We start from the raw sequence: 72,089 nt of genomic DNA, 5'->3' as shown, positions 1-72,089 counted from the left end.
GAGTTGGACCAGATGAGTCAGAAAACTTGCCTATGGTAATATCGTCATTGACTGCTGAGAAATATTTGAAAAAGAAGTATGAGGATTATTTAGCTTTTGTGCTGAGTACTCAAGAGTCAGAGTTAAGGATTGAATCAGTGCCGGTAGTTTACAAGTTCACGGATGTGTTTCCAGAGGAATTACCTGGATCACCTCTAGTAAGAGAGGTCGAGTTTGAAATTGAATTGATTCCTGGTACAACTCTTGTCTCAATCAATCCGTATAGGATGGCTCCCACAGAGTTGAAAGAGCTGAAAGCACAGTTGCAAGATCTGATAGAAAAGGGCTTTGCAAGACCGAGTTATTCTCCATGGGGTATTCCAGTACTCTTTATGAAGAAGAAAGATGGGTCGATGATATTATGCATCGACTATAGGCAACTCAACAAAGTAACAGTGAAGAACAAATACCCTTTACCAAGGATCGATGATTTGTTTGATCAGTTGAAGGGAGCTACCGTGTTTTCTAAGATTGATCTGAGGTCTGGTTATTATCAGTTAAGGGTTAAAGAGCGAGATGTGTCGAAGACTGCATTTCGGACAAGATATGGGCATTATGAGTTTCTTGTCATGCCATTTGGTTTGACCAATACCCTGGCGGTATTTATGGATTTGATGAACCACATATTCAGACTGTATCTGGATAAGTTTGTTGTCGTCTTTATCAATGACATAATGATCTATTCGCGTGATGAGAGAGAGCACGCAGAGCATCTGAGGGCTGTGTTGCAAACCTTGAGAGACAAACGATTATACGCCAAGTTCTTTTGCTTAAAGAGGTCAGGTTTCTAAGGCATATTGTGTTGAGTGACGGAATCTGAGTTGATCCAAATAAGATCTCTGCTATTTGGAATGGAAACTGCCGAGGAATGTAATAGAGATTTGAAGCTTTTTGGGTTTAGTCGGATACTACAGATGATTTGTAAATGGATTTTCTATGATAGCTACCCCGATGACTAGGCTGCTGCAAAAAGACATCAAGTTTGAATGGACAGAAAAGTGTCAGCAAAGTTTTGAGAGATTAAAGGCTTTGTCAATGGAAGCCCCAGTGTTAGTACAACCAAAGTCGGGCAAAGAGTTTGTGATTTATAGCAACACCTTCTTAAATGGTTTGGGGTGTGTGCTCATGCAAGAAGGTAAGGTTATAGCCTATGCCTTGAAACAGTTAAAACCACACGAGGGAAATTATCCAACCCATGATTTGGAGCTAGCAGTTGTAGTGTTCGCGCTGAATATTTGGAGACACCATTTGTATGGAGAGAAATGTCAGGTATTCACCGACCATAAGAGCTTAAAGTACTTAATGACCCAAAAGGAGTTGAATTTGAGGCAACGCCGATGGTTAGAGCTGTTAAAGGATTATGAATTGATTATCAACTACCATCCCAGAAAGACGAATGTGGTCGCCAACACCTTGAGAAGGAATTCATTGTTTGCCTTGAAAGCCTTGAGCACTCAGTTGACAGTATCTAACGATGGTTCGATCATACCAGAGTTGAGAGCCAAACCGGTTTTTCTTCAAGAAATCTGAGAATCTCAGAAAGGTGATTAGAAATTTCAAGCTAAGAAAATTCAGTGTAAGTCAGACATTGAATCAGATTTTTGCATCAGTACTGATGGATGTTTAATGTTCAGAGACAGAGTTTGTGTACCCAAGGACAATGAACTTATTCAGAAGATTCTGAGTGAGGCACATGGTGGTTGTTTATCCGTTCACCCAGGTAGTGTGAAAATGTACAACGACCTTAAGAAAATGTATTGGTGGTCGGGTATGAAAAGAGACATTTCAGAGTTTGTTTCCAAGTGCTTAGTGTGTCAGCAACTAAAGGTTGAACATCAAGTACCTTCGGGTTTGCTTCAGTCTATTATGGTCCCCAAGTGGAAATGGGATCGTATCACTGTGGACTTCGTGACCAGTTTGCCTGTAACCCCGAAAAAGAAAGATACAATATGGGTTGTTGTCGATAGACTAACTAAGTCGGCACATTTTGTACCAGTGTGTACTGACTACTCCCTTGAGAAATTAGACGACTTATATATTTTCGAGATTGTGAGGCTTCATGGAGTTCCATTCTCAATTGTGTCAGATAGAAATCCGAGGTTTACCTCAAAGTTTTGGAAAAAGTTACAAGAGGCTTTGGGAACGAAGTTGAGTTTCAACACGGCATTTCATCAGCAAACTAATGGACAGTTGGAAAGAGTGATACAGATCTTAAAGGATATGTTGAGATGTTGTGTTCTCAAATTTCAAGGAAGTTTGGAAAAATACTTGCCATTGGTCAAATTCGCCTACAACAATAGCTATCAGTCGAGTCTAAAAATGGCGCCTTGTGAGGCCTTGTACGAGCGAAAATGTCAGACACCCTTATACTGGACTGAGTTGAGAGAGAATTAGATTCACGGGGTCGATTTGGTCAAAGAGGCTGAGGAGAAAGTTATAGTGATTCGTGACTTCCTGAAAGCCACCTCGAATAGACAAAAATACTACGCAGATTTTAGACGAAAAGAAATTAAATTTGAAGTCGGTGATAAAGTATTTTTGAAAGTTTCTCCGTGGAGGAAAGTCCTCAGGTTTGGAAAAAGGGGCAAGTTGAGTCCCCGTTTTATAAGACCTTATTAGGTTATCGAGAGAGTAGGACTTGTTGCCTACCGTTTGGATTTGCCGCCAGAGTTAGAAAAGATTCACGATGTGTTTCATGTTTCCATGTTATGCCGGTACAGGTCAGACCCTTCACATGTAATTGCGCCAATTGAAGTTGAGATTCTTCCAAATATGACTTATGGTGAGGAGTCGATCACAGTTTTGGCTTGAGAGGTCAAACAGTTGAGATATAAGAATATACCACTTGTAAAGGTTTTGCGATATAAACATAGGGTCGAGGAAGCCACATGAGAAGCCGAGGAGTCTTTGAGAGAGCAAAACCCTAATTTATTCACCGGTAAAATTTTCGAGGACGCCCTAAGAGGGAGAAATGTAACAGCCCAATTTAGGGCCTAGTCAGAACAATGGTCTCAGGACCACAAATCTGAAATTGGGTAAATAATTATTATTATTATTATTATGAGGTTATAGTATAATTACATCAGCGCAAGAAAATTTTGATGAGTAGATTTTAATGTTGTGGGCCCGATTGTGAAAAAGGATTAAATCGCAAAAAAGGAAAAAGTTGCATTTTAGTACCAAAATCTGTCAAATAGCTACAGAATTAAAAATTGGGGGTCTTAAAATGGAAATTAGACCTTATTATGATAGCTTGGCCGGCCATGGTAGAGAGAAATGTTGAAAAGTCAACATTAGGTATGTTGATGACATAAGGTGTACTAAAATAATGCCTAAGCCTAGCTATCATCTTTTTCTTTCATTTTCTCTTCACTCCCACTAATTTTTCCAGCCATTGTAAGGGTTTTGAGCTTCAAAAAAATTTCAGCAACTCTTAGTCCTCACAAGTAAGTGATTTTCTCATCCTTTGTTAGTGATTTTTGCATTTGTAGAACCCTTGAAACAATATCTTTCAAATTAGGGGACTCTATTGCAAAATGGTGGAAAGTTTAAGGTTTTACCATGAGAGCATTTAGGGTGTTTTCTAAAATTTTGTGAAAGAATATGAGTCCTAGTTATGTTATAAACAACTTTTGTGAAAGAGTTTTCATGGAAAACACCTAAAGGGACTTTTATGCATTTGTAAAATAGTTGATAAATATGTGGAATTGTGAGAATTTGAAGTTGTTATAAGAGTAAAAATGGCTCTGCTAGGCTTGAGATACGAAGAAATTCGATCAAAATTAATTTTTGAGCATAGGGGAAAAATGGTCATTTTTCCAAGGTCTAGGGGCAAAATGGTCATTTTTCCCAAGATGTGAATTTTTGATTGCCTAAAAGTAATTAGTGACTAAATAAGTGAATTTTTTCTATTATAGATCAAGATTTACCGAATCTGAACCTAGACCGGCGAAAAGCCAAGCAAATCGACTAAACCGACTAGCCGAGTACATTTTGCAAACTGAGGTAAGTTGTATATAAATAATACAACTACATTGTTAATGCATGTATTTGAATTTTCATTGAGTTGATATTGTATGAATTGCTAGACTGTGAACTGAGAATGCATATTAATAATTGAGATAGTAGAAAAATCCCGTTGAAACCTTAGGAAACCAGCCGGATATTCATGCCATAACATTTGGGTTATTTGTGTGCCAGGGTAAGACATGTCTGGGACATGCATCGGCCACATTATGAGAGCCAGTGTAAGACCATGTCGGGGAATGGCATCTTCATTGAGACGAGTGCTACTGTAAGACATGTCTGGGACATGCATCGGCCACGAAGATGATAGCCAGTGTAAAACATGTCTGGGTCATGCATCGGCTAAGAGTTGTGCTAGTATAAGACCATGTCTGGGACATGGCATCAGCACGTATATACGAGAGCTAGTGTAGGACCATGTCTGGGATATGGCATTGGGCTCGATGATGATAGCCAGTGTAAGACCATGTCTGGGACATGGCGTCGGCAACTTATCCCATGTTTGAGGTTTATAAAATATCCGGTAGTATTCCAAAAGGCTCAACTTTAAAAGTTACGAAAGTGAGTTAGTAAGGAAAGTATAATAATGTTGTGAGTGGTACAGGTACCTATTTGGTATGCATGAGTAATGAGCTCAAAATAGAAAATGTGACTTGAGTAGACGGTAATGAGTAAGTCAAGCTTATGCTATGACTAGAGGCGAAATTGTTGTTGTATAATTATTTATATACAACTTACTAAGCTTTTACACTTACTCTCTCTTTCTTTTCATATTCTTACAGTGCCGCCTAATTAGCTTAAGAATCATCGGAAGTCAGAGTTATCAATCACACTATCAGCCGTAAAACTCGGTATAGTTGGATTTATATTTTTGATTATGGCATGTATAGGGCTAGACCTTATTATTTTGTGTCTTGAGAATTGTCCAAATGCGTTGGTCTAGAATAGATTTCACTCTTTATATTAAGCCTTGGATGAGGGCTTTCATTTTGAGTCTATAAAATATGCATCTTCATGGTTGAATGAATGTCTATTATACTTGTTTTGGTATTGGTTGGTGTTGACATGAAAATAGGTACACTAGGGTGGTAATGAGGCTTGTTAGATAGCCTCATATTGTCCACACGGAAAGACACACGGGCGTGTATCTAGGCCGTGTGTGACACAAAGTCAGCCCCATGGGCGTGAGGAGGCCGTGTATCCCCTGCACCTAGAAATCTCAAGTCAGAATGCATGGTAGTTACCACATGGGTTGAGACACGGCCATGTGTCTCTACTGTGTGGAGGGCACGACCTAGTACACAGGCGCATACCGTGGTCGTGTGATGCTGACGTTAGATACAAAATACCCAGGTTTTTGTACACAGGCTATGCCACGGGCGTGTCGTGGCCGTGTGAAAGGACACGGGTGTGTGTCCAGGCCGTGTAAAGTCTACACTTGTTTATGAAAAATTATGGAAATTAAATTGGCCACACAGGTGCAGGACATTAGAGTGTCCCTAGCACACAGGCTTGTGCCCTAAACCCGCACAGACGTGTGGAGCCTTGAAGCATTAAATTTTTTAAGTTTTTCTTGAGGCCTCAGTTTAGTCCTGGGCCACCTCAATTGTACTTTTTGGGCCTCGTAAGCCGAAATAAGGGACAAATTGCATATGAAATGAAAAGTTTTAAATTGATCAAAATTTTATGGCCCGATTTCCTAAAATTGGTTGAGTTTAAGTCTGGTAGCACCTCAAACCCTGTCCTGGCGTTGGATACGGGCGAGGGGTGTTGCATGATATGTCGTATTGGGAAGAACATATCAGAATTCTAGCTCGAGAAGTTAAAGAATTAAGAAACAAGAGCATAGCTTTAGTGAAGGTTCTATCGCAATGTCACGGTCTTGAAGAGGCTACATGGGAACCTGAGGAAGCTGTGAGAAAATAGTACCCTAACCTATTTTCTGGTAAGATTTTTAGGGACAAAATTCCTAATGGGGGAGAGTTGTAACAGCCCTTTTTTAGTCAAATCGGGACAGTGGTTTTGGGACCACAAATTCGAGGTTGAAATATTTATTTTATTATTATTTTAATACCTACATCATGATAGTATGATTGTATGAAAATTTCGTTAAGAAATTTTATTATTTGAATGCTTAATTTGATAAAAAGGACTAAATTGCGTAAATCGTAAAAGTTGAATTCTATTAGCTAAAGGTGTCTAATAGCTATAGAACTTTAAAGTAGAGGTCCTTAAATGTTAATTAGACCATTAATATTATTAGTGGACAAAGATGGACATCATTTATGTTATTTTTAATATTTAAGGTTAAATTAGTAATTTATTAAATAACATAGTAAAATAATAAAGAAACAAAAGGTTGTCATCTTCCTAACTCATTTTCCAACTGAAAATTTGAAGAAGAAAAGCTATTTCTAGGGTTCTTTCATTCAGCCATTGATACCTAGTGCATATCAAGAAAAGCGAAGTTTGGAATTAGGTTGGGGGGAAAAACAAGATAGTTGATTGATAGCTCGATTCGCTCCGTATAAATCCGAGGTAAGTTGTATGTTAATAAGCCTTAATATAATTGTGTTTTAAATGATATTTAATTGTATTATTGATGAATACGACCTTACAAAAATGTTTGACAAAGATTTGACAATGTATAAATCCCGGTTGAACCTTAGGAATAGATAGGATACAAATGACATATCATTGGGGTTACTGTGTTTGGGTGCTGGTCTGTACATTCTACCGGTTGAGTTTTCTGGCATGTGTTGTGCATTTTCGTTAGCTTGTATGAACAGCACCGTGTAGTTACGTCTTGACCATCAGCTTGTGTGAGCAGACCCGTTGATAGCTCGAGAGTGAGCATTATATGAGATATGAGATTGAGATGGCTTCAGCCTGGTATTGGCACTTAGGGTGTGAGATTCCTGAGTATCCATATTATTCCAAATCTTTCAATGGGTATATTGAAGATTTGAAAGGGTAAGAGATTGATATGTATCAGTGCAGGTATGTACGTAAATCGTATAAGCGTTGAATCTATAAAGTTTGTGAGTTACAGAATCTACTATGTGGATGAACATGTAATAACCTTGTGATTAAGTCAAGTTGTAGTGTTTTATGTTAGATAACTTATTTTGTGAATGAATGATAAGTTATATTTATTAATCATACGAGCTTACTAAGCTTTATAGCTTACTTTGTTTACTTTTCTGTGTTTTACAGTGATTTTCAAAACTTGCTCGGATTTGGAGTTGTTGGAGATCTAATCACACTATCCAGGTGTTATTTTGGCAATTTTGGCACTTTTGAACTTATGTATTTGGTTATATGGCATGTATAGGAGTTGTGGTTAATATGGTCTATATGTTGATAATGGATTTAGCTAATTGATTTGGCTTGTAAATGATGAATGTTTGGTTATGTGTATAGCCATGTGATTTGGCTTATTTTGGTTTATTTGGTTATGTATATTTATGTGCAAATGGCCTTTTATTATGTGGTTGGTAATTGCTAAGAGAATGCTTGTTTTGAATTGGTATTTTGAGTACCTAATGGTTGAATTTTGAGATATGGTATGCTTGTGGTTTTACGCAAGATAATGCATATATTAAGTTAACCATTCATGTGAATTGTGAATATGAAATTGATATGTTTTGAATTGGAAAAACATGATCTTATGAGCATTATAGTTGTTGATATTGGTATAGCATGATTTATGCTTGGTTGAGATTGGTTTGAATGCCTACTGATGCTATGTTATATGCCATTTGACATGTTTAGGTGGATGCAAATTTGGGTGAGAAAGATGGCTTGGTAAATAGCCTATTTTTGTCCACACGGGCAGAGACAAGGGCGTGTGTCTCAGCTGTGTGTGACACACGATTAGGTGACATGGCGTGTGTCCCCTGGTAATTATTTAGAAATCAAGTCAGTATGCTCCACTCGGGCATGTGACTTGGCCGTCTGCAATAAGTTAGTATACCCTACAATTTTGGCACGGCCTAACAAACAATCTGGTACACGATCATGTGAGGCCTCGAAGGGTGCACGGGCTAGTCACACGGGCGTGTGGTTGGCTGTGTGGCCCAAGTCAGAGAGTTACACGGTGTTGGACACAGGCTGGGACACGGGTATGTGATCCCATTTTGAATGTCCACATGACCTATGACACGGGCATGTCTTTGGCCGTGTGAGACACACGGGCGTGTGTCCCCTGTACTTTGAAAAGTTTTTATGTTTTCCCAAAATTTCCCCTGAGTTCTCGATTTAGTCCCGAACCATATCTAATGCATGTATTGGGCCTTGAGGGCTTGTATTAGGGAAAATATGATTGATTGTGAATGAATTTTATTTGATTATGAAAAATGTACGAGAAATGTATATTTGTTTAAATATTAAGTCTGGTAATACTCTGTAACCCTATTTTGGCGACGGATACGGGTTAGGGGTGTTACAATAGACACCTAGATAGGCTTGAACCATTGGAGCAATATTGTGCATCAAGTCAAGAGCAAGGTTAATAATATTTTCCAACCATGGACAATCCAAAAATATGTATTAAAAATATTTTGTAACCAATTTTTATGCAATATTAATTGGGTTAAAAATTAATTATAAGCTTGAAAATGAAAATATGCCCAATTGTGCTAAGTAAAGAAGACTGATTCACGTAGCAAATGGGGTAGCCAAAACCGTCCATAGAGATGACCCAATCGGCTGATTTTAGCTGATTTTCACACTTTCATAACAACCCTTGAAGTTTCCTTAAAATCCTATTCAAACCCCTCCACTTTTCGTGCCTTCAAACTTTTACCCCTAGCTTAAAATAACAAGTTTGAGCCATTCAAACTTGCATCATATGTGGCTAGCCAAAGGAAGAGGAGTGGCTGCTATTTTTTTGCTATTTTTAGTAGTCATTCCTACCTATAAATACCCCTCTTTCCTTTCCCATTCAACACACCTTCATTTTCCACACATCTCTCTCTTTCACTTGCTTTTTTCTCTTCCATTCCCTTTCTTATTTTCCCATTTCCCTTGTCGATTTCCCTCTTGAAAAAGATCATTCTTCCACCTTGGAGTAGCATCATTCAATTGCTCGTAGAGGCCTCATTCAACAAAACAAGCAGAGAAGAAGAGGAGCACACTAGTTTGGCTTCAGAAAAAATCAGGATTTGCTTCCTAGTTCCCTTATCTTTAATTTTCTTGTTTATGTTGTGATCATGAATATGAATAATTGTTTTGTTGTTGTTATTGGTCTAATTAAAATAGCCTAAATTAATTCGCATTAGATTGATTGTATTTTGTCGACTTGAATTACTAAAATCATGTTTGTGTTGTTATAGGTCTTGATAAGTTGTTCAATTAAACAAAATCACGCTTATGTTATACTTGCATTGTAAAATGTAAGGTAACAAATGAATTAATTATTAAACATATTTAAATTGTAATTAATTGACGCAGTATTTAATTGGTGCATGTTTAATCTTCTAAGGTAGCTAAAGGTTAAATTAGTGACTATATTAAACGATACATTAGCCTTGCATAACTTACAAGATTATTGTGATTAAATTATTTTCAATATAGAAATATATTGTTACCTCACTTAATCTTTTATGTGCTTATGAAGATTGATTAATTGTTTAAATTGGCATTGAAAAATGTTAGAGAGATTAGTTCATTTAATAAGTATGTATGAGCAATAATTAGAAAATTACCAAGTCGCCGTGAAAATATTCGTAACACCAGGAATATGGGTTTTGTAATTCTAAGTTGAGGAATATAATTGATCTAACACAATTATGTCATATTGATTAAAAATCATCCTTTTGAAATCATGCATTGAAAGAAAACAATAATGATAGAGATTGAAGTATCAGACATTCCATTACACTGCTAGAACTACACATCATTCAAAAGAGTAGCAGGATTATGGAGAGAGTTAGTTTCTCTTAGCGAGAACTCGAGAAAGGTGGATAGTTTTGAAAAAATGACGATGCTGGTATCAATCAACCAATAGGAACAAATTGATGAGTTAATATTTTTAGAGGCAGAGGAGGTGAGTTTTCCGATTAGAGTTAAGGAAATAGGCTTGTCGGAATCGTTCGACGATTTTAGTAGGGATTGTAGAGCGAAAGAAAAAGATGGATTGGAACCATTATAGAAGAAGGATGATACAATTGTTTTTAAGTCAGGATAGGTGAGGAGAATTGGGCCAAAGAAAGCTTCTAAGAGAGACAAAGACATGATGATAAAGCAATTAATTTCATTTTCCTTGAAAAAGAAAATGTTAATGATGGGTGTCAGAGTACATGGGAAAATGATAAAAAAAATTGGAGAGGAATAGTTGTGTGGGTATAGGGACTGTACAAATTTAGGGGATGAGGAAGACAACTACTACAATGAACAGGCCGAGGAAGATGTCAACAACATGAGCTTGTCTATAATAGGATTGAGTATGGTAGATCAGGTTGGGGGCTAGAAAGAAAATGGGGGTAATGAAGTAGTTTTAGGAAGGGAAAAAGTTATGAACTAATAGATGGTCCATACAAATAGGCCTGATGAGAATATAGAATTAAATAATTTTGATGATTAGATGGATAGAGTGGAATCGAGAGGAGAGTTTTAGGAAGATAGGACAAATAGAGAACTGTCATCAAATCAAAATAGGAAAAAGCAAAAATTGATGGATCGAAAGGTATGCTCTATGTTTGAAATTCAAGATCAGTTTTTCACTGTAAAAGAAAAAAAAAGAGAGATCAAGCACTAAGGAGACAAAAGGGGTGAGGAAATTCAGATGGAGAAGAGGTTATAGTTAACACATCACCTTCTGACTCTAACATCATCAACCAAAAGAAGTCGATTCTAAGGGAAAAAAAGAATGCTTGGGAAGTCAAAAAAATGTAAGAAAGGACAAACATGAAGTTGTGGATGAAATAATGAGGTTGGAGGGTTTGTAGTGTTAAGGGTCAGAGGGAGTTTGGAGGTTAGACAGTACAAAGCAGGTATGATTTTATGTTGTTGACAGTTGTTTATTTCATTGTTTTGTTGTATCTCTATGGTGTGTTTTGGAATGAGGATTATTTCATGGATTATTAGCGGTATGGGTTCAAATGTAAAGATATAATATGTTAGAAGAGTTATATACAAGGAAAAGGAGAATATTGTTTTAAGTAGAAAACTAAGTTTAAACTCAGTCATTGTCGAAATTATTAGGAAATCATGGTTTGACAATAATTTTGATTATAGATTTTTGGCAGTTAATAGGTGTTCCAGAAGTGGGATTTTGATTTGAGATAGAGGTAGTTTTAAAGTGTCTAAAGAGCTTAAAGGTTCGTAGTGTTGAAAGGTAATCATTTTGTTGGTTGATATGGAATGATAAATAGATTATTTTTTGGGAGGACATTTGGTGTGGCAATTTTCCTCTGAAAGTGGAGGTCACCCTTTTGTTTCATCTTGCCAAAAGGAAAAATAAGGTGGTTGAAGCAGTGTCTCGAAACAATGGATTAAGTGAAGCTTAATGGGATGAAAGTTTTCTATTATTGGAATGGGAGGAAAGTACTCTTAGTGGTTTAAATGTAACACCCCTGACCCGTATCCATCGCCGGACTAGGGTTAAGCGGCATTACCAAACATATCAAAACACTTCACATTCATTTCACAAACATCATAGCATCATAGTCAAACATCAACATAAGTCCCTTTCTTAGGTCAATGAGACCTACAACATGCATTAGGAAGAGGTCGGGACTAAACTGAACATGTTCACAACTTTCAACACTTAGCAAATTTTTCTATTTTGTTAAGGTCACACGCCCGTGTGACCAAGCCGTGTGCTTTACATGGGTATCAGACACACCCATGTGAATGAGTTGTGCCAAAATAGGGTGACCGTACTGACTTTCACCCATAGCCAATAGACACACCCGTGTGCTATGGCCATGTGATACTTAGCTAGCTGCTGACTTATGCCCACAGCCATATGACACATCTGTGTGTCAAATCCGTGTGATTTTTAAGAGATTACTACCAAACAAACAAGGCCACAAAGCACGCCCGTGGCTTTTGACCGTGTGGCACAATGCAGGCTTGGTTTAAGCCAACTTGCCACCCCAATTATGGGTCACCCTACAAACAAGGAATCAAGCGTATATGTACAACCCAATCAACCATTCTTTAAGCTAAAACATACATCATTCATTCCATAATATTATCAATCATTTACATACTTATAAACCTTACCTTTTTGTACTAAAACATAATGTAAGATTATATATAAAAAAAATCATCCATTCTCATACCATGAACTTCCCAAACTTACCTTCTCCTTTATCTAATTGAGACATGCCATAATTGCAAATTAAATCACATATCAAAAGCCATTATCAAATATGAGTTCAAAAACAAATTAGCCAAATCTCACGGCTAACTATATACATCATAAAACATACTTCACAACTACTAGCCTATACATGCCACACTTCAAATATTTACATTTTTAGAAGTACCAAAATGAGATCGATAGTGTGGTGACGATCCTCAACTATCCCCGAGCCTTCAGTAGCTACGATAATTGTAAAACAAACAATAATCACACAGAGTAAGCTTAGTAAGCTCGTACTCAAAACATTCACAGTATATGAACATCAAATGATAACCTATGAGTATTTGCACAATTTCAATCCATATAACTATATCAACTCAATGAGATTCATATACATAACATCACCTACCACTTAGGCATTATACATACCTGAAACTTCCCGTACTTATTCACTCTTGTACTTACCTCATGTTGAATGTTATAAGACTTTCCATAAGTTATTTGAATTTTACACATCAGCACACTTAGTGCTATAAGGTTAGCCAAAGCTAAATATTTTCGCACATTTAGTGCCATCTCAAATAACCGAGACTAAGTCGGTATCACACACTTAGTGACTCAAGTAACCGAAACTAGTTAAATCGCACACTTAGTGCCAAAGCTTCCAGTTCATCACCATATTATCCAATTCAATTATATACAACCCATGTAGAATAAAGGCATCAAAACTTACTTAACATCACATTTTAAGTACGAACTTACCTCGTACTCGAAATTTGTCGACTTGGACTATCTACTCGATAACCTTCGACTTTCGTCAATCTAAGTCTGATTTCCTCATTTCTTGATCTAAATGTATTCAAAATTTACCCTTCTATTCACCAAATAATTCAATTCAATCCATAAACACATATTTAGGGTATTTTGCAAACTAGCCCTCACATTTTCACATTTTCACATTTCGACACTTTAGTCCCTATTTCACAAAATCACAAAATACTCATAATTTGCATATACACAAACTTATTCAAATTCTCCTTGTACTCATACTATTCACACATTTCATTTATTTCACATTTTAGTCCCTCAAAATAACATTTTTACAATTTAGCCCAAATTGCTCAATTTCATCAAAAATCCAAAGGCAAAACATGTAAACCCAACATCAAGCTTTCATATTTCACCATTTAACAACATAGAACTCATGTATTCATCCATGGAATATTTCAAAATAACCATCAAAATCAAAAATTGAGGCATGGGCTTGATAGTATACGAAGCAACGATTACAAAAACGTAAAAATCATCAAAAATCTATCAAAACACATACCTTAATCAAGGATTTCCTTAGCCGAACCCTAGATATTCTTTTTCTTTTTCTTTCCTTGATTTTTTGGTCAAATATGAGCATGAAATGGTTTATTTCATGCATTTAATTTAATTATAATTCATTTATAATTAGTTTACCATTTTGCCCTTAGTATAAAACATTAACAAACCACTTTACAAAGGTCATTGGTGTCCATTAAACTTTTAGATGGCATAATAACCACATAAGGACCTCTCATAAACAAAGCCAAGTCAAATAGGCACTTTTAACATCTAGCACCCAGCTTTTACATTTTACGCGATTTGGTTCTTTTTGCAAATTAAGCACACAAACAGTTAAATTTCCACGCGAGACTTTCACACATGTCAATTCACTTACCATATACACGAAAATTAATATTAAAATATTTTTCTAACTCGGATTTGTGGTCCCGAAACCACTATTCTGACTAGGGTCAAAATCGAGCTATTACATTAAAGTCGTAGGTGGTAGAAAGGTCTTAGTGCCTAAGGTGGAGTATCGTTTAATTTGGATTTATGATAGCGATGGGTACTTTTTGGCGAAGATATTATCTTTTTTTCAGATTAATAAAGGGTTGGAATACAATGATCTCTTATTCGACAGAATATAGAAGCTAAAGGTCCCACCAGGAGTTTGGAATTTCTTGTGGTACTAGCCATTGATTGTATTCCAACTAAGGAGTTTCTCATAAGTCAGGGTGTGCGCTTGGATTAGAATAAAAGTGGATGTTTTTGGTGTGATAGAGAGACGGAATGCATTAATCATCTTTTAATTGCAAATCTTTTAATGGATTTTGGTTCAATATTTTCATCTGGTAGGGTTTTTAGTGGAAAACAGTTGATTGCTTTGTTAAACTGTACTCGATATGCTTAATGTGAATTTGAAAGGTTTGCATAAAAGTTTATGGATGTTATCAGTTTCGATGTTTTTTTGGTTAGTGTGGCTGGCATGAAATGATATTATGTTTGATAAAACTTTGATGACAATTGATATGTTGATGTTTAATCCCAAAATGATATATCTAATGTGGGCAAGGGCGGTGCATGATGAAATTCAATTTTTGGAGGGTTCATGGTGGTTTGGCTCTGTGAAATGCATATCTTTGAGTAATAAAGACACTGAGGTTGTTATTCATTAGGCTCCATCTACCTATAGGCGTTCGAAGTTTATCGTGGCAAGTGTGGCTAAGAGGACAAAACTGATGCAGTAGGGTTGTAACACCCCGAACCCGAGACCGTCACCGGAGTCGAACACGAGGTGTTAACAGACTTTAAAAATTTTCCAGACACTGCCAATCTGCGTAATAGTCGCTTTAAAAATCATATCTTCAGTTCAGAAACTCGGAATCCAGTTCCGTAAATTTTCCCTGAAACTAGACTCATATTCCCATCTACATATTTTTTTCTAGAATTTTTGGTTGGACCAATTAGTACAGTTTATTAGTCCAAGTCTCCCATGTTACAGGGATCGACTACACTGACCTTTGCGAATTACAACTTGGATATCTCCCTGTACAGGGCTTCAATACTGATGCCGTTTGTTTCTATAGAAACTATACTCATAGAGGAATCTATACATATATGGCTTGACTCCTAATTGTCTCTGGTTAATTTATAATGAATTTCCAAAGTCGGAACAGGAAATTCAGAAACCGTTCTGGCCCTGTCTCACAAGAACCTGAATATCTCTTAACATACTGTCCGTATGATTGTTTCGTTACTTTCCTATGAAAATAGATTCATCAAGGTTCGTTTAAATAATTTATTCACTATTTAATTCCATTCCTACTATTTTTAGTGATTTTCCAAATCTACATCACTGCTGCTGTTAGCATCTGCCTTTAAGGTAGACTTTACCTATTTCATGGTTTCCATGATTCAACTAGCCCTTTTTGCATAAATAGCATAATTTATGATAGTGGTTAACCATTCCCATGGCCAATCCTTGTCAAGCATATCCACACCAAATGATTATAACATTATACTCAAACACATATAAGTCATTTTCGCATGGCTATCCAAAATTATACAAGTCCAAAGGGTCCATGACCCACAACAAACGGGTAGTCCTATACATGCCATTTCGAAGTTCAACCAAAATTGTACCAAAAAGGGGGGGCTTTGATAGTGTGGGCGACTTCGACTTCAAAATCCCGAGTCCGATAGCTGGAGAACCAAAATCTATAAAACAAAGGATCAAAGAAACGGAGTAAGCAATTTATGCTTAGTAAGTTTTGAGCAAGGAATTCCAGCACAACAAAAGTATAGCATTCATGTAGCTAAACGGATAATTTCATATGCACAATTTTCAATATCATACTTGCTTCACATTACCAACCCTTATGTACATACACAAAAGATCAACTTAGCCAAAGGCCGGTAGCTCGTTTATCAACGGAGCGAATACTTATTTGTAAGGGCTCAACTAAATTCAAGCACATACGAAACATACCTCAATGTTGGGATGTTTCTAGAGTATTTACTGAAATTTTTACAGCAAGATCATTCATTCCCAAATCACGTACCTTCGGAATTTAACCGGATATAGCTACTCGTTCAAATGCCTTCGGGACATAGCCCGGTTATAGTAACTCGCACAATTGCCTTCGGGACTTAACCCGGATTTAGTAACTCGCACAAATGCCTTCGGGCTTAGCCCGGAATTAGTATCCCGCACAAATGCCTTCGGATCTTAGTCCGGATATGGTCACTTAGCACAAAGCCTTCGGGACTTAGCCCGGACATCATTCAAATAACCATGCACATTTAACAATAAATCATGGAACATTCGTATTTCGTTCTCGTTAGCAAAACTCAAACACAAGACATTTATCATTCTTGCAATTTCGGCTCAATAGCCACACAAAAGGCATGATTTTAATTTGCTTAAAACATGATCTAATCAAATCATAATTTAAGCTCTTTTACTCAAGAACTTACCTCGGGTGTTGTCGAACGATTCCGATAGCTATTCGACCACTTTTTCCTTCCCTTTATCGGATTTAGTTCCCCTTTGCTCTTGAGCTTAATTAAACAAATAAATTGATTTAATCATTTGAGCATCGAAAAGAGGAACACAAGGCACTTAGCCCATATTTATACATTAGACATTAAAGTCACATATGTACGGAATCATGAATCAAACTCAACGTTTTAGCTAATTTTCCCCCTTGGCCGAATTTTCTAAGCCAAGACAAAAGCATCAATATGCTTGCCTCTAACCGAATACATGCAACACCAATCTTCTTCCTATGGCCGAATATGCATGTCTATGTTGAGGCCGATTATATACTTAATACCACACATAAATGACATACATTTTACTAACTAATGCATTCCATATTATACTCAATACGCATCCATCATTTAATCCATAACCGAAGCACCATCATGTGCAATCATATATATATATATATGTGCAAGAGCCGAATCCCAAATTTTGATTATAACCAAATTTAAACATGTATCCAAAACATAAATCTTACCTACTATGCAATAAGCATAAATCACACTCATGGATATACCATGGCCGATACTTCCAACAACACCAAATAAAAATATACTTCATGGATCTAAGGTAGAACCAAGAAAGAAACTCATAATCATCAAGATGTAAGTAACTACCATTTTTCATCTAGATTTAGCATGAAACACAACCATCACCCTTATTAATCTCCATAGCCGAAAACCTTACTTATTCCAAAAATTCAAATCTCAACTTGGTCACGAAAATAACTTGGTATCTCACCGACACAACATCAACACCAAGCAAGAATGATGCATCCATGGCCGAGTGTCATTTCCATCACATAGCAAGATTTAGACCATGGGCTAGGTAGAACTCAAGCTAACAACTAAAACATGCATGCATCTCATGGAACATCATCAAACATACCTTAGCCTAGTTACATGCATGGCCGAACCCCTTCAACCTTTCTTCTTCCTTCCTCCTTAAATTTTTTTGGCCAAAGATGAACCAAAGGATGAGCACTTTTTTTTTGTTTTTCTTTCTAGTTTCGGCAAAATGGGGGGGGAGACAACCACACACTTTTTTTTTGTTTCCATCATATTCCCTTTCATTATTTTATGCCCATTCTCCTTATTTATTTTTTCCACCCATGATGCACCAACACAACATGTCTATGACATGTCTTGCCCATCACACTTGGTCTACCATGCTTGTCATGGCCGGCCACTACTAATTAGGGGGGAAATTTGACATGCAAGTCCCCCCTTTTTATTTCATGCACTAATAGGTCCTTATGCTTCGACCTATCACATTTCAAAAATGTCGCACATAAGTCCTATTGACTAAATTCACATGCAATCGACTAAATCGAAGCTTGAAATTTTCACACATTCATAATTACATATTCTAGACAATAAATATCGCATTCAAACATTTCGGTGACTCGGTTTAGCGGACCCGAAACCACTTCCCGACTAGGGTCAATTTTGGGCTGTCACAAGGGTGGTGTAAGACGAGAAGGGAGTGGGCTATTCATTATTTTCTAGACCGTTTGTTGCAGTTGGGACTGAAATAGCAAACGGATTCTAAAACTTGGTTGTTGTGGAATTTTTTAATAGGTATTGATCGTTTTATTATATAGTTGCCTCGAGTTCACTTCGCACTTGTTTACTGGCAAGGTGATGGATATTTTAGGCTATCTGGGAATTTTGTAATATCTTTTTTTATGAAAGAGGTTGGCATTAACCAACGTCTTTCTATTATTAATATACTTCTATTGACTGAGCGAAAAAAAAACTTACACAGAGAGAAAAGAAACAAGTATCAAGTAAGGATCAAGTTGTTAAACACTATTGGTAACCTTGATGATAAAACATTGACCCCAACACCTAACAAAAATCCATTGGAATAAAATATTTATAAGAGAAATAAATAATTAGATGAAGGAAGCCACCTTAGGAACTACCCAACTACACAAACAGAAGAGAATGATAGTTTAAACAAAAACTTAGCATTAGTGGAATATGTCACAATAAGAAAGAATCTCTTCGAGGGAGAAATAAAATAGTCTCTTCTTTTCAATTTTTTTGGTAAGCGAAGAGGGGATAAATATTTATTTAAGTTAAACAAATATGAAAATGAAATATATAAATGATAAAATAAATTAAGAACACATTAAACTTACATAGTTTAAACAAGATTAAATCCATTGGCAAAAAGAGAGTAGAAAATCCACTAATAAAATAAAATTGATATAGGAACAATAGAATAACACTCAAATCCTAACCTAATTGAAAAACATGTGATTGGTGTTTATTGTAACAAGTGATGAAACAAAGTAAAAAGAACAATATGATTGTTTAGGTAGTTTGATTTCAAGCTTACGCGTGTCATATTTAGGCCACAAATGAATTCATTATTGAATACAATATTATAAGCTCTACTATAAGTTTATCTAACCCAACGATTTAGTTTTATCTTATTCTCACACAATATGAATTCTCTCAAAAGCTATCAACCTTTTCTATTGAAGGCTTTAACATAACTCTCAATGAATTATCATATTATCTCAATTAGATAATAAAAAAAATCCCTATAAATTGAATTGAATAATGGGAGAATGTTGACTCCTTATAAAAACTTCATGCTTAGCTTCCGTTAATAGGTCACTCTCCTAAAATTAGGATAAGATAATTCACTAATTATCCCTAAAATAAAAATTCAAATCCCTCAATTTTCTCAATCACCATTCCTCTCAAATAAGGAAAGTACAAACCCTACAAGAAGTATCAATTTTCTAGTTTCTTTTTTACATAACATTCTAAATTTGATGTTATTAAAATAAATATTAAGCTATATTTGTTACTGAGTCAAAATTTCCAATTCAATAAAAAAAATAATGTAGCATGTTGTTACAACATCCAATTGCACTAATAATCTTGTAACACCCCTAACCCGTATCCATCACCAGACTAGGGTTAAGCGGCATTACTAAACATATCAAAACACTTCGTATTCATTTAACAAACATCATGGCATCATAGTTAAACATCAACATAAGTCTCTTTCTTAGGTCAATGAGACCTTAAACATGCATTAGGAAGAGATCGGGACTAAACCGAACATGTTCACAACTTTCCACACTTAGAAAATTTTTCTATTCTGTTAAGGTTACACGCTCATGTGTCCAGGCCATGTGCCTTACACGGGCAATATACACACCCATGTGAACCAGCCGTGCCAAAACAGGGTAACCATACTGACTTTCACCCACGGCCAATAGGCACGCCCACGCTCTATGAATGTGTGATACTAAGCTAGCTACTGACTTTAGCCCACGGCCATGTGACACGCCCGTGTGTCAAGGTCGTGTAATTTTTTTAAAGAATACTGCTTTTCTTACACGGTCAGGGGACCAAATGTAACACCCCTAACTCGTATCCATCACCGAACTAGGGTTAAGCGGCGTTACTAAACATATCAAAACACTTTGCATTCATTTCACAAACATCATGGCATCATATTCAAACATCAACATAAGTCCCTTTCTTAGGTCAATGAGACCTTAAACATGCATTAGGAAGAGGTCGGGACTAAACCGAACACGTTCACAACTTTCCACACTTAGAAAATTTTTCTATTCTGTTAAGGTTACATGCCCGTGTGTCCAGGCCGTGTGCCTTACACGGGCATCATACACACCCATGTGAACCAACTGTGCCAAAATAGGGTGACCATACTGACTTTTACCCACGGCCAATAGGCACGCCCGTGTTCTATGGCCGTGTGATACTAAGCTAGCTACTGACTTTAGCCCACGGTCATGTGACACGCACGTGTGTCAAGGCCGTGTAATTTTTTTAGAGAATACTGCTTTTCTTACATGGCCACAAGGCATGCCCATGTCCCCTGACTGTGTGGCACAATGCAGGCTTGGTTTAAGCCAACTTGCCACCCATTATGGATCAACCTACAACAAGGAAAACAAACATACATGTACAACCCAATCAACCATTATTTATGCTAAAACATACATCATTCATGCCATAGTTGCAAATTAACATTACATATCATATTGCAAATTAACATTACATATCATAAACCTTTCTCAACCATAAGATCAAACACAAATTAGCTAAATCACATGGCTAAATATATATACATCACAAAACATACTTCACAACTACTAGACTATACATGCCATACTTCAAATATTTACATTTTCAAAAGTACCAAAATGAGATCGATAGTGTGGTGACGATCTCGACTATCCGTGAGCCTTCAGTAGCTACGATAACTATAAAACAGACAGTAATCACACAGAGTAAGCTTTCAAAAGCTTAGTAAGCTCATACTCAAAACATTCATAGTATATAAACATAAAATGATAACCTATGAGTATTTGCACAATTTCAATCCATATAACTATATCAACTCAATGAGATTCATATACATAACATCATCTACCACTTAGGCATTATACAAACCTGAAGCTTTCCATACTTATTCACTTTTGTACTTACCTCATGTTGAGTGTTATAAGACTTTCCCTAAGTTATTCGTGTTTTACACATCAGCACACTTAGTGCTATAAGGTTAGCCGAAGCTAAATATTTTCACACACTTAGTGTCATCTCGAATAACCGAGATTAATTTGGTATCGCATACTTACTGCCTCAAGTAGTCGAAGCTAGTTAAATCGCACACTTAGTGCCAAAGCTAGTTTAAATCAACCACTTAGTGCCAAAGCTTCCGAATCATCACCATATTATCCAATTCAATTATATACAACCCATGTAGAATAATGGCATCAAAACTTACTTAACATCACATTTTAAGTGCGAACTTACCTCGTACTTGAAGGTGTCGACTCGAACGTTTATTCTATAATCTTTGATTTTCCTCGATCTAAATTCGAACTCCTCTTTTCTTGATCTATAAGTATTCAAAATTAATCCTTTTATTCACCAAATAATTCAATTCAATCCATAAACACATATTTAGGATAATTTGCAAATTAGTCCTAATGTTTTCACATTTCGACACTTTAGTCCCTCTTTCACAAAATCACAAAATACACATAATTTGCATATGCACAAGCTTGGCCGAATTCTCCTAGTACTCATACTAGTTCATTCATTTCATTTATTTCACATTTAAGCCCCTCAAAATAACATTTTTTTACAAATTAGCCCAATTTACTCAATTTCATCAAAAATTCAAAGACAACATATGTTAATCCAAAACATACCTTCCATAATTTACCATTTAACAACACAAAACTCATGAATTCATCCATGGTATATTTTAAAATCATCATCAAAATTAGAAATTGAAGCATGGGCTTTATAGTACACTTAGCAACGATCACAAAAACGTAGAAATTATCAAAAACCGAAGCAAAAACATACCTCAATCAAGGAATACAATGGCCAAACCCTAGGTGTTCTTTTTCTTTTATTTTCTTTGTATTTTCGATTAAGAATGGATATAAAATGATCCATTTACATGAATTTGTTTTATTATTATTAACATAAATCTAAATGACCATTTTGCCTTTTCAGTCAACCATTAAAAATTCACCTAACACATGCCCTTTTTTGTCCATTCAAATCTCCAATGGTTAAATAACCACATAAGGACCTTTACTCTAGAAAGCCAACTCAAATAAGCACTTAAACATCTAGCACACAGCTTTTACATTTTATGCGATTAGGTCCTTTTTGCAAATTAAGTACACAAACAATTAAATTTTCATACGAAACTTTCACACATATCAATTTACGTATCATAGACACAAAAATTAATATTAAAAATACTTTTCTAACTCGCATTTGTGGTCCCAAAACCACTATTCCGACTAAAGTCAAAATCGAACTATTACAAATCTCCCCTAATGACATTTTTGTTTACAAAACTGTATCAAAAACATTTTCAAGAATCTAAATAATACCATAAATATCCAACACACAAAAAAGTCATTAATGTAGAGTAACAGAAAGCAGCTTAAGAGTTCACAACCCAATAAAAGAATATCTAAAATAAAAACAAGTCATCAAAACAAACTCTTCCTGAAAATCATCTTTAGCTCTCAGACAAGCTCCCCTAACTATTATCCACCTTTTTTTGTCAAAAATAGTGGAGAACTTCGTTCTTGTCCTTGTTTATCTAATGCAACAAGATCAACTACGGCAAGTGTCTAAAATTTTATTATAATGTCATCTACATGCTCGCCTTTCTTGTGTTTTTATGATATTCTGACAAAAAAAAGAGATGGATTAAAATAATCTTTCTTAATCATAATAGTTTTATGGTGAATGATAATATAAAAGATAAGAGAGGAAGTGGCAGTTTGTATGTTTTATTTGTATTTTATAAAACAATTTGATAAAAATGAGACAACTTAAGTCAAACAAAGGCACGTCAACTGAACCAAGTGAAAAACTTGAATACTAATCTTAATGCACACTCATGAAAGTAAAATATGCGTTAAAAGAAAAAAAATATGAGTGGATAATTTTTAAGAATAAGTGTATATGTTTTTGGAGGGGATAAAGAGAAAAACAAACAATAGTAGATCAAATTACATCAAAATTTTCCCGAGCAAGATTGCCACTTACTGTAACAACAAGAGAGATTGCTAACACGTCCCTCAGAATCTCCTTAAAAGCCTCCAACCTTTGTCTTGTGTCTAAGGCCAACTTGGCAATACAATCAGCAGGCTTATTAAACTCCTTGGAAAAGTGTTGTATAGCCCAATGACCCATTTTCGTAAAAAGATGGTGAATTAGTCTAATTAAGGTAGAGTTCAAAGCCATTGAGGAAGTATCCTGTACAACTTTGACTACCTCTAGACTGCCCATTTGAATTATCACTCTAGCGAAGCTACTATCTTGGATAAAAGTCAACCCATCAAGAATTTCCCACAATTCAGCATCGAAAATTAAGCATGTGCCCAAATATATGTTAAATCCCATCAACCACTCCCCATTCCCATGCCTTAGAATTCCCCCAACTATAGCATATCCCGAATCAACCTTAACCACTCCATCAGTACAAAGCTGGATCTATCTATCTGGCATTAGAGTTATTAACCTTGGCTCTTGCTGCTTGGTCAAGTCCTTTCTATGAAAAGAGGTGAATTGTTTAGCCCAAGTATATGAAACCTTAATTATCTCATCTGCACTCCAAGTAGCTCCTTGGAAAAGGAAGAGGTTTTGATTCTTCCAAATTCTCCATATAAGCAATCCAAATAAACTTGACCAACTTACCTCACCAAAAATTGAATTAGAATGATACAAATTAGATTTCTAACCATTTATAAAGGTTCTCTGAAAAAAAAAACTCTAACAATTCTCAACCAGAATGACCTACAACCAAATTTATCTAACTACAGGACAATCTCTGATCACATGCAGAATGTCTTCAGAATGATATCCACGCATACCACAAGAACTATCATATCATATTGCTCTCTTTAAAAAAAAGTGAATAATTTTTAAGTTGCTACTTTTTTTTCAAAATATATATATAATTTTTAAAATATATTTAACTCATTTTTTGATACATAAGTCAATTTAATATTTTATATTATGAATATTTATTTGATTTTATTTCACTTAACTTTTCACTTGAAACTTAATCAAGTAATTTATAAACAGCATAGATAATGTCATATATTGTTGAAAGGAAAAAAAGAAAAAAAAAAGTTGGGAGTGTCAAAATTAGAAAGAGATAGATCCAGCAAAGGGGAAACGCTAAAAGAGCCGTCACGCAATGCAACAATATTTATGGTATATATATAATTATTATTATGGGGCTTCAACGAGGGCATCTTCTGGCGCTGATTTACAGCTCCTTGGGGGTCTCCTCCTGCTGCTGACCGTTTCCCTTCCTTTTGGGGCCCCTGCAAACCTCTTCGCACAACTTCCAATGTAACAAAAATATTCATCCATGCATATACCTACATTCTAACCATGCACCTATATGTACATTTATATGTTAATGTTATCGATGTGCATTGATAGAAAGCATGCATTGAAGGCATATATATTTGATAATCTCTTCTTGTTCTCGCTTCATGCTTTCTGCGTTTCGTTGTTTGTTGTTTATTGATGGAAGCCTAAATTTGATGGGCAATTGAAAGGGATCGAAATGGTTTTTGATACTGTATATGTTGATTTCTTATATACTTATTTTTATTGCATACATAATATTTAATCTCTGAATTATATATGTGTATATATATCAAACTAGTTTTTAGCCTTGAAAAGTTGTCATTATTTGCGTCGAGATGACCTCTTGTTAATATACATGATATTAGACTTCATAATCTTTGAAAAAGAAAAATTAAGAATATGTAAAAAAGAAAAAGGCTTTAAGAAAATGGGGGCAGATGAAATAACTAGAATATAAAAGGCTTTGAGAAGGAGATGAAATTTATTTATTTATTTATTTATTTATTTATTTTGTTCCATGATAGCTGTTGAAAATTGAATTTGATCTCAACTTCAAACCATAAACGTAAAATTTTACTAGTTAAAACCAGTTAACATTTCATGCTAGAAGTTAATAACAATGTAGTATACTTTCATTTTCTTTAGCATTTACTTACTTGGGAATGTAGATCATGATCCTTATTACTTTTGAATTCGAGATTTAACTCCTTTTGTTCATGTAGTTATCATTAAAAAGTGGCATCCTATGGATCAGAATTCAAATCTCAGCATTTTCAACCCATTCCTCTACTCTATCATGTTGCGGTTTCTTTTGTAATTGCAAATAAAAATGAATATTGCCAAATGAAAATTGAAATGAAACTGTAGCTATTGTACGTAATAAGAGAATGGATGCTAAAAATGTATGAATTTTGCTTCCGATGAACCTGCAGGTGTAGTTCAAACTTTGTGTTATTTATTTCTCTTCAAAGTTATTACAGATTGAATTTTTTTCCCAAGCTGTTTTACTTTATGAATAAGGTTTTTGATTCTGTTATTGCTTTGTTCCTCCTTATTCTGGCCAGTAGTCAATATGATTAATGTGTTATTAAACTTGTTTTGTTGAAATAGAATGCCAAGTGGAAGTCAACATGGTTTAAAAAAGGCTATTGAGGCCCTGAAGGACTCCACAAAAGTTGGATTGGCAAGGGTATGTAGCGATCAAAGAGTAGGTTTCGAACAGAAAACTTTTTCTACCATTATTTTGATTAATATCGTATTTTAAAAGATTATATTTATGCACTACAGGGAGTAGAGGTTGCCATTGTCAAGGCTACCGACCATAAAGAAGTAGTGCCAAAGGAGAGACATGTCAGGAGTGAGTGATGTTAAATCTGCTTTATTTAACTAATTTTCTGGACCCTTATTTTGAAGAAAGAAAAGTTCCAAAGTTTCAATCTATCAGAGTATTGTGATACGAGCATGCCCCGCGAACCTTATCGAACAAGTCTGTCAAGCCGAGCATTGACATGTTGGCAAGCTGATCCCAGCTTGTTTCCAGCACCACGAGCTCCGTCCAGCTCAAATCCAACTTATTCGAGCTCAATCCAACTTGCCTGAGCTAAACCGAGCTCACTCCTAGCTCATATTCAGCTCACGAGCTAAACCTTAGCTCAACTTCAGCTTAGGAGTTTAATCTCAGCTCAACTTTAGCTCACGAGCTAAAGCTTAGCTCATTTTAGTTTAACCCGATTTTGTCTTTAATGCATTAAATAAAATTTGCACATATTTATTTAAGCATTAAACTTGTCTTATATTAATATTTGTTATTAATATGTCATAGATATCACATAACTTAAATGTGTTCACATTGTGCTGAATTTATGTGTGTTCACATGATGTCTTATGAATTGTTTTATTTCTTGTAGGTACAATGTTCATGGACGGCGCAATGAATGCTTGAAGAAACATCTCTTTTGGACATCCCACATGCATGAATGAACAACATTTAATTAGGTGCATGCATGACCAGATTCAAGGTGTTTACAAGTTCATGTATTTGTCAAATACATGAATGCACAAAATACATGAACGTTTGGGTTCAAATGCACATTCGATTACATGAATGATGAAGATTCATGCATGAATGTATCTAGAAGATCCAATCCCTTTGGACAGCACACATGCATGGATGGAAGGAAATTAATGCAAGTTCATGTAAGGCTTGGTGCAATGTATGAAGAGGTGCATGTAGAATTGAGGTTCAATGGACGGCATTTAAGGGAGTACATGTATTGGAGACGTTCATGCAAGTAGGGGCTATTTAATGTTCATGTTTTTGAAGGTTCATGGACCGAATTTATGGAGGAACATACATTGGGACGTTTCATGCATGATCCATGGATTTTCAAGCTAACCATTCAAGTATTTCAAGGTGCATTAAAGCTTCATTCGGCCAAGGGGGATGATGGAACATTAAAGGGCTGCACATTCATGGATATTCATGATTTTTCTTCTAGAATTATCTAGGTGTTTATGGCCGAATTTCTTATCTTCTAAGCTTGTCCATTCAGCTACTTTTATTTAGGCTATAAATATATGTTATTTCATTTGTAAGAGGTTAGACTTTTCACTCAATGAAACTTTGTTAAACTTTCATGGAATTTGTGAGATTTCTTTCTCTCATATTTCGTTGAGGACTTCGTTGGCTTATCTAGGAAGCCTAGTGGCGTCAACCCTGTTCTTCACTATCCCGAACTTATCACTATCAAATAGTGTGGCGTTCACCCATATACCGAGGTTCCTACTTTGTTAAGTAGTGGGTCGAGGTTCTATCATTTTCATCCTCCACCTTGAAAGCCTATAAGCATTTGGGTCGATATTTTCTAATATCGGTTCGTGCTTGCTTTTAAGAACCCTTTCTTCCATATCCATCATCTATTAACTTCTTTCACTTTCCCTTCCAACTTAACCGAACCTATACATATTATTCTTATCCATAAACCATCACAGAACCATTATACATAGCTTCCGTCCTATTTTCCCATCAACTTCATTTCAAAAGCGAATTGAACGATACTTTCTCGTAGACGATCGGGCAACTCAGCATACGACTCGACTCTCCCTGAGCCGGTTCGTATCATTTGGTATCAGAGCTACGAAAACAAGAAGATCGTGCAACGAAATTAATCTCGGGCTAGTCCAAGTGAACGCAAGTAAGTAGGATCCGGAATAAAAAAGAGTATAGAAAAAAAATTCGTATACTGAAGTTTTCTCATTTCGATTAGTTTGTTGTTGTTATTATAAAAACAAAAATCTACGTAGCCGAAGAAAAAAAATCGTGTACAAAAGTGTTTCTATTTTATTTAGTTTGCTGAAATAGTACAAAAAAAAGTTATACAAGTTAAAAAAAATTCGAAAAAAAATTCAAAAAAAATCTGAAAAAAAAGTGTTTTATGCAATTCGATTGTTGTTCGAATGTTAAAGCCCTTGGTTTGATATCGTTCCCGATTCATCTTCTATTCTAATCTCATCCACGCGACACTTTTTTTTACCCAATTTCCTTTTCTTTCAGCCAACTCGTAACCCTCATATGTTATCCTTTGTAAAACCATTTGAAATCGACCCTCAATACTAGAGATCAAGTCATACTAAGTCTGTTACAAGGTTATAAGAGGAGAAAGGAGCGGGAAAAGGCATAAGCGAGTGAGATCAATCGAGTGGAGGTAAAAGCCAAACGAGTGTAAACACGAGCGGGAGTGACACCTTTTTTTTTCTTCTTCTTTCCGAGCGAAATTGTGAGGTTTGTGGTGAGATACTTAATTTTTTTTATTTTGTTTTGTGATCTAACATTTTCTTATTAGCAACAAAAATCATGTCACGCGAAGAGTTCACTGAATCGGAATACCAATACTTGGTTCAAGAAATGCGAAGAATGGCGACTAAACGAGACCAAAGTGATCGAGTTTCTTCAAGTCGTAAAACGGAACTAAGAACCCCACGGAGATATACCCCCAACTACTACCTGAAAAAAAGTTCCAATCATGATTCCTTTTCGTCATCTACTTCGAGACAAAGAGATCCATACTATGACTCATATTCATCAGCGAATTCGAGAAGTGACTTCGATCGAAAGTCTTTTTCATCAAGAAATTCGAGAAGACGAGAAGCCAATTACGATTTTGATTCGTTCTAAGATGGCGTTCGAAGAGAAAGACATACTCCTACTAGATCTTCAAAGAAAACTTACTCAGAGTATTCTTCACAAAGTTTTGATTGTGAATCATACGCAAATAGTTCTTCATCTTTTGAACAAAATTTGTATTCTCATCGTTCTTTTATACATTCTTGTAAAGAGAAAACAAAGAAAAGAAAAGAAAAAGCAAAAGAAGAAAAAGAAAATGAAATAAAAAGAAAAGAGGGACAATAGGCAAGTAAGAATCTTGAGAGAACTTGAAAAAGCCTTTGAAAAAGCCTTTGAAAAGCAAAAAGAAAATGAAAAAGAAAATGAGATTGAAAAAGAGAATGAAAAGAAATTTGAGAGTGAAAAAGAAGATGAAAAAGAAATTGAAACAAAAGAAACGAGTGATTCAGAAGAAAAAGAATCGAGTGAGAAAACAAGTGAGCAAGTGAGGATTATTTCTACTAACCCACCTATTCGATCTTCTTATGAATTAACTTTTCAGGTTCCTAGAAGTTGGTGCGACCAATTCCATCTACATTACCTTCCAAACGAGAGGTGTTTTAGGTTGTTCGAAAAAGGTAAGTTCGCGAATGACTACCACCCACTTGCGATCGAAGGTAAGGAAGGTAAGGATTCTTTGTTTATCGAATCAAAGTCACTTGATTTGGATAATTTTTGTTCACTTACTGTTGTTAACGAATTTGTTTTAAAAGGTGCCATATACAGCTTTTCTTATGACGATTACTACATTGGCAAATTTGTTGACAACATTGGATTAGTTTTCTCTAAGCGAATTTTGAACATGTTTGATCAAAGTCTATCACGTAAAAATTCCAATGTGTTTGACCCTGCAAACTTTTTGAACTCATGTGTTAAATCTTTATGTTTAAATATGCCTGCTCAATTGATTTGTGATAAATCTGCCTGTTTGAAAAGTTGCTTGTTCGTTAAAAATTCTTTGTTTGGCATCCAGGTTAAAAGATCTTCACATGATATGTGCAATTGTGTTCTTCATGAAGAATCTTTGAGTTTTTGTGTGAAATTTCCATGTAGTGATTTGCATTCTCGATTAATACTCTTGAAGTATGAACCTTTGCATTTTGGTATGCTCGGTTTTGTCAAATCAACATGTGTGTTTAAACTAGTGAAATATAATTCGTGTGGTGAGTTGATTATATCTTTTTCTAATATGTTGCTTGTTGGAATTCCTAAACAAGTTCGTGTGTTCAAGCCTGGTATTTGCTACGTGAATTCATTTTATGGAAACATTAAGCACTTTGCATCATTTGCAATCAAAATATGTTTGCTTGATGTTCAAACTTTTGATAAGAAGGTGAAATTCAATGATTTGGGTTTCAATTTTGATTCATTTATTAAACACCTTGTTTGGCAACATCTGAAATTTTCGTTTCATTTTGAGAAGGTAAGGCCAACCTATGTTTTTGGAATTGAATCAAATTTCCATGGTAACTTTCCATTTCCATTTAAGTCCATAGTTTTCGATAATACTAACCAGTCTTATTTTTGTGAATTCCACCCCTCGAGGAGCAAGACATGTCATGGTGCGTCACCACCTATTCAAATTTATTGGAGTAATAGGTTTTTCTTACGTTATCTATCCAAAGAGAGAAGATTCATTTTGACCGAGAAAGGTAAACCCAATCCTCAATTGTCTTCTCTTCATATTCGTCAAGGTAAGTCATCTGAAAATTTTCAAATATCTTTGCTCAATTCGATTGAAGTTGAAAATTCCATTGATTTGTTGTTTGGAAATTATTTATACTGTGATGTGATGGATTTTTCCTTTTGGAATTGTAATGATGTGATTATTATGTTGGAATTTGGAGACAACCCTCATGTTGTTCAAAAACGAAAGAAAGAGTTAGCATACCTGTGGCCATGGCATGCCTTGCATGAGCAAGACAAGGGATCAAATCAGTTGCTATATTCGATTAAAGAAATTAAAATGTTTTGGATGAGGAATAATGTGTTTAAGTGCCTGCCATCATTCACAACCAATTATTCCTTGATCCAACTTAGTTTTCATGTTTGCAATGATGGTCTAATGAAACTCTTTGATAAATTTACGTATGCTTGCTTTGCCCAATTGAGATTTTTGGCATATGTTCGATTGAATGAATTTTTTATGAACTATCGAACACATTTGAATTTGACTCCTTTGAGTTTCTTTTTACCGGCTGTGGTAAGAATTTTTCAGGTTTGTGTGACATCTTCCATCCCATTTGATCGAGGAAAACCATGCACGAGTTAAAGTTCTCCCATGGACAAACAGCTCGACTTGAGCACAAGTCGCCTAAAAGAGGGGGGGATGATATGAGCACGCCCCACGAACCTTATCGAACAAGTCTGTCAAGCCGAGCATTGACATGTTGGCAAGCTGATCCCAGCTTGTTTCCAGCTCCACGAGCTCCGTCCAGGTCAAATCCAACTTATTCGAGCTCAATCCAACTTGCCTGAGCTAAACCGAGCTCACTCCTAGCTCATATTCAGCTCACGAGCTAAACCTTAGCTCAACTTCAGCTTAGGAGTTTAATCTCAACTCAACTTTAGCTCACGAGCTAAAGCTTAGCTCATTTTAGTTTAACTCGATTTTGTCTTTAATGCATTAAATAAAATTTGCACATATTTATTTAAGCATTAAACTTGTCTTATATTAATATTTGTTATTAATATGTCATAGATATCACATAACTTAAATGTGTTCACATTGTGCTGAATTTAGGTGTGTTCACATGATGTCTTATGAATTGTTTTATTTCTTGTAGGTACAATGTTAATGGACGACGCAATGAATGCTTGAAGAAACATCTCTTTTGGACATCCCACATGCATGAATGAACAACATTTAATTAGGTGCATGCATGACCAGATTCAAGGTGTTTACAAGTTCATGTATTTGTCAAATACATGAATGCACAAAATACATGAACGTTTGGGTTCAAATGCACATTCAATTACATGAATGATGAAGATTCATGCATGAATGTATCTAGAAGATCCAATCCCTTTGGACGGAACACATGCATGGATGGAAGGAAATTAATGCAAGTTCATGTAGGGCTTGGTGCAATGTATGAAGAGGTGCATGTAGAATTGAGGTTCAATGGACGGCATTTAAGGGAGTACATGTATTGGAGACATTCATGCAAGTAGGGGCTATTTAATGTTCATGTTTTTGAAGGTTCATGGACCGAATTTATGGAGGAACATACATTGGGACGTTTCATGCATGATCCATGCATTTTCAAGCTAACCATTCAAGTATTCAAGGTGCATTAAAGCTTCATTCGGCCAAGGGGGATGATGGAACATTAAAGGGCTGCACATTCATGGATATTCATGATTTTTCTTCTAGAATTATCTAGGTGTTTATGGCCGAATTTCTTATCTTCTAAGCTTGTCCATTTAGCTACTTTTATTTAGGCTATAAATATATGTTATTTCATTTGTAAGAGGTTAGACTTTTCACTCAATGAAACTTTGTTAAACTTTCATGGAATTTGTGAGATTTCTTTCTCTCATATTTCGTTAAGGACTTCGTTGGCTTATCTAGGAAGCCTAGTGGCGTCAACCCTGTTCTTCACTATCCCGAACTTATCACTATCAAATAGTGTGGCGTTCACCCATATACTGAGGTTCGTACTTTGTTAAGTAGTAGATCGAGGTTCTATCATTTTCATCCTCCACCTTGAAGGCCTATAAGCATTTGGGTCAATATTTTCTAATATTGGTTCGTGCTTGCTTTTAAGAGCCTTTTCTTCCATATCCATCATATATTAACTTCTTTCACTTTCCCTTCCAACTTAACCGAACCTATACATATTATTCTTATCCATAAACCATCATAGAACCATTATACATAGCTTCCGTCCTATTTTCCCATCAACTTCATTTCAAAAGTGAATTGAACGATACTTTCTCGTAGACGATCAGGCAACTCAGCATACGACTCGACTCTCCCTGAGGCGGTTCGTATCATATTGCCAAAATGTTACAAAAACAGTGTATAATTAAGTAAAAAGCCTTTGATTTTACAAGGAAGCAAGATGCATGAAATATTTTTACTTGCTCACAATTGTGCAGAAAGGGAGCTTATGGCTGATAGCTCCTTTTGCTCATTCATTCAACTAGAAAGAGCAATACATTTATAACCAAATACATCACTAAATACTGCCTACTACCACTAAGTAGCCTAGTAATTTGTAAAACATTGCTTGTGCACATAAACAAGCCACCTAAACTAGTAATTCAAGTACCTAAACACTTCAAGCTTTTATCAGCTTGTTCATTTTCAACTAAGTTTAATTACAATGTAACTCGACAAAAAACTTGTTAATGCAGCATGCACAAGAGCTGCAACATGCAAATAGCCTGCATGCACTTTAACAAAAACATAACAACAGCATGGTTGGCCACTTCTCAGCAGGATCTATATCACTCGTATTCTAATCAACTCAATAGTTAAATTTATTCTTTCTGCTTATTGACGGGTTATTATTGACTTTCTAGGAGCCTGCAATTTTCTTTGTCTTCAACATTATTCTTTTAGAATATAAAAATGCTAACCCTTTCTTGTCTTCAGCTATCTTGGCTGCTGTTTCAAATCGCTCTGATGCCGCTTTCTGCATACACACTCTATTGAAGCGTCTTGCTAAAACCCATACTTGGACGGTACCTCTGTATCTCATAACCCAGCCTCAGTTACTTCGCATTCACCATAGTGCAAATCCACATAATAGGTTGTTGAGATTTGGCCTGCAATGCAACATTGAACCGTTGGCAGCTTGGAAGTATGCATGAAGCAGTAGCAGCTCAGCCTAAAGGGCACGATCGAGCTGAGTTCAAGAGCAGCATCTAGCTTAGCTGCCTTGTTTCATTTTGTTACTTTGGTTCATATGTAACTTGATCAAGTTAGCTTGTAACTTGACACCAAAGTTTGTAGAGTTCGATGGATGTAAGGCTGGCCATACCAGCTTACTTTGTCTTGTAATTTAAGTTAACTTAAGTCTCTTATTAGTGGGAGTAGGTAAATCATTAAGTAATGGTCATTTGACTTGTTAACTTTGTATTTATTTTCATCATCAATCAATGAAAATTGCTGTTGATTTTCTCATCCCTTTTTAGTGCTCAAGTTCTTTGCTTTTTGCTCTTGGTTTCATTTTAGTTCTTAAGCAAATAGGTTGTTATTTTTTGTGTTGTTGCTGCCAATGTTCTAACAAATGGTATCAAGAGCCTAAGTCTTTGAGGGCCTTCTCTTGTTGGTTATTGTTTTTTTGTGAAATCAAGCTTAAGAAAGTAGGAAACCGAAGCTGTTGAACTTGTTGCAGCAGGATGAGCTTCACACCACCTCCACCTCCTGTGTTCACTAGTGAGAACTACCACATTTGGGTGGAAAAAATGAAGACTTACCTTCAGGCGCACGATTTGTGGAGTGTAGTGGAGAATGATGCCGAGCCACCTCTATTGAGAGCCAATCCCACTGTTGCTCAGATGAGACAGCATGCTGAGGAGTCTGCCAAGAAGCCTAAAGCCATGGCCTGCTTGCAGAATAGAGTGTCTGATGTGATCTTTACTCGCATTATGGCATGTGACTCACCTAAGCAAGCTTGGGACAGGTTGAAGGAGGAATTCATGGGGTTTGAGAAGACTAGACAGCAACAGTTGATTAATCTGAGGAGAGATTTTGAGAATCTCAAGATGAAAGATGCTGAGACCATTAAGCAGTATACAGATAGAATAATGGCCACAATGAACAATATAAGGTTGCTTGGTGTAGACTTTGCTGAAAGTAGGGTGGTTGAGAAGGTAATCACCACACTTCCTGAGAGATTCGAGTCTAAGATATCCTCATTGAAGGACTCGAGAGACCTCACCACCATTTCTCTATCAGAATTGGTGAACTCACTTTATACTTTGGAGCAGAGAAGGGCTAATAGGCAGGAAGAACACTCTGAGGGAGCCTTCCAAGCAAGGGCCAAAGACAGTTTCAGTGCAAATCAAAAAGGCAAGAAGCCTTGGCTTGACAAGAAGGACAAATTCAGAAGGGATTCAAGCAAGAGGAGCTACCTACCATGCACTTATTGCAAAAGAACCACACACTTAGAAAAAAACTGTTGGAGAAGACCAGATGTTCAATGTTGGAAATGCAAGCAATATGGTCATGTTAAGAAACTTTGTAGGAACAAAGGCAGAGTACCAATACAGCAACAAGATCAGGCACATCCTGCTGAGGATCAACAAGCTCAAGAGAAGCATGTTTTCAGTGCATCTTCCCTTACAACCACAAGCAAAGCCAAATGTAGTTGGCTTATAGATAGTGGCTGCTCACATCACATGGCTGCTGATGTGAACCTATTTAAGGAGCTTACAGGAGTTTTAGCTCAAGGATTAGAATTGGCAATGAGAGCTTAATTGAAGCTAAAGGCTGGGGTGATGTGTTGATCAGCTCAAGCTCAGGCAACAAGCTGATTATTGATGTGTTGTATGTGCCCGATATAGACCAAAACTTGCTCAGTGTTGGTCAGTTGATAGAAAAAGGCTATTCTTTGTTCTTTAGAAGTGGTTCCTGTGTTATTAAAGATTTTCTTGGTTAGGAAATTGCCAGAGTACCTATGGCAGACAAGTGTTTCATGTTGGATGTTAGTCAGCTTGAAAAAAGGTCATATTTGAGCCAAAGTGACAGTGCTGGCCTATGGCACAGGAGGCTAGGCCATGCCAATTTCAGGTCACTTGATTTGCTGCATAAGCTTGGTTTGGCAAAGGATATGACCAAGGTCGAGCCACTTGAAGGTGTTTGTGATGTCTGTCAACTTGGCAAGCAAGCTAGGTTTCCTTTTCCAATTGATCAAGAATGGAGAGCTCGAGAGAAGCTTGAACTGGTGCATTCTGACATTTGTGGCCCAATGAAGACCCCTTCACTGAATGAAAGTAAGTACTTTGTACTTTCATTGATGATCTAACCAGATTCTGTTGGATTTTCTTCTTGAAATAGAAGTCTGATGTGTTTGAAGCTTTTGGAAAGTTCAAAGCCATGGTTGAAAACCAAGTTGGTTGTAGGATCAAGACATTAAGAACAGACAATGGGGTTGAGTATCTGTCTGATAGATTCAAGAGGCTATGTGAGCAGGCTGGGATCCATCATCAGCTAACCACAGTGTACACTTCTCAGCAAAATGGAGTGTGTGAAAGGAAGAATAGGACTGTAATGGATATGGCTAGGTGCTTGCTGTTCCAAAGCAAGCTTCCAAACTCATTTTGGGCAGAGGCTGTCAATAGCTCGGTGTATCTGCTCAACAAGCTCCCAACACATGCTGTCAAGGATAAGACACCCTTTGAAGCATGGCATGGACTCAAACCATCTGTCTCTCATTTGAAGGTCTTTGGATGTGTGTGCCATGTCCTTGTACCTGCAGAAAGAAGGACCAAGCTCGAGAAGAGGTCTGTTCCTTATATTTTTTTAGGCTATAGCAGTCACAAGAAAGGCTATAGAGTCTATGATCCTTCAACAATGAAGATTTTGGTAAGTAGAGACATCAGATTTGATGAAAAGAATATTTGGAACTGGGATGGTTCGAATGCAAGTCAGTTTGAAGAGGATTCGGCTGAAGGCAACTTGGAGCTAATTGAAAGTGAGCCTAGTAATGGCAATGTTGATGACCTTCCTGTGAGAGGTACTAGGTCCATTACTGATGTTTATCAGAGATGCAATGTGGCCATTGTGGAGCCTTCGAGCTATGAAGAAGCAGCTAGGGACATGAATTGGAAGAAAGCTATGGAAGTAGAAATGGACATGATTCAAAAGAATCAGACTTTGGGACTTGGTTGAGAGACCAAAAAAGAAGGTTATTGGAGTTAGATAGGTCTTTAAAGCAAAATTCAATGCTGATGGCTCATTGAACAAACACAAGGCAAGGTTGGTGGTTAAGGGGTATTGCCAGCAGTATGGAGTTGATTTTGAAGAGACCTTTGCCCCAGTTGAAAGGTTGGATACCATCAAGCTACTGTTTTCTTTGGCTGCACAGAAGAAATGGCAGATACATCAACTTGATGTTAAGTCAGCCTTCTTAAATGGCTTTCTCAAGGAGGAGATTTACATAGAGCAACCCGATAGCTTCCAAGTCCAAGGACAAGAAGACAAGGTCTATAGGCTGAAGAAGGCTCTATATGGGTTGAAACAAGCACCTAGAGCATGGTATGATAGGATAAATGCTTACCTATCTAAGCTCGAGTTTAAGAAAAGCCTGAGTGAGCCAACCCTCTATGTGAAGAAATCCAAGGATGAGACATTGCTGACTGTCTCGATTTATGTCGATGACTTGCTAGTGACTGGAAGCAATGATGTTCTGGTCAATGAGTTCAAAGCACAGATGCAAGGGGTATTTGATATGACTGATTTGGGGATCATGACCTACTTCCTTGGTATGGAAGTGAACCAGACTGATCGAGGGATTTTCATTAGCCAACATGCATTCGTCTTAAAGATACTTGACAAGTTTAGCATGCAAAATTGCAAGCTTGTAAACACACATATGGCTCAAGGAGAGAAGCTGTCAAGCATTGGTGATCATGTAAGGGTCAATGACAAGGAGTATAGGAGTTTAGTAGGTTGCTTGCTCTATTTGACAGCAACCAGACCTGACTTGATGCATGCTGTGAGTTTGTTGGCAAGGTTTATGCATTGTTGTAATGTTGTGCATTTCAGGGCTGCCATGTAATATCCTGATTTTGGGCCTAGTCAGAATAGTGGTTTCGTGACCACAAAATCTGAGATAGAAATAATTATTTTATGATTATTTTGAGGTCTATGATATGATTGCATGATTGTGTGAAAATTTCTTGAAGAAATTTTATGCATAATGTGCTTAAATTGAAATTAGGGACTAGATCAAATAATTTGTAAAACTTGCATTCTAGAAGTTTCTAGTATGAAATTGTTTTGAAATATTAATTAGGAGGTCTTAAATAGAAATTTTACCAATTTCTAAGTCTATGGACAAAATTGGACATGGATGGAATTTTTGGAAAGTTTAGTAGTAAGGGCATTTTGGTCATTTAGGGGTAAAATGAATTAAAATACAAAATTAAAAGCCAATTTTGCTCATATTCAACCCCATGGCCGAATATAGCAAGGAGAAACCATGGCTAGGGTTTTTCAAGCTTCCAAGCTCGATTGTAAGTCCGTTCTAGCCTCGTTTTTAATGATTTTTACGTTTTTGGAGTCCCGGTAGCTCGATTAAGCTTATGCTAGCAATAATTCAACCTAGGGTTCATATTTGGAAAAATACCCAGAGATGAAATTTGTGTATTTTGGTATTTTATGATAGAATATAAGGTTTTAAATTATGTTAGACAACTTGTGCTACTCGGCTTTAAGCGAAAACTAGCAAAAGGGCTTAATCGATAAAAATACCTAATAGTCATAAGTACATGTTAGAGTGAGAATTTGATGTTGCCATAGCAGGGAAAAATGATCAGCATGTCATAAAACATAAGAAAATAGGCTGAAGTTTAATTTACGAGCTTTGGGGCAAAAGTGTAAATATGCAAAAGTTTAGGGGAAAAATTGTAATTTTTCCAAAATATGATTTTGGGTCAATTTGAATAATGTGAGTCCTAATTAGACTATATTTTAAATGATAGAGCAAGGAAAACTAAAATTCGGGCTAAAATGGAAAAATACCAAGTTGTGCACGAAATGGTAAAAGTAGCCATTTTCGCATACGAGGTAAGTTCATGTGTAAATAATGTAGCATAATTGTTATTTTTAAGTTATTGATGTTAATTATATGATATGCTAATTTTTTTTTATCGTGAAATATTATGCTTTGTGGTTAATGTTGAGTAATATGCAAATTATGTTTACTACTTGATAAATATGAATTGCTACCGAGTATCGGTTCCGATATTCCATGGAAGACGACAAATGTGAGATCGAGGGAAAAAGCCCATTTGAACCTTAGGAATAGATTAGGATACAAGTGACATGTCACTAGGATGGTTGAGCATCCGAACTCGTTGAGTTGAGTCCGAGTTCACTTATGGATGCGAATGTCCGAACTCGTTGAGTTGAGTCCAAGTTCGAGAGATGTAACTAGGCATCCGAGCTCATTGAGTTGAGTCCGAGTTCACTTATGGATGCGAATTCCCGAGCTCGTTGAGTTGAGTCCGAGTTCACTTATGGGCGGGTTACATGGTAGCTTGGCTACATATGTGGCACTTATGTGCAAACTTTCCATGTATCTGAATTATATTTCGATGTGTTCAACGGGTAAAGTTCTACTCAAATGGAGGAATACTCAAGATGAAAGGGACGTATTGGTAAGTGTTTTGAAATGGATACTTCGAACAGGTATGTACTTAACCCTCGGGTTGAAAACTCGATATAACAACAATATGGTAAGATGATAAATGAAAATGTGAAATGAATGTCTTGGTGATGATTATGCAAATGATGTTTTATGTTTGCTTATATGGTTATGTTACTTGCTATTTGCATGTGAACTTACTAAGCATTTATGCTTACTCCCTCCTTTTCATTCCTTGTAGTGTTGACAAGCCAGCTCGGAAATCGGAAACGGTCAGAGGCACGCTCACACTATCCGTATACCATCTTGGCATAATGGCTTGTATATTTTGAGTATGGCATGTATAGCATTATAATCATTTTGTGTGTATGGTCTTATGATATGGTTATTGAGTGGTATGGAAATGCTTGGTAATTATTAGCCATTGGAATGGCTAATCATGATCATATTTGGTGTTATGTATGCTAAATTGCTAGCTAATCCATGGAAACCATGAAATAGGTAAAATTTACCATAAAATAGATTCAGATAGCAGCAGTGACGTGAGTTTGAAAAATCACTAAAAATAGTAGAGATACAATTAGATGATGAATAATATATGGAATTGAATAATTATGAGTCTATTTTCATATGGATGGAACAAAACAGGTATATGAGTTATATTTTATGAGATGTTTAAATTTTTGTGAAACAGGGCCAGTGCGATTTCTAGATCCCCTGTTTTGACTTTGGAAATTCACCATAAATTTTTCAAAAATAATTAGAAGTCATGATTTATATGTACAGATTCCTTATTTAGTCTAGTTTTATTAGAAAGAAACGGCATAGTAATTGAAACTCTGTACAAGGAGATATCTGATTCGTAATACACAGAGGTCAGAGCAGTCAAACTCTGAAATAGGGGAGACTTTAACTAATAAACTGTACTAATTTGCTTGACCAAAAATTCTATAAAAAAATTTACGGAATTGGATTTCAAGTTTCGTAACTCAGGAGATGAATTTTTAAGAGACTATGATGCAGATTGTTAGCTTGACTGAAAATTTTAAAAATAAATTGTTTGAGCTGTTTAAGTAATGAATTAAGTCTATTAACACCTCGTGTTCGACTCCGGCGATGGTCTCGGGTACGGGGTGTTACATTTAGTGGTATCAGACCAGGTTTAGTCGGTTCTCGGACTAACCTAGCATGTGTAAAAGTTTAGCTATACATGCCACTGATCTGTGATAGTGTGATGTCTTCCGACGCGTATGAGTACCGTCTTATTAAGACAGTGTACTCTCCAACCGAGCTGCGCTGACCATGTTCAATGTTATGCGAAGATATTTGAGTAAAGTTATGATTATGATAAGTCTCGGTTCAGAAAAGTATGAATAAAAGTTTATGATACATATGTGATAATATGTGAGATGAAAGTTCATGTTGTGATAAATATCCATATTTGTTTAATGCTCATACGATGTAGTGTATGTGGCTTACTTGATAAGATGAACGGAATAAATAGAAAGTAGTAGAGGTATGAATAAAGGTCATAATATCATAATACGAATGAAAATGTCCTTGTCTTGATTGGATGTTGAATGTTGATGAATGTTAATGATATACAATTTTTTATGAGATAAAGGATTATAATGAAATGAACTTATCTATGTTAAATTGTTGGACTAAATTATATGATTGTAATGATATGTACACGATGATGCACGAAATGAAAGTTGTGATTGTGATGCAAATATCTATGTTTGTTTGGCCTTATATGATGCCATGAGCATGAATTATATTAATTAAATGAATGGATAAGTAAAGCTATCTAGAAAACATAGAATGTATGCATAAGTATATTGTCTAAATGGGACAATAGGAAAATTGGTGTAAGCCAACATGAATGAATGACATGATTTTGATGATGTTGCTATGATGATGGGAGTTGTGTCATATGTGTATGTATAAGAAAGTCGAGTCAGAGGTCCTACAACCCCTCCCCCTTACCAAAGTGGTACTTATAATGGAATTTCATGAGATTTGTATTGAATAAGTTTCCGGTTGAGAACCCAAAGAGTTCAGTGATAGAATAATTATAAGTATGATCAGAGATTGAAAATGAGCTGATAAGTAAAGTCAGAGCCAGTAAAGTATCGGATTGATATAAAGATTATTGGAATTATGCACTATCCCAGTTAGAGAAGGAATTCTCTTTGGTAAATTGAATTACTCAGGTGCAAGGTCGAGAAAAGTGTAAATTGAAATTTATTCAGAACTGGCATTCTTTAGTGAATGGTTTCATATGAAATTTGTGACTGCAGAACTAGTTGGGGAAATGATAATTGAAATGTGAACTATCTGTGTAACACCCCGTACCCGAGACCGTCGCCGGAGTCGAACACGAGGGGTTTGCAGACTTAAATCACTTATTTGCACAGTCCATTTTAAATTTCCAGACGAGCTGGCTAACTGCGTCACTGTCACCTTAAAAATCATACCTCGAGCTCCAAAACTCGAAAGCCAGTTCCGTAAATTTTTCCTAAAACTAGACTCATTTCTCCATCTACAAATTTTTTCTAGAATTTTTGGTCAAGCCAATTAGTACAGTTTATTAGTTAAAGTCTCCCCTGTTTCAGGGTTCGACTACCCTGACCTTTGCACATTCCGACTTGGATATCTCCCTGTACAGGGCTTCAATACTGATTCCGTTTGTTTCTATAGAAACTATACTCAAAAAGAAATCTATGCATATATGTAATGACTTCTAATTATCTCTGGGTAATTTATAATGAATTTCCAAAGTCGGAACAGGGAATCCAGAAACTGTTCTGGCCCTGTCTCACGAAAACTTAAATATCTCTTAACATACTGTTCATATGATCATTTCATTACTTTCCTATGAAAATAGATTCATCAAGGTTCGTTTACATAATTTATTCAATATTTAATTCCATTCCTAATATTTTTAGTGATTTTTCACATCCACATCACTGCTGCTGCCAGCATCTATTTTTAAGGTAAACTTTACCTATTTCATGATCCTCCATGGATCAGCTAGAGTTTGTCATACATATACCAAAAGTGATCCTGAATGACCATTCCCATGGCTAACCGTTACCAACATTTCCATACCAAATGATTATAACATTATGCTCAAAACATATATAAGCCATTTTCGCATGGCTATCCAAAATTATACAAATCCAAAAGGTCCATGACCCACAACAAAAAAGGGTAGTCCTATACATGCCATTTCAAAGTTCAACCAAAAGTGTACCAAAAAGGGGCTTTGATAGTGTGGGTGACTTCGACTTCAAAATTCCCGAGTCCGATAGCTGACGAACCAAAATCTATAAAACAGAGGATTAAAGAAACGGAGTAAGCATTAAATGCTTAGTAAGTCTTGAGCAAAGAATTTAAGCACAACTGAAGTATAGCATTCATATAACTAAACGGATAATCCCATATATACATATTCTCAAATCATTCCTACTTCACATTCCAACCCCTATATTCATACATAAGGGATCATCTTAGCCAAATACCGGAAGCTCATTACTCGACTAAGCGAATATTATTCGAAGGGAATCAACTATTCCAATGCACATACGAAACATACCTCATTGTTGGGATTTTACAAGCGTATTAACTAAAATTTTTACAGCAAGATCGCTCATTCCCGAATCACATACCTTCAGAATTTAACCGAATATAGCTACTCGCTCAAATGCCTTCGGGACATAGCCCGGTTATAGTAACTCGCACAAATGCCTTCGGGACTTAACCCGGATTTAGTAACTCGCACCAATGCCTTCGGGCTTAGCCCAGAATTAGTAACTCGCACAAATGCCTTCGGATCTTAGTCCGGATATAGTCACTTAGCACAAAAGCCTTCGGGACTTAGCCCGGATATCATTCGAATAACCAAGCACATATATCAATAAATCATGACACATCCGTATTTCATTTTCATTACCAAAGCTCAAACACAAGACACTTATCACACTTGCAATTTCGGCTCACTAGCCACATACAAAGAGCATGATTTTGATTTGCTTAAAACATGATCTAATCAAATCATAATCTAAGTTCTATTACTCAAAAACTTACCTCGGATGTCGTCGAACGATTTCGATGGCTATTCGACAACTTTTTCCTTTCCCTTATCCAACTGTGGTCCTCTAAGCTCTTGAGCTAATTCAAACAAATTTAACTTATTAAAGTCTCATTTATGCTAGCTTATGGCCGAATATGACAAGGAGTTTGATTGGTCATATGGCCACCTTCTAGCTCAACTACACAATGGTCATATGCATTTTTAATCACATCAAGCAATTTAATACAATTCATTCGAATATCAAAAGAAAACCTCAAGGTACTTAGCCCATATATACTTTAGGCATTAGAGTCACATATATATTTGGAATCATGAATCAAACTCAACATTTTAGCTAATATTCCCCCTTGGCCGAATTTTCTAAGCCAAGACAAAAGCATCAATATGCTTGCCTCTAACCGAATACATGCAACACCAATCTTCTTCCTATGGCCGAATATGCATGTCTATGTTGAGGCCGATTATATACTTAATACCACACATAAATGGCATACATTTTACTAACTAATGCATTACATATTATAACTCAATACGCATCCATCATTTACTCCATAACCGAAGCACCATCATGTGTAAATATATACCTTGAGATAATATATAGGTCATACCAATACATCATGTGCAATCATATATATATATACGTGCAAGAGCCGAATCACAAATTTGATTATAACCAAATATAAACATATATCCAAAACATAAATCTTACCTACCATGCAATAAGCATAAATCACACTTATGGATATACCATGGCCGATACTTCCAACAACACCAAATAAAAATATACTTCATGGATCTAAGGTAGAACCAAGAAAGGAACTCATAATCATCAAGATGTAAGCAACTACCATTGTTCATCTAGATTTAGCATGAAACACAACCATCACCCTTATTAATCTCCATAGCCGAAAACCTTACTTATTCCAAAATCACAATTTCAACATGGGTTACCAACAATAACTTGATATCTCACTCAAAATCAACTAGGATTTCAAGAACTAGTATCAACTTCCTTACCTTAATATCGACCTAAGATGACCGATTGCTTCACTCCTTCCTTCCTCCTCTCAATTCGGCCAAGAAGAGCCAAAGAACACAACTTGTTTTCTTTCTTCCTTAGAACATTCGGCCAAGAGAAATGAAAAAGATGGACACTTTTTTTTTGTTTTCTTTCTTACATTCACGGCAATGGGGAGGAGGAAAAACAATCACACACATTCTTTCCTTTTTCCATTTCTTTATTACCCATACTCCTTATTTTATTGTTCCTAACATACATCACTAAAATAACATGTTTGTGACATGTTTCCACTCATAGCATGGCCGGCCACTATGCTTTAATTTGGGTAAATTGACATGCAAACCCATCATTTTCACAATATGCATTAATAGGCCACTTCACATTTGCCTAGCACATTTCTAAATTTTCTCACATAAGTCCTATTTGATAAAATTCACTTACAATTAACAAAATTCAAACATGAAATTTTCACACATGCATATGTACATATAATGAGCATCAACTATGACAGTTAATTATTTTTATGACTCGGTTTAGTGGTCCCGAAACCAATTCCCGACTAGGGTCACATTAGGGCTGTCACAATCTGAGTGTGACAGTTATGACTGGACAGATTTAGCAGTCTCTTTTGAGATGTTCTATGTGTTTACCCGTTCTCAGAAATATTTCTATGGCTATTGATATTCTGAAGAAATTCTTGTTATATGGGAATGTCTTTTAATCCTGGTGTTGGATGAAAGCATTGGTAGTCTGACTAGTTTATAATTTATATTGCTCTATTTCATCGGGTATTCTATTTCATTTCGTCTGATAAGAATTGATGAGAAAATACATATGATATTATGATTCTGTTTCTTCTACTTGATGCTTCATCTGATATATATGTATGGGAAGATATATTAATCTTGTTATATTTGATTTCAGTGGGATTAAATGATGTTTTCTTTTGGACTTTCTTTCTTTGAAGAATTATCGGGGTATTCTGTATTTTCTCTATGAGTTTGGTTTTCGATTCTCCGGCATAGTATCGTATCTTGGGTTTCTTTATTCTGGATTTCTTTATTCTGGATTTCGCTATCTTGGATTTCTTTATTCGGTTTCCTTGTTATCTTTGTTCCATAATTTGTCAATTATGACTCGTGTTCGAAGTGCGTTCTTCAGCTCATGATAATCATGTCAAATATGACTATACTTCTAATTTGATCTTGGTAATGTGGTGATTTTAGTATTGGGATTTTTTCTAATTTCTGTGTAAGGATTTGACATCAATAAAGGCATAGGTGATAAAAGCGCGAGTTTCAGTCGGTATGGTGAATTATTTATTTGAAAGATTTCATGTGACAATTATGTCAGGATTATTTTTCTCAAGTCTGATAATAGAATTTCATTTTGTACAGATAAAAGAATAAATAGTCTAAACGAGAAGTGTATATTTATTAGAAAGAGTTGGATATTAGTTAAAGTCACTACGAATGATAAGGTTTTCGTCTTGTGAAAGCTGAAAAGTTTATTACATGTTGACAGAGTTCGGATAGATGAGAATATTGGTAAACGAAGCGTCTGAACTAGACTAGTCTACATTGAGTAAAGACTTCCTGACTTTCAGTAATGTACTGTTGTATGAATTGTGATGTGTTTCAAGACAGTGAGGTAATGTGATAGTTTAGAGCATTCGATGTTACATAAAATCGGAGTTGTTAAAGGGGTTAAAGCCGAGCATTGGAATCTATCAAAATTATCCTTGTCAGTGTTGACATTGGGATGGAAATGAGAAAGATTATTCTTGAGGCCATATCAGAATTAATTCCATAGCAGAAAGAGGAAAATGTGATGTATCCTATTGTTAAATGTTTAGCGAGATCTATAAATCATATCTGTATTGAATGAATTCCTACTCATCAGATTCATGGAATTTTAGGTCTCTTTGATTGTTGGATTCCTTAGAATTCCGGTCTCTATTAATCAAGTTAAGATCCGAGTTTTATGTCATGATATCATGGGAAACTGAGAAGGGTTGAAAATTTAAGAACAGTTGAGAGTTGAGACTGTAAGCTTTCAGGTCATATGAGAAATTAAAGAGATGTATTGGAGGTACAGTCTAAGTGAAATTTCTTTGGCACCGAATATGAGATTAAAAGTGAAGACCACTTTTCTGGTAAGATTTTCGGGAACGAAAATCCCTAAAGGGGGGGAGAGATGTAATATCCTGATTTTGGGCCTAGTTAGAATAGTGGTTTCATGACCACAAAATCTGAGATAGAAATAATTATATTATGATTATTTTGAGGTCTATGATATGATTGCATGATTTTGTGAAAATTTCCTGAAGAAATTTTATGCATAATGTGCTTAAATTGAAATTAGGGACTAAATCAAATAATTTGTAAAACTTGCATTCTAGAAGTTTCTAGTATGAAATTGTTTTGAAATATTAATTAGGAGGTCTTAAATAGAAATTTTACCAATTTCTAAGTCTATGGAAAAAAATTGGACATGAATGGAATTTTTGGAAAGTTTAGTAGTAAGGGCATTTTGGTCATTTAGGGGTAAAATGAATTAAAATACAAAATTAAAAGCCAATTTTGCTCATATTCAACCCCATGGCCGAATATAGCAAGGAGAAACCATGGCTAGGGTTTTTCAAGCTTCCAAGCTCGATTGTAAGTCCGTTCTAGCCTCGTTTTTAATGATTTTTACGTTTTTGGAGTCCCGGTAGCTCGATTAAGCTTATGCTAGCAATAATTCAACCTAGGGTTCATATTTGGAAAAATACCCATAGATGAAATTTGTGTATTTTGGTGTTTTATGATAGAATATGAGGTTTTAAATTATGTTAGACAACTTGTGCTACTCGGTTTTAAGCGAAAACTAGCAAAAGGGCTTAATCGATAAAAATACCTAATAGTCATAAGTACATGTTAGAGTGAGAATTTGATGTTGCCATAGAAGGGAAAAATGATCAGCATGTCATAAAACATAAGAAAATAGGCTGAAGTTTAATTTACGAGCTTTGGGGCAAAAGTGTAAATATGCAAAAGTTTAGGGGCAAAATTGTAATTTTTCCAAAATATGATTTTGGGTCAATTTGAATAATGTGAGTCCTAATTAGACTATATTTTAAATGATAGATCAAGGAAAACTGAAATTCGGGCTAAAATGGAAAAATACCAAGTTGTGGACGAAATGGTAAAAGTAGCCATTTTCGCATACGAGGTAAGTTCATGTGTAAATAATGTAGCATAATTGTTATTTTTAAGTTATTGATGTTAATTATATGATATGCTGATTTTTTTTATCGTGAAATATTATGCTTTGTGGTTAATGTTGAGTAATATGCAAATTATGTTTACTACTTGATAAATATGAATTGCTATCGAGTATCGGTTCCGATATTCAATGGAAGACGACAAATGTGAGATCGAGGGAAAAAGCCCGTTTGAACCTTAGGAATAGATTAGGATAAAAGTGACATGTCACTAGGATGGTTGAGCATCCAAACTCGTTGAGTTGAGTCCGAGTTCACTTATGGATGCGTATGTCCGAACTCGTTAAGTTGAGTCCGAGTTCGAGAGATGTAACTAGGCATCCGAGCTCATTGAGTTGAGTCCGAGTTCACTTATGGATGCGAACGCCTGAGCTCGTTGAGTTGAGTCCGAGTTCACTTATGGATGCGAACGCTCGAGCTCGTTGAGTTGAGTCCGAGTTCACTTATGGGCGGGTTACATGGTAGCTTGGCTACATATGTGGAACTTATGTGCAAACTTTCCATGTATACGAATTATATTCCGATGTGTTCAACGGGTAAAGTTCTACTCAAATGGAGGAATACTCAAGATGAAAGGGACGTATTGGTAAGTGTTGTGAAATGGATACTTTAAACAGGTATGTACTTAACCCTCGGGTTGAAAACTCGATATAACAACAATATGGTAAGATGATAAATGAAAATGTGATATGAATGTCTTGGTGATGATTATGCAAATGATGTTTTATGTTTGCTTATATGGTTATGTTACTTGCTATTTGCATGTGAACTTACTAAGCATTTATGCTTACTCCCTCCTTTTCATTCCTTGTAGTGTTGACAAGCCAGCTCGGAAATCGGAAACGGTCAGAGGCACGCTCACACTATCCGTATACCATCTTGGCATAATGGCCTGTATATTTTGAGTATGGCATGTATAGCATTATAATCATTTTGTGTGCATGGTCTTATGATATGGTTATTGAGTGGTATGGAAATGCTTGGTAATGATTAGCCATTGGAATGGCCAATCATGATCATATTTGGTGTTATGTATGCTAAATTGCTAGCTAATCCATGGAAACCATAAAATAGGTAAAATTTACCATAAAATAGATTCAGAAAGCAGCAGTGACGTGAGTTTGAAAAATCACTAAAAATAGTAGAGATATAATTAGATGATGAATAATATATGGAATTTAATAATTATGAGTCTATTTTCATATGGATGGAACAAAACAGGTATATGAGTTATATTTTATGAGATGTTTAAATTTTTGTGAAACAGGGCCAGTGCGATTTCTGGATCCCCTATTCTGACTTTGGAAATTCACCATAAATTTTTAAAAAATAACTAGAAGTCATGATTTATATGTACAGATTCCTTATTTAGTCTAGTTTTATTAGAAAGAAACGGCATAGTCATTGAAACTCTGTACAGGGAGATATTTAATTCGTAATACACAGAGGTCAGAGCAGTCAAACTCTGAAACAGGGGATACTTTAACTAATAAACTGTACTAATTTGCTTGACAAAAAATTCTATAAAAAAATTAGTAAATAGATATGTGAGTCTAGTCTCAGGTAAAATTTACGGAATTGGATTTCGAGTTTCGTAACTCGAGATATGAATTTTTAAGAGACTATGACGCAGATTGTTAGCTTGACTGAAAATTTTAAAAATAAATTGTTTGAGCTGTTTAAGTAATGAATTAAGTCTATTAACACCTCGTGTTCGACTCCGGCGGCGGTCTCGGGTACGGGACGTTACATGCCAAGAGGGTGCTGAGATACATTAAAGGAACTTTGAGGCTTGGTATGTTGTTTAAGAAAGAAAAGGTGCTGAAGCTGGTTGGTTATTCAGATAGCGGTTGGGCAGGTTGTATTAATGATATGAAAAGCACATCGAGGCACTTTTTCACCCTTGGCTCGAGTGTGTTTTGCTGGAGTTCAAAGAAGCAACAAACTGTTGCTCAATCCACTGCAGAGGCAAAATACATAGCAGCAGCAATAGCAGTGAATCAAGCCATTTGGCTCAGAAAGTTACTGCATGATCTGAATGAGAACCAATGTGATCCTACTAAGATCATGGTTGACAATCAGTCGGCTGTTGCCATAGCCAAGAATCCAGTCTTTCATGGCAAAATCAAGCACTTTAAGATAAAGTTCCACTTTGTTAGAGAAGCTGAGCAATCTAAAGAAGTCAGCTTAGTGCATTGTTGTTCACAAGACCAATTGGCTGATATCTTGACTAAGCCACTTGGTACAGCAAGGTTTGAAACATTAAGGAAGCTAATAGGTGTTTGTTGCATACAGTCCAAGGAGGAGTGTTGAGATTTGGCCTGCAATGCAACATTGGACCGTTGGCAACTTGGAAGGATGCATGAAGCAGTAGCAGCTCAGCCTAAAGGGCACGATCGAGCTGAGTTCAAGAGCAGCAACTAGCTTAGCTACCTTGTTTCATTTTGTTATTTTGGTTCATATGTAACTTGATCAAGTTAGCTTGTAACTTGACATCAAAGTTTGTAATTTTTGTTTACTTTTTGATTTGAGTTTGATGGATGTAAGGCTGGCCATACCAGCTTGCTTTGTCTTGTAATTTAAGTTAGCTTAAGTCTCTTATTAGTGGGAGTAGGTAAATCATTAGGTAATGGTCATTTGACTTGTTAACTTTGTATTTATTTTCATCATCAATCAATGAAAATTGCTGCTGATTTTCTCATCCATTTTAAGTGCTCAAGTTCTTTGCTTTTTGCTCTTGGTTTCATTTTAGTTCTTAAGCAAATAGGTTGTTATTTTTTGTGTTGTTGCTGCCAATGTTCTAACACAGGTATGGATATGCATTAATGTGTATCTCTTGCTATCTGAAATGGTTATTAGGAACATATTATGTGCAAACCAAAAATGGAAGCTTCAATTTATGTAAATCACTTCCATAATGGTGTAAAGATTTTCCTTAATGGAAAAGGGAAACAAAAATCGCCAAATGTTTTTGATTGATGCAGTTTTTGGTTGTTTAAACCATGCCACTTGAGTTAAGTTGTTACTTTGCAGTAGGAAAAGTATCTTATTTTGCTGTAGGTATTCCTTGTTCTAGAACTCCTACTTATGGTTTTCTATATTTAGTCACGAGGATACTTGCATTTGCATTCAGGTTGCGTTGAAAACCTTGATCGTTATACACCGTATATTAAAACATGACCCTTCATTTCACCAAGACTTCTTTAATTTTGGGCGGGACAGAGGTCTCCTGCTGAACTTAACACATCTCAGAGATGATTCAAGTCCAGAAAGTAAGTTATTATATTTATTAAGTCTACTTTCTTTCTTCTTTTTTTTTTTTTTGTCTCTTTAATGCTATGATTTAAAGTATACAAACTGACTATGGAATGGTTTTATTTGTGTCAAGCATGGAATTATTCTGTTTGGATTCGTGGATATGCTTTATATCTGGAAGAGCGTGCAGAATGCTTCAATGCATTGAAATATGATGTTGATAAAGATCAATCGGTATGCTCTTTGAACTCAATACTTTATTTTCTTCTCCCTTTTAAGCTGCAACTCGGTCAATATCCTTTTTACCATGTTCTGGATTTGATACATTTCATTACCAATCTCCAAAAGGAAGAGCATTTCTATCAAGCCACCCAACATTGTTTAGTTTTAATTATGTGATTTGAAGTTTGCATTTCGTTACTGATCCTAACATATGTTGGATCCTCTCAGATCTTTGTTTCCTTTGATCATTACGAAATCCAATATTGTTCGCATGAAAATTTGAGGGTGATACATGTCTCACATGGTCAATCATTTCCTTCTCTTTTTTTTAGTTTTTCTGTTCTTTCAAAGAGGGTAAACTTAAAGATGGTAAGCTAAGTGAGGTTGCTAGAATTAGGAACTTTGGACAATCAAAACTTGCTATTTTCATCAGAACCAAATAATGATTTCTCTTTTTTGTGAACAGACATGCTTGCTTTCTTTCTTTTCAGTTTTATCTCTATTGGTGATGAGGATATGAAAATCTTTTGTTATTATCTATCTGCAGAGAAACAGAAGGCTCAACACCCCGGATCTGCTAGATCAGCTACCTGTCTTGCAAGAGCTTCTCCATCACCTTCTTAACTGCAAGGTACACACCCTTGAGTCTTCCATTGTCTTTCTCAAACTGTATGCCATAGACACACTCTTCATTTTAGCTACACTTCTAACATTGTTTCTTTTCCCTCTTCCACTCACTGTATCGTTTTAAGCTGTACGTTGCTATTACTGATGGAATTCTAAATCTGATTGACAAGGTAAGCTTTAGTCAATGTCATCTGGTGGACACTCATGCTTCTAAAAAGATGGACGTTTGAAGTAAATGGATCCTATTTTTTCACAATACTTTGAGATGCAGCACCACCATGCTGTTAGGGCACTAGAGATTTATCGCAAGGCAGGAGAACAGGTAGAATTCAGCGCTGCAAACGGATCTTTCTGTCTGTTTTGTATGTTCAGATGTTCATAATTTAGACCGCTTTTTATCTTTTTAGGAACATAATATTTTCTCAAGTAAACTTGAATGTTGCTGCAGGTGTCATAGTTATCTGAGGTCTTTGAGATTTGCAGGGTCCTTCACTATGGGCAAGGGCAAAAGTACCTTAAGATTAAACCAGTATTGGACCTTAAAAATTACTTTATGAGTTTCTTGTTTCTTTGAATTTCCAACGATTTTGTTTAACTTCCTTGACATGTACATTCCAGCTCCCTGAATCATTCCTGATTGCTATGGAGGCATATATGTGAAGGAGACCCCTGAAGTTTTGGCACTTCCGTATACATCAGTATGATGCCTCAATCTTTATTTTACTAAATAGCTATCATATTCTTCCCTTACTTTGAGAAAAAAGTTAAATCTTTATGATGAGAATTACAAATATGAAGAGTTTCAAATGCATATAATTGTTGAATCAGACGCTTGGGAGAAACACACTAGTAAATTCAGTATCCATGATACGATAAACAGCTTTTTATCACATGGAATTTCATGCCATGCTGGCCTTGTGGCTTACATGATTATCAGTAACAATACGTATGAGGAAAGAAAGAAAGAGTAACTTAAGGCTCAACATGTTGCAGAAGATTGAAGTTCCTAATGTCCAAAAAACTGTCAATGTCTGTAATATCAATGCCATTTCATATTTAAAACACTTCTAAGATAAACCACAAAAAAATGACTGTCCTAGGGGAAACATTGAGAAAATGAACTCGGAAGGAAGAATGATTTGAGAGTACCTTTGAGGCATCAACTAAAGTAATTTCTTTGTTGATTGAATGGATGTTATTGAAAGAACTCGTGTAAAAAAACATTTCCTGCCTTGAATAGTCAAATTCTTGCATTATCAGGCATGAAAACTTGATTGATCCTCCAGATAAAGTTGCAGACTTGAAGCCACATAGTTGATGTCCTTGTCCATCACTACATTCATTACTAGAACCTAATGCATTAGCTACACTATGAATATATTTATTTATTTGCATGACTTACATGCTATTTTTCAGATAACAAAAGATGAAGGTGCTGCTCCCACAGAAACCCCTGCTCCAGTATCTGACTTGCTGACAGATGATGTTCAAGAAAAATCTGTTACATCTTCGGATAAAACCCAGAGTGAATCAAGGCAGGCTGTTGGGAAGCTAGACATTGCTGATCTTATAGTAAGGACTTTTCTTAATTTGATGATACGCTTGGTCTCTATAGTTCCCTTTATCTTGATTTCTTATGTTTATTCTTCTTGATCTACCTTGTTACTGCCAGTGCTTTGACGAACCAAGTGAGGAAGGAACTGAACTGAATGAGAATAATCCCCTTGCTCTAGCAATTGTTAAATCTGGTAAATTATTGGTTTTCACTGAGATGTCAATTGATTTGTCCTTCGAAGTGATGAACCGGATTCTTATAACATCTTTTCCCATTTTTAAATTTTAACAGAGAATCCTCCCAATGCTGAAAGTGTTGGCAGCTCAGCACCTGCATTTACAGGTTGGGAGCTTGGACTTTGTGATGCACCAGTCTCCAATGGAGCTGCTGTTGCTGATAATAAAATGGTTAGTCCAAGTACTTTAAAATAACCTTGTCCAAAATTCTTTCAGGATTTGCCACTCTGCTTTATGTTCATTTTGGACTGCTATTAACATATCATATCTTCAAATGCAGACTGGCAGCACGAACACATTAACACCACACAGTTTATCAACAACAAATCAACAAATGGCCTACAACTTCGGTCAGGTGTCGGCCAACCCTTTTGATGATTACAACAGCGAGGGTCCCTTTTATGGAAGCAGTAGTATCCCACCCGAAGCTAATGTGCAAACGGCAGCCATGCCTCAACAGCTACCATACATCATGCCACAGCAGCCTCCTATGACCATGGTTGCTTACCATTCAATCAGCCCTTCTGCTGTGGCAAATTACAACCAGATTCCCACATTTTATGGAGGCAGTAATTTAACACTCTCAACTGATATGAAAAAGGCAGTCATAGCTCCACCACAAACTGAGCTAAAGCAACAGCCTACATTGGCCATGGTTGGCTACAATTCAACCAAACCTTCTAGGAATCCCTTTGATATGTGAAAATGGCAGCCATGGCTCAAACACAAACTGACCTAAAACAGCAGCATAACTCAGCCGTTGGATACAATTCAACCAAGCTGGCTTAATTTAGGGGCCTTGAGGAAAGTCTGGCTTTGAAACATTAGTTTTAGGCACAGATAAGATTAAGCAAAGGTTAATGCTTGTAAACTGCAAACATGAACCCATAGAGTTAATAAAGAGTTTATTGTTTAATAGTTTCTGTAGCTCTTTTTCTATCACAAGCTGCTTCCAACAGCCTCTATCTGTGATCAGTGCCAGAAGCCAAGTAGTAACAGATTGTAGTCTCCCGTTGACAGCATTGAGTGACTAAAATTGGGTTTGGTGGTGGCCTGGGCCAATTTAGAAATATTACCAATGCAACCATATCAATGTAATTGATAAACACAAGCCACAAAGCACTAAAGACAATAGGTATCAACTCAATATAAGCCATGTACATTTAGAACAACAGTTTAGTACAGCCCTTGCATTCAAGTGAACAAGCATATTTTTTACCTAATACATTTGAGTGCTCTAGTTTTACTGCAAATAGTCGTACAAAGCACTAAAGACAATAGGTATCAACTCAATATAAGCCATGTACATTTAGAACAACAGTTTAGTACAACCCTTGCATTCAAGTGAACAAGCATATTTTTTACCTAATACATTTGAGTGCTCTATTTTTACTGCAAATAGTCGTAGACATGCACAACGCACTTGCACGGCATGTACAAACACGGCACAACATTAAAAAAAAAAAACACGAATATGACTTGAAAATAGAAAGATGCCAAAATCTTTATAATGCTTTATTAACTAGTCAAAAGGTACATAAACATAAAATAACACAAAACGACTAGGATATCGAGAAAATATATGAACATGACACAAATTGCACAGTCTACTTGCAAAGAAATATTCAGCATAAAAAAATTCCAAGCTAACGTATCTTGTGTCATGCTAAAGGCTGCCTTCATTTTTCTCTCACATGTTGCTTGTGGGTAGTGACGATGTCAATTCTGGAATGATATAGAATAAGAGCCAGTGTTTGGATCTTTGACAGCTTTGAAGTTGTCAATACTCATCCCAAAACGACCCAGAACAGAGTTGCCCAATTCTTTTAGCTTTCCTGTCATAGTAAGTATATTTATATATGGTTAGTGATGCATAAATGGATGCCAAAAGTACAAGCCTAAAAATTTTCTCGTATGCTACCTTAAACAATTCCAGCAAGGATCTAAATTGCTAGGTCAACATACATAATTATATCACGGAATAGAACATAAAGCATCATGAAATAAATTCGTCATTCTCTGATACATTAATTGCACAAATAATTATACAGATATACATTAGTTGCAAGAAAATTAAAGTTGACAAGACAAAAAGCTCAGAAAGAATATTAGTGACTTGAATCAAATACCAAAAAGCTTCCATTTTTCAATTATATTTCAATGCCTACAACCAAATCCAAGATTCAAATAGCATTAAACCACCAGCATTCATCAAGTGCATATTGCACATAGCTATTATCAGCCATTGACATGGGCATTTCAGGTAAATAACAAATATAGGTTATTGGTAACCAATAACCAATGGATCAGATGCTTATTACTATTTGCACTTAACAGGAAAAAACAAAATAACCTATATTTGTTTACGAGGTGCTTGGAAACATGAAGTTGATATCATATATTATGAGTTTAGTTTATTAGACACATTGAGTTAAAGGAAGCAGCTAAGAAATATAGAACAACAAGAATCAGATGTATAAAAGTATTCTATATGTGATAGAAGTGAATATGAGTTTGGAAACTAAATGCACCTTTCAATATCACATGCTAAACACAAAGTAATTTGACTGTAATTATTTTTGCACACCTTTGGTACATCCATTAACATAAAACTTGATCCTTGAAACAAAAATATACCCCATAAAATTTATAACTTTCAAGACAAGCTTGAATAATTTAAGGATAAGGAATTAAACAAGATTCCTGATCCCATTCCCCCCATAATAATTTTTCAGGATATAATAATTAGAGCAGTAAAGCATCCATAACATTGTCAAGGCAATACAGATATCATGATGCGCACATACCAAGAAAAATCATCTACCTTAACTAATCCTTAGATTACCAAAAACTTTTGGGGAAGGGGGGAGGGCAGAGGCAAAAAATGCAGATTTAAAGTTTACCAATCATCTCCTCTTTCATCTTGTCTCTTTTCTCTGCAGCCAATGGTTCCAATCGACGAATGGCCTTCCTAGCATGGTCATTAGCAGGATCCAATTCCAATATCTTCTTCATATCTGCATTTTGCAAGAAAGATAATTACAAACATGCATAATGTTGACAAATTAATTCATCATCAAGACAGAGCAATGGATATATGTTTACAAAAACTGCAAAACAAATAATTAATTCTAAACTTAAGAATAAAAGAAACAAACAACCAGATCGAAGGGCTCACCAGCAATAGCTTCTTCAAAATGTTCAAGCTTTTCATGAGCTTCTCCGCGTCTAACAAGAGCTTTCATATAAGAAGCATTAAGTTCCAAAGCTTTATTACATTCCTTTATGGTTTCCTCATAATTAACCTAAAGATATACAGTTTTTTAAACCTTAAATAAACATGTCCAAAGAAAAGCAATAAAAACTGTTATTCAACTTTAAGAAGTAGTGGTATAAAATTAAAATACCAGCTTCAGAAAGCAAACAGCCCGATTTGAATGGCAAATGGAACGAATTTCAGTGGCCGAAGGCATCTCCGCCGTAACTTGCAAAGCAACCTCATACTGTAACAAGGCCTCCTGGTATTGGCCGTTTCCGAACAATTTATTTCCTTCTGTTTTTGCATCATTTGCTTGTGCCAAAGCTTTCTAGAAACATAATATTTTTTTAATAATTAATTAAAAAAATAAAAAATAAAAAAAAGAGAGAGAAAGAAAACCCAGGGAAAAGAGAAAACCTCTTTCAGTTGCTCGTCGTTTAAGGCATCTTGATAAGAATCGGGACCTCTCTGCTGGGGTGGTTGTTGATCGCCAGGGCGGTCGTCTTCTTCGTTGTCGCTGACGTCACGTTCGCTAGCTGTTTCGAATCCATCCGAGGCAGCATCTCCTCCGTTGGCATTTTCTGATACAGCGGCGACAGTAGAACCCCGTGTCGTTTCAGATGATGATGAAGATGTGGCTTTCGTGGCTTCTTGTTGTTGTTGTTGTTGTTGCTGTTGTTCATCAGTAGGCTGAGGTTCAATCAGCACCATTTCTTAAAGTTTAGGATCAAAGAATCTAAAACAGCCTTACACTTTGAACAAACAAATTGTCTTTGATTTTATATTATGCTGAGACGAAGAACATGAAGTGTTTTAGACGAGTTCAAACGAAATAAAAACACAGCTTCCAGAATTCTCTTTTCACTTTTAGTTACTGATATCTTAATATTAATTGGGTTAAATTACATTATTAATCACTGATAAAATTTTATTTTCTGTCACTCAGTTAAAAATTTTAAAATATTATATCACTATTCTATAATTATGTATTACCAAACAAATTAGAATTTCATTGTTGATATATTTGAAATTGTATAAGTAACTGACGGTAATTAAGATAATAGTTCTCAGCTTTTATATTTTTTTATTAATTTAGCTTTAGTTCTATAAAAAATTATATAAAAATCAAAATTAATTTTAAAAAAAATAAAAAAATTCAAGTTATTACCGGACTATTGCAACAAAAAATATCCATATTGCCATAAAATCATTAAAACAGATAAAAAAAAAAGGAGAAATTTAAATCTCTTAACATGATATCTATATTAGAACTGGCAAAACAAGCTCGAGCCTAAAAGTCTGCCCGTGTCGATCTGAGTCCATAACAATTTGAGTTTGAAAATGCCCGAACCTGAAAAAATTCGAGCTTGAAAAAACTTGAACCTGAGAAAGCCCAAACTGAAAACAGATCCGAGCCCAAGATCAATCTAGCCCAAACCTAAAATAAATCTAACCTAAAACTCGAATTTATAACTAAACAGTCATAATAAATTTTAATAATTAATATAGTTATATGTTATTACTTAAAATAAAAATGAAATAAATAAATTATAATTCTTTACTTTTTCAAATTCTATTCATAAGTATTTTATATTTATATTAAAATTTTATAAATAGGAAAAGTAATTAATAATAACTTTTTTATGTTGAATGATAAAGTTAAATAAATTTTTAAAAACATTAATTTAATATATATTATTTTTAATATTTTAATTATATATGAATAATAATTATTAAAATCCATAAAATTAAACTTTAATGATAATATCATATATTATATAATTATTACTGAAATTAATTACTTAACCTGACCAATATACTAAATTTGTATATTACTAATACATAAACTAATAACAAAATATATATACTATTAATAATATAATATATAACTATTAGTAAAAATATTAATACATATATAACTATTAGTAAAAATATTAATACATATATAACTATTATCATAATATAGATTAATAAAAGATATAATATTACATGATATTATAATGTTTAATCATCGATGCATGTAACACCATTTACTCAACCCGATCGTCGAATCCGAGCTACGAAATGCTACAATCGTTCCTAAAGCAACTAACTGCCTCCAAATGTGCAAATGTTTAGAGTAAAAATCGTACAAATAAAATATATAAAATGAAGTGCAGTATGTGCAAGCAAATAGGTCAAATTGTAATATAGATTTGTGTTACAACGGAACACCAGTAAGCATTCCAAGGATCGTACCCTAGGGATTGCAGATTGGAGAATTCTATTCTTAAATTAATTACCAAAAATAATTACTAGTCCAATCGAGTCACAAATTAGTAGTGTAAACCCAAATTAAAGGATGTATTAAACTTGTAACACCCTCTACCCGTATTCGTTGCCAGAATAGGGTACGAGGCATTACCGGAGTTTACGAATTAATTTTAATTTTTTAAAATTTTTTTAACTCAATATAACCCCTTTATAGATATCTAACCTTCCCTGTAATTTTAAACCGAGACCAATCCACATCAACCAATCCAATCCAACATATTTTCAAGATAGATTCATGCATATTTATAAGATAACCTCATCATATACCAAAATTAAGATTTGTTAGCCATACCAATGGCTGACCTTACAATCATTTCACATTAACATTTACTATAGTAGCTTATACATGCCATTGATTTCCAAAATAAAGTTTCTTTATATACCGAAATCTTGAGGTTGATAGTGTGATGTGTCTCCGACCGAATCTGACCTCCGAGCTCTTAATACTACAAAACAGGGGAAAAGGAAACAGGGTAAGCACTTTGTACTTAGTAAACTAATGTAACAAGAATTATACTTACCTAATATTTTCAATACAATGCAATAAACATTCATATATCCATTCAATGCATTATTACCCTAACATGCACAAACTCAACATTCAAGTTAGTCCAATAATTTCCATGTATCAATAATATATACCATGATTGATGAGCTCATCAATACCATTCCATATTTATCCCGTTGAATTTCTCGGAATTTTGATGGATTTTTAGAGGTACACTTTTAGTGTACAATTCCAGGTCCGTCAATTCATATTCATGTAAACACATTTCCATTTTAGAGAGCACACTCCTGCGAACCTCATCCTTACAGCGAGATTACCAGTCCAGACTAAAACCCCTATAATATAAACTCATAGAGTATTATCAGGATTGCTAGTCCAGGCCAAATCCCCTGCAACGACAATTACTCTAATGAGTTTGGATCTAAATTACTAGTCCAGGCTAAATTCACGTCCGGGCTAAATCTATTTTACACATATTCTTCGGGAGGGCTATATCAGGATAGGATCACCTGTCCAAGCTAGATCCTTTTTACCATCAATTTCTTTTCAGAGATCCATCGAATTTTCCTTTCATTCAACTAGGATTTCTTCCCCTTTTATCAAATATATCAATGTTTCATTAATTTTCATTCAATGAACATTCAAATCATATTCACATCAAAAACATACATTTCAAGCATTTAAGAATATGATTCAAGTTACACGAACTTACCTCGATACTTGTTCGTATACAAAAATCTACTAATCCCAAACTTTTTCTTTTCCTTGATCTAGCTTCGTATTTGAATTTTTTGGATCTAAATAAATAAATTTAATACATTTTATGTTCATATACAACATTCTCTATAATTCCACTATTATTTATAGTTCATTCAAAGTTGTCTACTTGAGTCATAGTCACTAAATTATTTTTATCTTGAGCTACAGAACACCAAATTAGGATCCATTAATTTTCCCTAAAACTAGACTTACATATCTTCTTACCATGAAATTTTCAGAATTTTTGGTTTAGCCAATAAGTACATTTTATTCTTTAAAATAACCCTTGTTCTGCTGTCTGATAGTTCTGACCCTTTTTCACTAAAAATTAATTATCTCTTCATACAGGATTCAGATGATGTTCCCATTTGTTTTTCTTGAAAATAAACTCATTCAGGATTCTAAACATATAAATTTAAGCCCCTAATTATTTTTTGTAAATTTTTTTTATGATTTTTTAAAGTCAGAATAGGGGAACCCGAATTCATTCTAACCTTGTCTCACAAAATTTATTATATCTCATGATTTGCAATTCTATTGCTTATACTAGACTCAATAAGCTTTAATTCCATATTTTTTTCATCTTCTAATTCGGTTTCCACAATTTATGGTGATTTTTCAAAGTTAGCCTACTGCTGCTGTCCAAAACTGTTTTAGTGCAAGATGTTTATTACTATTTTTCCCCTAAGCTTTTAATAAATGATAATTCCGTCCCTACTCAATTAGCCTCTCAATTGAGCTGATTTTTCTCAATTAACACTTAATTCTATAACTTTAAACTACTTTATAACCTTTGGGAATTAGAATTTCAGCACTAGATTTTAATTTCAAACATTTTCACAATTAGGTCCTAAAAATCAATTTCTATTGAAATTACCTAATAAAATAATCTCATAAACAAATTAAAGCTTCAATTTCATGCTATTTCATCATAAACTTATAGCACTCAACTATGGTGACTTCCAATTTTATCCATGAAATCAAAAATTAATGAATTTAATAGTAGGACCTAGTTGTAAAAGTCTTAAAAATACAAAAATTATAAGAAAAAGGCAAGGATTCACTCACTTGATGCAAAAATTATGAAATACCAGCTTAAAGAACCCTTCCTATGGCATTTTGGCTGATGAGAATGAGGAAAAATGAAGAGAAATCTAGATATTTCCTATTTAGTCCTATCTTTATTTAGTTAATTATGCAATATTCCAATTTTGCCCTTAAATCATCAATTTTCCTACTGATTTCATACCATTGCCGTCCAGCCCAAATAAATTTTGGGTCTAATTTCCTTTTAAATCCTTTTTCATTAGACACTTAAGCTATTTAATCATTCTAGCAACTTTTACACATTTTCCAATTTAGTCCTTTTCATTTAATTGACTACCCAAACATTAAAATTTTATAACAAAATTTTAATACCATATTACTAACATTTCATAAATATTTATAAAAATAATTTTGAATTAGTTTTACTAGATCGAGGTCTCGGTACCTTGTTTTTACCCAATTTCTTCAATAATTTCTTTTTCTAACTAACGAGTAAATCAGTAAAATTTTTCTATCGATATTTTTATATGATTTTCCTATCATATCAATATTCATGCAAAAATATTAAAATAAATTTCTCTTTAAATCGGATTTGTGGTTACGAAACCACTATTCCGATAACCTTGAATTTAAGCCATTACAAAACTAGTTAAACTAATCCACCTAATAAACTAATCAACCTAAATTAACCTAAGGGAATTTCCTATTCCTAGTGGCAATGGTGCGAGCCTTCGGCCTACAATCGATTATGTAACACCCTAATTTTTGGGTTTTCTGTGTTTCTGTGATTTTTAAAATTTGTGTGTGTTCTAGCTAGTTAAAATATATATTTTAGTAGGTTAGTGGGCCTTTGGAAGGCCCAAACTTAAGTTAAATCCGTGGTAGTCGTCAGAATTTTAATTTTATGAACAGGTGATGCAATTGGCGTTTGGGCTTTTAAGAGTAAAGGGGTAAAAGATGACACAAAAAGGAGTGTGGTGTAGTGGCAAGGTGGCGCCACTTAGGGGACAAGGAAGTGACGCCATAGAGGAAGCAAGGGGTCCAAGGTTCAAGTCTTGGCTCTTGCAATATATTTTGGTTTTTCTTTTCAATAAATCTGGAAGCAAGTAGGTGAGCTTTAAAGTTTAATGTGTTGGATTTATGACACAAATGAGTTGACGGCCTAGTGGTGGTGGCGTGATTTGGTATGTGAGAGGGCTTTGGTTCGAATCCCTTGGCACGCAAAGGTTGATTATTTTGCTATGTTGGGACGACAAGAGTTGGTATTGGTTTTAAACTCTGGTGATGGAGGGATCCCACATCGAGAGGCTAACATAAGAGTAGATGGAGAGCTGGCTTTAAATAGAGCAAACCATGAGGAGAGTAGGCATACCCTTCTTGGCTGATCCCTTTCACTTTGTGACGTGCTCGTTTGGGTTGGGCGTCAGCTAAGAGTGTTTGGAGCGTAGATTAACTGCAGTCTCCTAACAAGTGTGTATTTCTCATTACTCTAGTAGTAGGACGGCTATTTCAGGCCGCGATGGGCTAAAATGGGCCATGTGGTCCCAATGGGTCTGTAGGCCCAACTGGATAAGTTATAGAATTACTAAAATACCCCTGTAGGGTAGGACTACCGATTTACCCCTAGAGAGTAAAATGACTATTTTGCCCCTCGTGCATAAATGACTAACTTGTATGATGATTGGGTTAGTTGACGTGGATTTATATTAGTTATCATTAATTCGTAAGTCTAATGTGTTAGTGATCGATTGTAGGATTATCGTGTGGGAGATATCGTCATCAATCGTCATCAACCAGGTGTGTAAACGACACCCTCCCTTAGACTAATTGGTAAAAGCCGAAATACCGAAACGTTGGTATTTTGTGAACTCGCGAGCGTGCGAGCGCTCGTTGGACAGTTGTTAATGAATATGGTGCATTTGGATGATTAGAGTGCAAAGTGTGCATTTTCGTGCACAACGGTATTTTTGGGCTTAATGGGCTGAAAACGGACCAATGGGCCAAAGGGCCCACTTTGGTAAAAAGACGAGGTAAGTACTTCTGATTACTTGGTAAACGTTAGAATGAGCATGAAACCTTAGCAATAGGTAATAATTACTGAAATACCCTTATGCATGTAAAATTATGATTTTACCTCTAAGGTTATTTTTTTCTGAAAAGCATGATGTTCTGTTTCTGTATACGTGTGCCATGACATATTATTTCTGTTGCATGGGACATGGGTTTATATTGATGGAGGAAGCGTTCTGGCAGCCTCGCTGCAATCTGGTGGCCTCACCACATATATCTGTTTTGGTGACTTCGTCATAATATCTGGCAGCCTCGCTGCAATCTGGTGGCTTCGCCACATATATATATCTGTTCTGGTGGCCTAGCCACAATATCTGTATCTGGTGACTTCGTCACAATATCTGGCAGCCTCGCTGCAATTTCTGTGGTGTGTAACGGTTGGGTGGGTCTAGTGGTCTCCCTACATGGTGTAAGATTGGTACGGGGGTGTTATGGATGGCTCTGGGTTGGGATTTCTGCATTCATGATATATTTGTTCTGTATCTGCTATGGGCCTATGGGTTTCATTCTGATTTCTGCACTGGGCCAAGGCCCAGATAAGTCTGACTCTGAGGTTTGTCTGTTTTGGGCTATGGTTTGGTTATGTTACACACTGAGTTTACCGAACTCACCTTTTATTTTCATCTCTGCAGGAAATCCCCAACCATAGTGGGCTTGGAGATGTGAGGGATTCGGAGTGGCCATATCATTTGCAAAGTTGGTTTTTCTAAGTTAGTTTACTTTTATTATTTTTATATTCTGATTTAATTTTGGGTTTTAAGTTGTAATAAGGCCGCTATTTAAATTTCTTTTTTCCACTATGGTTTTATTTTCTGATTATATTTATACTATGACGAAACTGCTAGTGTTAGGCTGCGCGAGTTTTCAAAATTAATGAACGTTTTCAAGACTCAACAAGCACAACAAATTGATAACCTAAAGATTGATAAACCGGCTTTTCATTCAACCGCTGTTTTTACAAAGACCACCCCAATCACTTAAACCAGCGAATGCATACTAAGTCGTAAGTCTTTGTGACACGTCATAAGTCCATGTGACACGTCAGATCTAGCTATAATGTCTGGGCCAGGTTTGGGGTGTTACATTTAGTGGTATCAGAGCCAAGTTGCAATAACTTGGCTGTGGAACGGGTCTAAAAACGGGAGTTTGTAAAGAAACACTGAATAAAGGTTTTCTAAAATCATTTTTTTGGAACTTGATTATAAATTGTTTTCGAGAGTGTTTCCAATATTTTCTCTTTACAAATTGATGATTTTAAAGATTAAAATCGGTTTTCTAAAATTAGGTTTTTTAGAAGGTAGTACACCAAATCTCCGGCCCAAGTCTGTAAGTTTTCTGAGCCTTTCTAATTGTTTCTGAAATATCTGTTATATGCTTGTACAAAACCTTATCATGGTACTTTAGTTAGGGTAACACTGGAACTATAGAAACTCTGATAAGTAGACTGAGACTATAGCTACGCTACCACAAAAGGAAACAAACTCAAACTCTGAATTACTGTTATTCATAAGACATCTATAATAAACACTGAAATATTAAACAGATTCATAAAATTCTTAACCAGATAATACGAAATGAGTACACGAACAGCTCGTGGAAGAGGCTGTAGACGTGGCCGAGGTAATGCTCAGGCTGAATCTTCGTCTTCAAGACATGTGCTGGCAGCAGATGCACCGGTACCACCGGCAACAAAGGTAGAGTCTCATGATCGAGGTGCTGGGGACGATGCTCTGTCTCAGGCAATGCTCAGAGGTTTTGGAAAGGGTTGCTGGGGCAAGTACGGGAAATGGAATTCGGGGGTCTATTTTTTAGCGGCTTCGGGCTAATGGAGTAGAGATATTTAGGGGTGTATCTGGTGTAGCTCTGAATGTGGTTGAGTATTGGTTAGAAGCCACAGAGCGAATTATGGATGATCTGGACTGCTCTGTGGAGCAGAAGTTGAAGGGAGCCATATCGTTACTCAAGAATGAGGCTTATCAGTGGTGGCTCACGGTGAGAGATGGAACTCCTGCTGACAGTGTGACTTGGGAGCTGTTTAAGACAGCCTTCAAAGGAAAGTATGTTGGGGCTAGTTACGTGGACGCTCGCCGGAAAGAATTTCTGAACCTGGTCCAAGGGAGTAAGTCAGTGGCTGAGTATGAGCCTGAGTTTCTGATACTGAGCCGGTATACTTCTAGGATTGTCGCTACAGAGTATGAGCGTAGCGTACGCTTCGAGGATGGTCTGAGAGATGAACTTAAGGTGCTGATTGCTCCGCAGAGGGAGCGTAACTTCGCTGCTTTAGTGGAGAAAGCTAAGATAGCTGAGGAAGTGAAGCATATAGAAAGACAGAATCGTGAGAAAGATCGGAACCGTTTTAGGAGAGCTTCAGGACTTTCAGGTGGTATGAACAGGAATGTTAAGAGAGCAAGGGTAATGGAGCCAGTTTGAGCAGTACCGATGAATGCTGTTAGACCGCAGGGTTGTAGGAATTGTAGGAAGATGCATATGGGCGAGTGTCAGAAACGTTCTGGTACTTGTTTTAGATGCAGATCTATGGAGCATAGGGTTAAGGATTGTCCCCAGGAACTAGATCAGGTTCAAGTTTTAGAGCAGAGGGTCGCTCAACCAGTAAGGGGTGGACCACAATTTCCGAGAGGACGTGGGCAAGGCAGAGGTGGTAATGGAAATGGTCGAGGAAGAAGAGCGCCTGGCAGGGGTGCTAGATTTGCTGAGGCTCGTTAGCCGGCGTTGGTGTATGCAGCTCGTCGCCGAGAGGAGGGTGATGCACCTGACGTCATAACTGGTACATTTCTGATTTCCAGTATGCCATACAATGCGTTGATATATGTTGGATCTACCCATTCATATGTTGCATGTGCTATACCTGGGTCGCTGGGTGTGCGCTTTGAAGAGACTGGGAGTGGGGTATCTGTACTAAGTCCTTTGGGTCACTCGGTTAGGGTAGATAAACTGTATAGAGATGTGCCTATAGAAACTCAAGGAAAAGTTTTCTCTGAAGATTTGATGAAGCTACCTTTCAGAGAATTCGATCTCATTTTGGGAATGGATTGGATTGTTAAGCATAGGGCTACTTTAGATTGTGCTACTAAGCGAATAATGTTAAAGACCACAAAGGATGAGGAGGTTTTGGTGATAGGCGAGCGTAGGGATTATCTGTCTATTGTGGTGTCGACGTTGAGAGTCGAGAAGTGGATTCGAAAAGGATGTGAGGCTTATTTGGCATTTGTAAGCAAATCAGAAACTGAGGATCTGACAGTGGATAAAGTTAGAACTGTCAAGGATTTTCAAGATGTTTTTCCATTGGAGCTTCCGGGTTTGCCCCCGAGCCGAGAGGTTGAGTTTGGAATCGACTTGTTACCTGGAACGGCACCGGTGTCCATTGCACCTTATAGGATGGCACCGAAGGAGTTGGTGGAGTTGAAAGCCCAAATTCAAGAATTAATGGATAGAGGCTTCATTAGACCAACTGTGTCTCCGTGGGGAGCACCAGTGTTGTTCATAAAGAAGAAAGATGGGTCAATGCAGATGTACATCGATTATCGGCAGTTGAACAAACTGACGATTAAGAACAAGTACCCACTGCCGAGAATCGATGATTTATTTGACCAACTTAGAGGAGCTTCAGTATTTTCCAAGATTGACCTTCAATCTGGGTATCATCAGTTGAGGGTTAAGGAGGTGGATATTCACAAAACGGCATTCAGAACTCGGTATGGTTATGAGTTTCTGGTTATGCCATTTGGGTTGACGAACGCACCTGCGGTATTTATGGATCTGATGAATCGAGTGTTCCAGCCATACTTGGATCGATTCGTGGTCGTCTTTATCGACGATATTCTGGTTTATTCTGAAACTGAGGAGAAGCATTATGAGCATCTTCGTATTGTGCTGCAAGTGCTGAGAGAGAAGGAGCTTTATGCGAAATTCAGTAAGTGTGAGTTCTGGTTGAGAGAGGTAACTTTCTTGGGGCATGTTGTCTCTGCTGAAGGGATCAAGGTAGACCTTCGAAAGGTTGAAACGATTTTGGAATGGAAACCACCGAGGTCAGTGTCAGAAATTTGAAGTTTTCTGGGTTTAGCTGGATACTATAGAAGGTTTGTGGAAGGATTTTCTGTGATGGCAGCGCCTTTGACAGAGCTTATAATGAAGGGAGTACCGTTTGTTTGGATTGAGAAACAACAGGAATCTTTTGAGAAGCTGAAGAAAGTTCTGACCGAGGCACCTGTACTGATTCATCCGGAGTCTAGAAAAGATTTTACCGTATGCAGTGATGCATCACATGTAGGGTTGGGCTGTGCGCTGATGCAAGAGGGTAAAGTGGTTGCTTATGCATCTCGATAGCTTAAACCACATGAAGTTAACTATCCTACTCATGATCTGGAGTTGGCAGCGGTAATCTTTGCGCTTAAGATTTGGAGACATTACTTGTACGGAAAAAGGTGTATTATATACACAGATCATAAGAGTCTTAAGTACTTTCTGACTCAGAAGGAGCTGAACCTTAGGCAGCGGAGATGGATAGAGTTTGTAACACCCTCACGCCCGATACCGTCACCAGAGTCAAGCTTGAGGTGTTACTCAACTTAATTCATCAATTTAACAGCTCAAACAATTTATTTTTAAAACTTCCAGACAAGCTGGCAATCTGCGTTATAGTCACTTAAAAATTCATATCTCGAGTTCCGAAACTCAAAATCCAATTCTGTAAATTTTTCCTGAAACTAGACTCATATATCTATCTACTAATTTATTTCTAGAATTTTTGGTCAGGCCAATTAGTACAGTTTATTAGTTAAAGGCTCCCCTGTTTCAGGGTTCAACTACTCTGACCCCTGTGTATTACGAATCAGATATCTCTCTGTACAAAGTTTCAATCACTATTCTGTTTGATTCTTATAAAACTAGACTCAATAAGGATTTCATACATGTACAATAAAACTCCGAATTGTTTTTTTACAATTTATAGTGAATTTTTAAATTCAGAATAGGGGATACAGAGATTACTCTCACCCTGTTCCACGAAAACTTAAATATCTCACAAAATATAACTCATATACCTGTTTTGTTTCTTTCATATGAAAATAGACTCATCAAGATTCGATTACATAACTTATTCATCATTTAATTCCATTTCTACTATTTTTAGTGATTTTTCAAATTCACATCACTACTACTGTCTGAATCTATTTTATTGTAAATTTTATCTATTTCATGGTTTCCATGGATTAGCTAGCAATTTGACATACATAACTCCAAATATGATCATGATTAGCCATTCCAATGGCTAATCATTATCAAGCATTTCCATACTACTCAATAACCATATCATAAGACCATATATACAAAATGAATATAATGCTATACATGCCATACCCAAAATATACAAGCCATTATGCCAAGATGGTAAATGGATAGTGTGAGCGAGCCTCCGACCGTTCTCGATTTTCGAGCTGACTTGTCAAAACTACAAGGAATGAAAAGGAGGGAGTAAGCATAAATGCTTAGTAAGTTCACATGCAAATAGCAAGTAACATAACCATATAAGCAAACATAAAACATCATTTGCATAATCATCACCAAGACATTCATATCATATTTTCATTTATCATCTTACCATATTGTTGTTATATTGAGTTTTCAACCCGAGGGTTAAGTACATACCTGTTCAAAGTATCCATTTCACAACACTTACCAAAATGTCCCTTTCATCTCGAGTATTCCTCCATTTGAGTAGAACTTTACCCGTTGAACACATCGGAATGTAATTCGGATACATGGAAAGTTTGCACATAAGTGCCACATATGTAGCCAAGCTACCATGTAACCCGCCCATAAGCGAACTCGGACTGAACTCAACGAGTTCGGACATTCGCATCCATAAGTGAACTCGGACTCAACTCAACGAGTTCGGATGCCCAAATATCCCAGTGACATGTCACTTGTATCCTAATCCATTCCTAAGGTTCAACGGGACCTTTTTCCCAATCATGTGTCTCAACCATCTTCTACGGAATGCCGATACTGATACTCGGTAGTATTTCACATTTTCCAAGTATATCACATAATTTGACATATTATCAAACAATTATCACAAGTATAATATTTCATAATAATTATCATATCATTTAAATAACATTAAAACATTTAAAATAATAACTATGTTACCAACATTTACATATGAACTTACCTCGTATGCGAAAATGGCTACTTTTACCATTTCGTCCATAACTTGGTATTTTCCCCATTTTAGCCCGAATTTCAGTTTTCCTTGCTCTATCATTTAAAATATAGTCTAATTAGGACTCACATTATTCAAATTGACCCAACATCATATTTTGGCAAAATTATAGTTTTGCCCCTAAACTTTTGCATATTTACACTTTTGCCCCAAAGCTCGTAAATTAAACTTCAGCCTATTTTCTTATGTTTTATGACATGCTGATTGTTTTTTCCTTCTATATCAACATCAAATTCTCACTCTAACATGTACTTATGACTATTAGGTATTTTTACCGATTAAGCCCTTTTACTCGTTTTCACTTAAAACCGAGTAGCACAAGTTGTCTAACATAATTTAAAACCTCATATTCTATCATAAAACACCAAAATACACAAATTTCACCTATGGGTATTTTTCCAATTATGAACCCTAGGTTGAATTATTGCTAGCATAAGCTAAATCAAGTTACCAGGACTCCAAAAACGTAAAAAAAATTAAAAGCGAGGCTAGAACGGACTTACAATCGAGCTTGTAAGCTTGAAAAACCCTAGCCATGGTTTCTCCTTGCTATATTCGGCCATCGGGTTGAAGATGGACACATTTGGGTTTTAAAATTTGTCTTTTAATTCATTTCACCCCTAAATGACCAAAATGCCCTTTTTACTATTTTTTAAAATTTTACCCTTCCAAGCCCATTTTTGTCCAGATTTTTTTAGAAATTGGTAAAATTACTCTTTAAGGACCTCTAATTAATAATCTAATTCAATTTTATGCAAAATGCTTCTAGAACACAAGTTTTGCAATTTATTCAATTTAGTCCTTAACTTCAAATTAAGCACTTTATGCATAGATTTTCTTCACGAAATTTTCACACAATCATGAAATCATATCATAGAACTCAAAATAATTATAAAATAATTATTTCTATCTCAGATTTTTGGTCTCGAAACCACCATTCCAACTAGGCCCAAAATCAGGATATTACAACTCTCCCCCCCTTTAGGAATTTTCGTCCCCGAAAATCTTACCGGAAAAGTGGTCTTCACTTAGATTCCTCAATTTCATATTCAATGCTGAAGAACTTTCACTCAGGCGGTGCCTCCATTATATCTCTTTAATTTCTCATATATTCTGAAAGCTTACGGACTCATCTCTTAATTGTTCTTAAATTTTCAACCCTTATCAGTTTCCCATGATATCATGATATAAAACCCGGATCTCAACTTGATTTAATAGAGACCGGAATTCTAAGAAATCGAACAATCAAAGAGACTTGAAATTCCATGAATCTGATGAGTAGGAATTCATTCAATACCGATATGATTTATAGATCTCGCCAAACATTTAACAATAGGATACATCACATTTTCCTCTTTTCGCCATGGAAATAATTCTGATATGGCCTCAAGAATAATCCTTCTCATTTCCATTCCAATATCAACACTGACAAGGATAATTTTGATAGATTCCAATGCTTGACTTTAACCCCTTTAACAACTCAGATTTTATGTAACATCGAATGCTCTAAACTATCACATTACCTCACTGTCTTGAAACACATCACAATTCATACAACAGTACATTACTGAAAGTCAAGAAGTCTTTACTCAATGTAGACTAATCTAGTTCAGACGCTTCGGTTACCAATATTCTCATCTATCCGAACTTTGTCAACATGTAACAAAATTTTTAGCTTTCACAAAATGAAAACCTTATCATTCGTAGTGACTTTAACTAATATCAAACTCTTTCTAATAAATATACACTTCTCGTTTAGACTATTTACTCTTTTATCCGTACAAAATGAAATTCTATTATCAGACTTGGGAAAAATAACCCTGACATAATTGTCACATGAAATCTTTCAAATAAATAATTCACCATACCGACTGAAACTCGCGCTTTTATCACTTATGCCTTTACTGATGTCAAATCCTTACACAGAAATTAGAAAAATCCCAATACTGAAATCACCACATCACCCAAATCAAATTAGAAGTATAGTCATACTTGACATGATTATCACGAGCTGAAGAATGCACTCCGAACATGAGTCATAATTGACAAATTACGGAATAAAGATAACAAGAAAACCGAATAAAGAAATTCAAGATAGAAAAACCCAGAATAAAGAAATCCAGAATAAAAAGATCCAGGATAAAGAAACCCAAGATACGATACTATGTCGGAGAATCAAAAACCAAAATCATAGAGAAAATACAGAATACCCCGATAATTCTTCAAGAAAGAAAGTCCAAAAGAAAACATCATTTAATCCCACTAGAATCAATTATAACAAGAACAATATATCTTCACATACATATATATCAGATGAAGCATCAAGCAGAAGAAACAAAATCATAATATCATATGTATTTTCTCATCAATTCTTATCAAACGAAATGAAATAGAATACCCGATGAAATAGAGCAATATAAATTATAAACCAATTAGACTACAATGCTTTCATCCAACACCAGAATTAGAA

The 72,089-nt window shown here is 35.8% G+C and overlaps 2 protein-coding genes and 1 long non-coding RNA gene across 3 annotated transcripts; 2 read left to right on the top strand and 1 right to left on the bottom strand.

Annotated features, from left to right (window-relative positions):
* Positions 1-24,519: 24,519 nt before the first annotated feature.
* LOC121229726 (uncharacterized) lies at positions 24,520-26,676 on the top strand. Its single transcript, XR_005927682.1, has 4 exons — positions 24,520-24,631; positions 25,766-25,844; positions 25,943-26,012; positions 26,563-26,676. It is a non-coding gene; the product is annotated as an uncharacterized lncRNA (long non-coding RNA).
* A 26,270-nt stretch (positions 26,677-52,946) lies between these two features.
* LOC107957107 (uncharacterized) lies at positions 52,947-54,916 on the top strand. The gene is made up of 4 exons (XM_041114668.1): positions 52,947-53,203; positions 53,304-53,379; positions 53,478-53,593; positions 53,703-54,916. The coding sequence occupies exons 1-4, from the start codon at positions 53,003-53,005 to the stop codon at positions 54,123-54,125; spliced, it is 816 nt and encodes a 271-aa protein (XP_040970602.1). The 5' UTR covers positions 52,947-53,002; the 3' UTR covers positions 54,126-54,916.
* On the bottom strand, positions 54,917-57,560 carry LOC107957108 (tetratricopeptide repeat protein 1). The gene is made up of 5 exons (XM_016892544.2): positions 57,099-57,560; positions 56,830-57,009; positions 56,601-56,727; positions 56,326-56,439; positions 54,917-55,257 (listed from the first exon to the last, which is right to left on the bottom strand). The coding sequence occupies exons 1-5, from the start codon at positions 57,390-57,392 to the stop codon at positions 55,142-55,144; spliced, it is 831 nt and encodes a 276-aa protein (XP_016748033.2). The 5' UTR covers positions 57,393-57,560; the 3' UTR covers positions 54,917-55,141.
* Positions 57,561-72,089: the final 14,529 nt, after the last annotated feature.

The sequence above is a fragment of the Gossypium hirsutum genome, chromosome A05, assembly GCF_007990345.1.
Source record: "Gossypium hirsutum isolate 1008001.06 chromosome A05, Gossypium_hirsutum_v2.1, whole genome shotgun sequence".
Taxonomy (NCBI): Eukaryota; Viridiplantae; Streptophyta; class Magnoliopsida; order Malvales; family Malvaceae; genus Gossypium; species Gossypium hirsutum.
Note: the sequence above shows the minus strand (reverse complement) of the source record. Positions and strands in the feature narration are given on the sequence as shown.

Excerpts from the sequence above, each read along its gene's own strand:
- LOC107957107 (XM_041114668.1), top strand. The coding sequence starts at position 53,003 with ATGAATATATTTATTTATTTGCATGACTTACATGCTATTTTTCAGATA. Across the intron at positions 53,204-53,303 it reads TAGACATTGCTGATCTTATA|TGCTTTGACGAACCAAGTGA; the intron begins GTAAGGACTTTT and ends TGTTACTGCCAG. Across the intron at positions 53,594-53,702 it reads CTGTTGCTGATAATAAAATG|ACTGGCAGCACGAACACATT; the intron begins GTTAGTCCAAGT and ends CTTCAAATGCAG.
- LOC107957108 (XM_016892544.2), bottom strand. The coding sequence starts at position 57,392 with ATGGTGCTGATTGAACCTCAGCCTACTGATGAACAACAGCAACAACAA. Across the intron at positions 57,010-57,098 it reads ACGACGAGCAACTGAAAGAG|AAAGCTTTGGCACAAGCAAA; the intron begins GTTTTCTCTTTT and ends TTATGTTTCTAG. Across the intron at positions 56,728-56,829 it reads CTGTTTGCTTTCTGAAGCTG|GTTAATTATGAGGAAACCAT; the intron begins GTATTTTAATTT and ends GTATATCTTTAG.